The 61,546-nt window shown below is 35.7% G+C and overlaps 4 protein-coding genes across 4 annotated transcripts; all 4 read right to left on the bottom strand.

Moving 5' to 3' along the window:
• Positions 1-5,306: 5,306 nt before the first annotated feature.
• Positions 5,307-15,759, bottom strand: LOC119253128 (olfactory receptor 2H2-like; the record flags this gene model as incomplete). The annotated part of the gene is made up of 2 exons (XM_037520774.1): positions 14,841-15,759; positions 5,307-5,335 (listed from the first exon to the last, which is right to left on the bottom strand). Coding segments are annotated over exons 1-2 (948 nt in total), but the record flags the coding sequence as incomplete, so codon positions are not given.
• A 12,518-nt stretch (positions 15,760-28,277) lies between these two features.
• Positions 28,278-29,219, bottom strand: LOC119251080 (olfactory receptor 2B6-like). The gene has a single exon (XM_037518577.1). It carries the CDS (start codon positions 29,217-29,219, stop codon positions 28,278-28,280), a length of 942 nt encoding a protein of 313 aa, XP_037374474.1.
• A 637-nt stretch (positions 29,220-29,856) lies between these two features.
• On the bottom strand, positions 29,857-39,577 carry LOC119251079 (olfactory receptor 2B11-like). The gene is made up of 3 exons (XM_037518576.1): positions 38,666-39,577; positions 37,040-37,087; positions 29,857-29,874 (listed from the first exon to the last, which is right to left on the bottom strand). Exons 1-3 carry the CDS (start codon positions 39,575-39,577, stop codon positions 29,857-29,859), a joined length of 978 nt encoding a protein of 325 aa, XP_037374473.1.
• Positions 39,578-56,394: 16,817 nt separating this feature from the next.
• On the bottom strand, positions 56,395-57,339 carry LOC119251078 (olfactory receptor 2B11-like). Its single transcript, XM_037518575.1, has one exon. The coding sequence runs from the start codon at positions 57,337-57,339 to the stop codon at positions 56,395-56,397; it is 945 nt and encodes a 314-aa protein (XP_037374472.1).
• Positions 57,340-61,546: the final 4,207 nt, after the last annotated feature.

Here is a 61,546-nt window from a genome sequence, read left to right as displayed (position 1 = left end):
TAATCAATATTAACTCTAAATGTAAATGGACTAAATCTTCAATAAAAAGACACCAGAGTTGCAGCCTGGATTAAGAAACAAAACCCAACCTTTTGCTGTCTCCAGGACAACACATTTAGCTACAAAAGATAAAAATAGGCTCAAAGTCAAGGATGGAAAACAATCCTACAAGCAATGGGCCAAAAAAGAAAGCAGACAGCTATTACTTATATCAGATAAAACAGACTTCAAACTCAAAAAAATAAAAAGGAGACCCCAATGGTCACTACATTATGATTAAGGGACAATACTTCAAGAAGAAATAACACTCATTAACATATACTCACCAAACGAAGGAGCACCAAAATATATCAGACAAACTGTTGTCCTCTCTGAAACAGACATCAGAGAAACACATATGTAGTGGGAGACTTCAACACACCACTATCAACAATGGATAGATCAACAAGACAAAAAAATAAGTAAAGAAAACTAAAGCTCTAAATAAGGACCTAGAGCATTTGGCCTTAACAGACATCTATAGAACACTAAACCCAAAAAAAACGGAGGAGTACACATTTTTCTCAAGCGCACACGGATCATTCTCCAGGATCGATCACATACTGGGGCACAAGACAAACATCAACAGATACACCAGATTGAAATCATACCAACCATCTTTTCTGACCACGAAGGCATCAAACTAGAAATAAATCATAAAAAGAAGGCAAGGAACTATCCTACTCATGGAGATTAAAAGCCACATACTGGAAGACCACTGACTAACGAGGAGATCAAAGAAGAAATTAAAAAATTCTTTGAATTGAATGACAAGGAGGACACCAATATCCTAAATGTTGGGATGCAGCAAAAGCAGTAATAAGAGGAAAATATATAGCAATAGAAGCTCACATCAAAAAACAAGAAAGAATCAAAGAACAACCTAATCTCGAAGCTCAAAGATCTAGAAAAAGAACAACAAAAAAACCCCAGAACCAGTAGAAGAAAAGAAATAATAAAAACCAAAGCAGAAATAAATGAAATTGAAACTAAAAAAACAATCCAAAAGATCAATGAAACCAAGAGCTGGTTTCTTTGAAAAAATAAATAAAATAGACAAACCCCTAGCCAGGCTCACAAAGGAAAAAAAAGGGAGAAAGCACAATAACACAGAATCATAAATGAAAGAGGAGAAATCACAACGACACAGCAGAAATCAAAAGAATAATCAGTAACTACTATGAACAGTTATATGGAAACAAGTTCAACAATCTAGAGGAGATGGACAAATTCCTACAACTCTACAATCACCCAAAGCTAGATAAAGAAGAAATAGAACACCTAAACAGACCATTACAATTAGCGAAATTGAAATGGTAATCAAAAACCTCCCCAAAAACAAAAGCCAGGACCTGATGGATTTACAAATGAATTCTACCAAACATTCAGAGACGAATTAGTGCCTATCCTTCACAAACTCTTCCAAAAAATTGAGAAGGAAGGGACAATACCAAACACGTTCTATGAAGCCAATTATTACACTAATACCAAAACGAATAAGGACAACACAAAAAAGGAAAACTATAGGCCAATCTCCCTAATGAACACTGATGCAAAAATCCTCAATAAAATTTTAGCTATCAGAACCCAACAATGTATCCATAAGATAATTCACCACGACCAAGTTGGATTCATTCCAGGGGCACAAGGATGGTTTAACATCCGAAAATCAATCAACGTTATCCAACACATCAACAAAAAGAAATATAAAAACCATATGATAATATCAATAGATGCTGAGAAAGCTTTCGACAAAGTGCAACACCCATTCATGATAAAAGCCCTTGAAATTCTTGGGATACAAGGAACATACCTCAACATCATAAAGGCCATCTATGACAAGCCAACAGCCAGTATCATTCTCAATGGTGAAAAGCTGAAAGCAATTCCATTAAGATCTGGAACAAGACAAGGATGTCCACTCTCACCACTGCTTTTCAATATAATACTGGAAGTCCTAGCCAGAGCAATAAGACAAGAGAAAGACATCCAAGGAATCCAAATAGGAAAAGAAGAAGTCAAACTATCACTATTTGCAGATGATATGATAATATACATAGAGAACCCCAAAATCTCCACAGAAAACTAATTCAACTCATCAATCAATTCAGTAAAGTGGCAGGATACAAAATCAACACGCAAAAGTCAGTAGCCTTCCTATACACAACAATAAATCTGAAGAAGAAGAAATCAAAAAAAACCACCCCTTTTATTATCGAAACAAAAAAATCAAATATTTGGGAATAAATCTAACAAAAAGAGGTAAAGGACCTATACAAGAAAACTATAAAAACACTGTTAAAAGAAATAGAAGAAGGACACAAAGAAATGGAAAGACATCCCCTGCTCATGGATTGGAAGAATAAACATTATTAAAATGGCCATCCTACCAAAAGCAATATACAGATTCAATGCTATTCCAATCAAAATCTCAATGGCATTCTTCAAAGAAATAGAACAATTATTGATGAAATTCATATGGAATCACCAAAAACCCCGAATAGCCAAAGCTCTCCTGAAAAAAAAAGAAGGAAATGGAGGCATCACACTCCCAGACTTCAAACTATACTACAAAGCCATAATCATCAAAACTGCATGGTATTGGAACAAGAACAGACATACAGACCAATGGAATCGAATAGAAAATCCAGAAATAAAACCCACAGATTTATGGTCAACTAATCTTTGACAAAGGAGCAAAGACTATGCATTGGAGCAAAGAAAGTTTGTTCAATAAATGGTGCGGGGAAAACTGCAAAAGAATGAAGCTTGACCACTACCTCACACCGTACACAAAAATCAACTCAAAATGGATTAAAGAACTAGACATAAGACCTGAAACCATAAAATACATAGAAGGAAATATAGGCGAAACACTACGGGATTTGCACATCAAAGACATCTTTACAGACACATCACCCAAAGCAGTGATAGTGAAGACAAAGATAAACAGCTGGGACTACATCAAATTAAAGAGCTTCTGCACAGCAAAAGAGACAATAACAAAAACAAGAGAACCCCACCAAGGAGAACATTTTTGCACCCAACATAATGATAAAGGACTGATCACAAAAATCTGCAAAGAGCTGATGAGACTCAGCAACAACAAAGAAAATAATCCAGTCAAAAAATGGGCAGAAGAGCTAAAAAGAAACTTCTCTGAAGAGGAAATGCAAATGGCCAACAGACATATGAAAAAATGTTCAAACATCACTTGTAATCAGGGAAATGCAAATCAAAACTACCATGAGATACCATCTCACACAGTGAGAATGGCACATATTAAAAAAACTAGCAACAACAAATGTTGGCGAGGATGTGGAGAAAAAGGAACTCTTGTGCACTGTTTGGTGGGAGTGCAAAGTGGTCCAACCACTATGGAGAGCTGTGTGGAGATTTCTGGACCTACTAAACATAGAGCTTCCATATGATCCAGCAATTCCACTCCTAGGTATTTACCCAAAGGACACAGAAACATCAATTCCAAAGAGCACCTGCACTCCTATGTTTATAGCAGCACTGTTTACAATAGCTAAGCTTTGGAAACAACCCAAATGCCCAAAAATAGATGACTGGATCAAGAAGATGTGGTACATATATACCATGGAATATTACTCAGCATTCAAAAAAGATAAACACATGCAATTTGCAGCAACATGGATGGCGCTGGAAGGGATCATGCTCAGCGAAATAAGCCAAAAAGAAAAAGAAAAATACCGGATGGTCTCACTCATAGCAGGAATCTAGAAAACTTAAATAGGGACCAGGAAAATGAATATAAGAAAGTGAAAATCAAACAAAATCAACAAAAAACTATGAACCAGAGACACTTTTTGGGGGTGGGGGGCGGGAGGGAAGGATTGGGGTCAGAATGGGGCATTTGCAATTGTATGGGGGAATATAAAAATAAAATTTAATATTTAAAAAAAAAAATAAATAAAATGTTACTGAGGTTTATGTCATGTAGTGTTTCGCCTACATTTCTTCTATATATTTTATGGTTTCAGGTCTTATGTCTAGTTCTTTAATTCATTTTGAGTTGGTTTGGGGGCATGGTATGAGGTAGTAACAGCTGGGACAACATCAAATTAAATAGTTTCTATACAGTAAAAGAGATATTAACCAAAACAAAGAGACACCCTACTGATTGGGAGAAAATTTTTGCACACAGTACAACAGATAAGGGATTGATCACAGAGATCTACAAAGAACTGAGGAGACTCAACAAAAACAAAGTAAATAACCCAGTCAAAAAATGGGCAGAAGAGCTAAAAAGATACTTCTTCAAAGAGGAAATGCAAATTGCCAACAGGCATATGAAAAAATGTTCAATATCACTTGTAATCAGGGAAATGCAAATCAAAACCACAATGAGATACAATATTACACCAGTGAGAATAGCACATATTAAAAAAACTAACAACAACAATTGTTGGCAAGGATGCAGAGAAAAAGGAACACTTCTGCTTTGCTGGTGGGAATGCGAATTGGTCAGATCACTATGAAAAGCTGTGTGGAGGTTCCTCAATCTGTTAAAAATGGAGATTCCATATGATCCAGCAATTCCACTCTTAGGTATCTACTGAGAGCACACAAAAACATTAATTCAAAAGGACACCTGCATCCCTATGTTTATTGCAGCACTATTTACAATGGCCAAGCTATGGAAACATACCAAATGCCCCAAAATAGATGACTGGATCAAGAACATGTGGCATATATACACAATGGAATATTACTCAGCAATCAAAAAAGATAAATTCATACCATTCACAGCAACATGGATGGAGCTGAAAGGGATAATGCTCAGTGAAATAAGCCAGAAAGTAAAAGAAAAACATTGGATGGTTTCACTTATAGGAGGAATGTAGAGGATCCAAATAAGGTATCAGGGGAAAAAAGTGTTTATATTAAAGTAAAACTCAAAATCAACAGGCAGCTATAAAATGGAGACATTCTACAGGGTGGGGAGAAGGGAGTATGATCCAAACAGGGGTGGGAAGAGCACAAGGGACTATGGTGATGACACACTAGTGAATTGGTGGTGGGAATACCATGGGAACTATAACCAACATAAAAAAAAATGTATACATTGTACAAAAATGAAGAATGGTGTAAAAAATATGAAATAAAAAAAATTTAAAAAATAGAGAAATAGGGCCTCCCCTGGTGGCACAGTGGTTGAGCGCTGGTCTGCGAAGCTGCCTGCAGCCTCTGCAGCGCCGGTTCGATCCCCATCCAATGGGCAAGGGTCCCAGATGGCGCGACAGACCTCTCTTGCCCCTGCTGCTCCCCTCAGCAGTGTATTTCATTGTTCTGCCTGTTCTGTTCCCAGCTCTGTCTCTGGTGAATTCTCTCACCCTCCCATGCTTCTGACTGTACCAGTGCTTGTATAAATAAATAAGTAAATCTTTAAAAAATATTAGAGAAATAAAACAAAGTCAGATAAAGTAAAGCCAATAACAAACCTTGGAAATGTCACTGTACAGCTGAGACAACAAGAGGGGGAAATGGAAGGGGAGAGCAAAGTGGGGAGGGAGGACAGTGGACTTTGGTAGAGGCCCTTGGGTGTCTTGGTGGCAGGTGTGGTTTAACAGCACCTGAAGTGTTAAAATCATATACAACATTGTATATCAATGCTACTTCAATAAAAATGTCAGTTGTGTTTTCATTCGCTAATAGTGAAATAATTGAAAATAAAATTATGACAAAAGTCCCATTTGTAATAATATCAAAAACAAAATATTTTTGAATAAATTTCACCAATGTTGTGAGATCTGAACACTGGAACTGTAAGATCATAATGAAAAAAATTGAAGAAGTCTTTAATATATAGAATATTACCATGTTCTTGTACTATAAAATTTAATACTATCAAAATGTCCATATTATCCAAAGTGATTGATAGATTATTGCAATCTTTATCAAAATTCCAATGGCATTTTTCGCAAAAATAAAAGAATTCTTAATTTTCTATAAAATAAAAAAGGCTCAAATAATCAAAGGAATCTTGAGTACCAAGAACAAAATACAATTTCTGAAGAACTATAATTTCTGACTTCAATTTATATTCAAATTACATTTAAAATTACATAGTAATCAAAAAGCATGGTACTGGCACAGAAACAGATACCTAAAGTAGTGGAACAGAATGTAGAGCTCAGAATAAAACCATGCATTTATGTTCAATTAATCTTTGACAAGGGACTCACAAATACTGAATGAGAAAAGAATAGTCTCCTTAATCAATGTAATCAATGATGCTTGTAAAACTGGATGTTCCCATACAAAAGAATAAACTGGACTTCTCTTTTACAGCAATAGTAAAGATTACCTCCAAATGGATTATGGACTTAATTGCAAAACTTGAAATTGTAAAAGTTCAGGAAGAAAAAATAGGGAAAATGCTAAATAATCTCGCTATTAGTGATGATATTTTGGATATGTTAACACAGCACACAAAAGCACAAATAAACATCTGAATCTAAATTAAACTAAAAATCTTCTACTTAGCAAAGAAACTATAAACAAAATGCAAGTTGCCTATAAAATACAGAAAATATTTAAATAAGTCCCTGATAAGTGGTTAATAATTATAGCTCATTCAGTACTGCTATAGCATATTATATTTCTTCCTTTTCAATTCGTGCAGAGCCATATGACATTATCTGTTTTCCACAAAATGGTGAATGATGGCAGTTTGTATTGATAGTAATTGATAACTCATCATTTTCATTATTTGTAAATTAATAAAATAATTTTTACTGATGGGAAAATGTATATAAAGAACTTATGCTATTCCATGGGAAACATAATAATAATTTGATTAAAAACAGAAAAAATCTTGAAGAGACACTTTTCAAAGAAGATATACAAATGGCTAACAGGTACATGAGAAAGTAATCTGCATCAATAATCTTCAGAGAAATGCAAATCAAAACTACAATGAGATTCACTTCATGCTGTTAGATTGCCAATTGTCAAGAGATAAGAAATGTTGGTGAGATTATGGAGAAAGGGAATACTTATATACTCATGGTGGGAATGAAAATTGGTATAGTCTTGAATAAAACAGTATAATATGGCTGAAAAAAATGTTTAATTAGGACTACTCTGGAATCTGTCATTTCCACTACCACAGGAAAGAAAATCAGCTATCTCAAAAATACATCTTCACCCCATGTTCATAATGCATTATTCATAAAGTCAAGATATGGAAAGAACCTATAATTGTATCAATGAATACATAGATGAGAAAAATATAAATATGTATATATAATATATGCATGTACACAAATATATATGTGATGTAGTATATATGTGTTGATTTTCAATTATATATACCTGAAATATTTATAATATTATAATGCAATGTTACTTCAAAGAAAAGGGGGGAAATCTTATATACAGAAGTGTATATAAGATTTAATGCAATGTGGGCCCTCCCTGGTGGCACAAAGGGTTAAACACTGCACTATGGGGCAGTCCGCAACCTCTGAAGCATGCCTTCCATCCCCAGCAAGCCAGAGAGCATTCCACATGGCAAAGCAGACCTCTCCTAACTCGCCTGCTGCTCCCCTCAGCAGTATATTTTAGTCAGTCTGCCTGTTCTGTTCCCCACTCTGTCTCTGGTGTATCCTCTCACCATCCCCCCCAATCCCGCATCTTTGGCCTGTACTCCAGATCTTGTATGCATAAATGAGTAAATCTTTAAAAAAATATATAATGCAATGTTACTTAAGTGAAAGTGTGTGCATGTGTGTGCACAATGAAAAATTATTCAACAAAAAGAAGCATGAAAAATGTCATTTATCACAATATAGATGAATCATTAGGTGTTTATACTAAATGAAAGATGAAAGACAGAAAAAACAAATGCACAAACCTGGAATGCTATCACCTATATATGAATATTTTTAAAAAATGTTGAGCTTACACAAACAGAAAGTAGAATGATTGTTGGCCTGTGTTGGGAGCTGGTGAAATGGGTGGAAGTTGGTCAAAGGATTCACACTAAGGAATAAAGTTAATAAGTTCTATTTAATGTACAACATGGTCACTATAGTTGATATTACAGTATTATACACTTGAAATGTGTGAAGATTAGAGATCTTATGTTTTTTGTTAATGCACAAAAATTTTATGATGTGAATTGGTGGATGTGTTCACATGATTATTGTAAACAACTCATTTATGGAATCATTCTGTTGTATACTTTAAATATGTTTCTTCAATCAACCTCAATTAAGATGAAAATAACAGTAATAAATAATTTTATACAATCAAACAAGCATCATTCCTCTTTCCCAGATATATAGTAAAAAGACTCATCAAATGAAAGCAAACCATAAAAATCTGACTGTAAAACTGAGGATAGGCACAGAGAGGCCTTACATCTTCCCACAAGATCCTGCCATTACCCATACAGACCCTAACAGCTAATAACCATGCTGGGACAGGAGCATGAGTGACCACAGGCCAAAAGTAACAGGTCAAGAGTGACCTCCCACCAGAAGACACCAGCACTAGCCCAGACAGCTGGGACACCTGACCCAAGCCAGGGGAGGTGCCAGAGGAGTCCCAGGCTTTGTGACCTTATGGAGACTGCAGCACTTGCTCACCTAAAACCTAACACTGAGACCCCTGACCAGCAATGGGGAGGAGCCAGTCACAGAAGAACTCTGACCTACAGCAGCTGGGACCTAAAACAAATAATGGAGAGAAAGTAAAATAATGAGCACATCAGTGCTCAGGGAAATTCTACAACACAGAGAAAGAATGAATTTCTGGAACCCAACTTCAAAGAAATGGAAGATATACTTTTATTATCAAATGCAGAACTTAAAATTTCAGTAATATAGAAATTCAAAGAAATAGAAGAGTGCTCAGAAAACAAATGAATATCCCTAGAAATAAAATCAATGAATGGAAAATAGAAAATGAAGACTTTAATAAGGTAATAATGGAGTTTTAGAATGCAAAAAAGAAGCATCTAAAAGATAAAAAATTCGGTAGAAATTTATAGAAGTAGATCAGATGGAAGAAAGAAATAGTGTACTTGAAGATGTGAATGTACAAAGAATACGGGCAGAGAAAGAAACAGAGAAACAAATTATCCACCTTTATAAGGAAATTCAATGTAAGATTAGTGGGAATATCTGAGGGGAAGAGAGGACCAGAAAATGTATTCAAATAAATAATGGAGATAGACTTGCCAATCCTAGAGAAAGGAATAAATATTCAAATTCAGAAAGATAAAAGAACACTGACATACCTACATAAAATGAGACTTACACCAATACAGATTACCAATGGTATTTCCAAGAATTCAGGACAAAGAGCGATATTGATGTGGACAAGAGGGATGTAACAGATAACATAAAAAGTAGCCAGATCAAGTTAGCATCAGACTTCTCTGAAGAAATACTACAGCAGAGAAAGAATGAAATGATATGTTCCAAATATTTAAAGTTAAAATCTACCTGCCAAGAATACTCTATTCCACCAGGCTCCCCTTCATATACAAGGGAGAAATAAAGTTCCTTTAAGACACAGATAACCTGAAAGAGGTTGCAAACACTAGATCACCCCCCCCCCAAGAAATGTGTGAATAGTGGGAATTCCAAGAAAAGCAGGACAAATGTAATTGAAAATCATATGGAACCACAGAAGACCCTGGGTAGTCAAAGCAATCCAGACCAAAAATAGGAAGAATGGCAGCATCACACTCCCAATCTTCAAATTACACTACAAAGCTATAATAATTAAAATAGCATGGTCCTGGAACAAAAATAGGCACACAGAGCAATGGGTTAGCATTGCAAAGTCAGAAATGAACCGACCCATATGGAAAGTTAATCTATTACAAAGTAGACAAAATATACACTTGAGCAAGAAAAAATCAATAAATGGTGCTGGGAAAACTGAGCAGTCACATGTAAAAGAGTGAAACTAAACCAATATTTCACACCATACCAAAAATAAACTCAAAATGTATACTTAGCTGTAAGACCTGATTCCACAATAAATATAGAAGAAATATAGACAAAACTCTCCACAGCATGTATTTCAGATGTGTATTTTTGAATTTGTCTCCAGTACCAAGTAAAACAAAAAAAGAGTATAAACAATTGTAACTACATCAAACTGAAAATCTTCTGCACAGTAAGTGAACTTTCAATAAAACAAAAAGACACCCTGCTGAATGGGAGAAAACATTTGTAAGCCATACATCTGACAAGGAGATGATATCAAAAATATAAAATGAACTCATACAACTCAACAAAATGAAAACAAATAACCTAATCAAAAAAGGGACAGAAGAGCTAAATAGTCACAACTCCAAAGAATATATACAGATGGATAACAGACACATGATGAACTGCTTATCATCACTTATTGTCAGGAAAATGCTAGTCAAAACCACTATAAGTGACTACTCCAAATCAGTGAGAAAGGCTCTTATCAAAAAGATCAGAAAAAAGTCCTCGAAAGGATGTAGAGAAAAAAAAAAAAAAAGAGCATCTTATGTTGATGATGGAAACAGATTGCTCCAGACAGTATAAAAAACAGTATGGATGTTCTCAAGGATTTCAAAATGGACCTGCCATATGACTCAGCAATTCTATTCTTAGGCATCTACCTGAAAAACACAGCAGCACTATTTTGAAGGGAAACATGCACTCTTATGTTCTTTGTAGCACAATTTACAATGGCCAAGCTATGAAAACAACCTAAATACCCTGATACAAATGAGTGAATCAGGAAGATGTGGCATACATGCACAATGAAATACAAGTCAACTATCCAAAAAGGTATGCTATTGCCTTCTGCAGCAACATGAATGAAGCTGGAGGGTATTATTCTTGGTGAAATAAGTCAGAAGGTGCGAGACAATTACCAGATTGCATCACTTCTAAGTAGAACACAGAGAAATTAACAGATGGACAGATAAAACCAAAGCAAGAACTAACCCTAGAAAGCTGACTACATGAAAGAGGCTACCAGAGGATGCAGAAGAGGGGGAGGGCAAGAACAAAGAGGGGAGGCATTAGGAACATGGAATAACTCAGGCTCTGTTTTGCCTTCCAAAAATCCAGTAAACAACAGATGGCCAATAACTTTGAAAGTGCCTTGCACATGCAACAATATATCACCTATATGACCCTGAACACATAACAGTAAAAAGGGGGCTAAGAGGCTCAGCTGCTGCCCTGCTTGCCTGTCTCCCTGCCTACTGGTCTGCCTGTGTATCTGGTCCCCCACTTCAGCATTAAAGGTATGTCAGGTATACCTAAGGCTCTAAGATTCTTTTTCCATTTGCCCAAATCAACAGTGAACCTGCCTAATCTTGGATGGTTGCACAACAGGAAGGAACACAATGGACTGTGGTGGTCAACTACTGGTGTTTTGCTAGTGGATGTGGTATAAAAATACTTTGGGAGGGGGAGATCCTATAGTTTTAAAGCATATACAATGCTATTTATTTATTTAAATAAAATGATAAAATTAATAACATTAATTTTTTGCATAGCAAAAAATTGTCACCAAATAAAATGATACCTACTGAATTGTTCAAAATATTTGCACATCATGCAACTGACAGGAGCTGATATCCAAAATCTACAATACCTCATGCAATTTGGCAAAAGGAAAATAAATGACTCTATTAAGAAATGGGTATCAGAGTTAAAATAGGCATTTCTCCCAAGCAGACATAATAATGGGAAATAGGCATATGAATAAATGCTAATCATCACTTATTGTCAAGGAAATGCAGATCAAACAACAATGAGATACCACCTCACACCTGTCAGAATGGCCCACACAGAAAGGCCAGAAACAGCAAGTATTGGCTTGCATGTAGAGAAAGCAGAACACTTGTACACTGTTAGTAGGAATATAAACTTGCCTGGCCCCTATGCAAAAGAATATAGAGATTTCTCAAAATATGTGAAATAGGTCTAATACATGATTCAGTAATTTCACTCCTATATAGCTACTCAAATAATGCAAAAACCCTAATTTGAAGATGTAGATGCACTTTTTTAAAAAAGATTTATTTATTTATTTATACAAGCACTGGGTACAGTCAGAAATGCGGGAGGGTGAGAGAATTCACCAGAGCCAGAGCGGGGAGCGGAACAGGCAGAATGACAAAGTACACTGCTGAGGGGGGCAGGAGAGGTCTGCATGCCATGTGGGGCCCTCGCCGGCGGCCGTGGATGGAACGGGTGCTGCAGAGGCTTCGGGCAGCTTCGCAGCCCATCACTCAACCGCTGTACCACCAGGGGAGACCCAAGATGCACTTCTATGCTCATTGCAGCACTATTTCAATATTCATTGTAGCAGCAAGAAGACCACAGTGCAGAATGTCTATGATCCCATGCAGACGGGTAATGGAGAGTCCTGGAGCCCTCTGCGGCTTTTTCAGGCTTTTATTGACTTTACCAGGTACACAGTAGGCAGGGGTGCCAGGGGGCCTGGAGGCTGGGAGGCCTTCCAGCCTCTCGCAAATCTTCACTCTTTCTGGGCTCTCTGGCGTTCTCTCATAGTCTCGTTTTCTCTCTTTGTTTCCTTGCTGTTCATTCCATTGGATGGTGATTGGAGAGATCAAGGAGGATTTGAGGAAGAGGTGGCCTTTGAAGCAAGGAGAGAACGGTCCATTTCCATGCTGGCATCCTCATGATGCAGCCCTCATAAGACCAGTCCTAGCCCAGGTGTATCCCACCTACATATGCTCAGACCCTACTTCAGGTGTCTGCCATCAAGCATGCATTCAGGACTGCAGGGATCCATCATCAATCCTAATGGCGTGAAGGCAGAAAAGCCTGACAATAATTTACCCTGCATCGTGTTTTGGAAACAGATGATTGGGTTAAGCAGATGTCTTCTACATATCCAATGGAATACTAATCAGCTATAAGAAAAAATAAAATCTTGCTATTTTTGATAGTATGGATAGAAAGGAGAGGGGATAATGCTAAGCTAAATACAAATACCAGACTTTCATTTTTATCTGGAATATATAGGTATATAAAACAGAAGGTTGCATAAGGCCAAACCAATAATAAACCCTAGAAAGCCATAGAACTAAGGCTACCAGAGGGAAATTAGAAGATGGAGAACAACGTAGGGGTGAGACACAACTGACTATGGTGGAGAGCGATGGGTGCCTTGTGGTTGGTATGGTGTGGTCATACACACATGAAGCAAAGTGGAAAATATCTAAAGTTATGTTGAAACAAAGCCTCACTGTAGACTGAAAGTTCCAAAAGTAACTGATTAAGGGTCTCAAGGCCACACGCCTGACTCATCCCAGATAACAGTTTAGAAGGCTCTTGCTCCTGTGTTTCCTGCTGGCTGTTAGGACTCCTACTAAAAAAATAAATACCCTGTTGCCTAATTGCTCAGGGCTTAGATTTTGGAGAAGATCTCTTCTAAACCCACCAGCATTAATAAAGAACTTCCTTCCTCTTCTCTCAGTACTGTTTTGTTTCCTGATGGAATTTCTACTGTAACAGAAGGACATATCTTATACCTTTAAATAATACACAGTGTTGTAAACCAATAGTACGTCAATAAAAAAAGAAATAAATATTTTGTCTAATAAATAAAATAAAACCTGTAGGGAGAATTATTAAGAACTGAATTTAAAAAAATAAACTAAAAAAAATCATTTCATTACAACTGAGGTTCAAAGAAATGAAAAATAGAAGCCTATTCCTATAATTTGGGATCCAGAATATCAAAACTTAAACTAAGAAACTTAGACACAGCAGCAGTATCAGGGAACAGTGAATGTGATGTTCTGCTTGGCAAATATTTTTGTACTGGGTAATTTTAAGATCAAAGCATATAAACAATGGTCATACTGAGACAAGGAAGCAGACATACTTCAGAACCAAGACCCAACATATTGGAGTATAAAAGTATGCATTTTTGTAGAAATATCTATCTCACAACTTCTGGGTCTTGTTGAAATTAAATGAAAGTACTAGTTGAGTTTAGAGGAAAATAGAAGGTACAAAGGGGAAAAGAAAGAAGCAAAGAGACATGAAACACATTGATGGGTCTTTTTATTTTGCAAGTTTATATTTCTTTTCTTCCCCCAAATCCATTGCATTGCATATTCTTTAAGAAAGTGACTATTAAAAGGGAGGGAGGGAGGAGCACAGAGGACTGTGGTGATGGTGCATGGGTGCCTTGGAGAAGGAAATGCTATGGGGACTCAATCTGAGGGGGTGGGGGGGAAGCAAATATTGTTCAAAAATAAAAAAACATTTAAAAAGAAAGTGACTATTAAATATATTCCCTCCTATATCATATTGTGCCTAAATTAGCAGCATGAAGAAAGTAAGGGCCTAATCAATCATTTTGTGAATGGAAATGAATTTTCAGCTTGAACAAAATTCAACTTTCCTACCTTAGAGTTAGGAAGTGTATCATTAACTTTTTGTAAAGAGTTTATTTTCAGGCCTCCCCTGGTGGCTCAGTGGTTGGGCGCTGGGCTGTGAAGTTGCCTGCAGCCTCTGCAGCACCGGTTCAATCCCCGGCCACCAGCAAGGGTCCCACATGGCGCGCAGACCTCTCCTGTCCCCCGCTGCTCCTCTCAGCAGTGTATTTCGTCAGTCTGCCTGCTCTGTTCCCCTCTCTGGCTCTGGTGAATTCTCTCATCCTCCCGCACTTCTGACTGTACCCAGTGCTTGTATAAATAAATAAAATAAATCTTAAAAAAAAAGTTTATTTTACTTCTCACATTAATATCAGTCAACTTCTTTAATTATGGAAGTTCCGGGTCCTCCTCCCTAATCTTACTATTGCCCCCTTTACCTCCTTGTTTCTTAGGGTGTAGATGAGTGGATTAAGAGTTGGAGTTACAACAGTGTAGAAAAGGGTATAAAACTTGCCCCGTTCATGAGCATATTGATTCTTGGGTTGGAGATATACAGCTGTGACTGTGCCATAGAAGAGGGAGACCACAAGAAGGTGAGAAGCACAGGTGCCAAATGCTTTCTTCTGCCCTGAAGTTGTTTTTATTTTCAGCACAGCCTTAGCAATAGCGCCATAAGAGGAAAGAATAATGATCAGGGGCACCACCAGGAGAATGATACTAGCGATGGACATCTGGATTTCATTGTAGGTAGTGTCTGCACTGGAGGCCTGAATCAGGGCTGGGACTTCACACACAATATCGTCCACTTTCTGGTGAGAGCAGAAGGGTAGCTGGAGGGTAGTAGGGGACTGGATCAGAGACTGAAGCAGGCCAGTCCCCCACGCAACAATGGCCAGCTGCAGGCATAGTTTTGGGTGCATGATAGTGGTATATTGAAGTGGATGACACACTGCCACGTAACGGTCCACAGCCATGACGACAAGAAGGACGCATTCAGTGGCCCCAAGCCACAAGAAGACATAGAGTTGAATAGCACAACCAATGTAGTTGATGGTCTTCCTTGGACCCCAGAAATTAACCAACATCTGTGGAACACAGCTGCTAGTAAAACAAAGTTCCAGAAGGGAAAGATTGGAAAGAAAGAAATACATTGGGATGTGGAGTTTGGGATCCTTCCAGGAGACAAGAATTATGATCATATTTCCTGTAATAGTCAAGCCATAAAAAATCAGAATTACCCAAAACAATATCTTCTCTAAATATGGCTTGTCAGAGAAGCCCAGGAGGATGAAATCACTGTAGCTGTCATTGCAAATAGTGACCATATTTTCTGGGGCATTTGCCTCTTCTGGGAGTGGCTCAAAAGTCTGTGATGATTCCATTATGGAGACAGGAAGAATGAAAGTATGATTTATTCAGTTCCTTTCTATTCAAGGATAAGATTTTTGTCTCCTACATTTTGGAAAAAATTCAAGGCTTAGTGGTTTTTAATCTGTACTATTCATTATTCATTTTATCTTTTTTCTTTTTTCATATCATCTCCATATCTTATATCTGATTATAACTCTACATTATAAGTATTATATACAATATGTATTAGATACCTACTAAAAATGAATTTGTTAATATTATGAATTCATTCCAATTTTACTCTAAAAATTATGTGCATAGCACATTTATTGCAATGTTATATATAATGTTAATATATATAAACTATAACTGTATATACTACTATTCAAAAACTTATTGCCTCCTCTGTTCATTATAATACCTTATTTGTCTGTCTTTGTATTTCAATTTATCTCATTATCTCTATCCTGTGTTCACTCCCTCCCTTTCATCTCTCCTATCGCTGGTCTCCTTTCCTTTCTCCCTCCCTTTCTCTTCTATATTCCCTCTTTCCACTTTCAGTATTTATGAGCTTGAACTCTACTTCATCCACATTATGCTATATAACCTTATAAATTTATTTCATTTTTTTTTTTTTGCTTTTACCTTAGTTGCTAAGATTTTCTGTGGGAAAAATCTTGAAACCCACGTATGCACTTTGGAGGAATTAATTGTGAAAACACAGGAACCAAGGAGTTCCTGTCCTGTAGAAATTGTTCAATATATGTTATCTATAATTATCATGATAATGTTACTATTCAAATGATAGTTCTAGATACAAACCATCAAGATATATTGGCAAAAGTTTGCAAAAAGTATGATAATCTTTTTTTTTCCCATATCATTTAACAAATACAGACTTCAGAGTAATGTCTATAATCAACAGTTATTGGTGAATTTTATTTAGTCCTAAATGAAGCTGTGTTGAATAATGAGCAACAGCAATGTAGTTATGCTTGACTGAGTTCTTATCATGTACCTAACAATATTTTAACTAGATCAGTTTATTTAATGCTCACAGGTTTTTTTAGGAGGTATAACACACCTGAGTTAGTATCTTATTAGCAGTTATGCTATGTAAATTTCATCAATTTAAAATAATCCTAATAATGCTAAAGTATTTAGGATTTATCCTATAAATTCTAATATAGAAAACCAAATAACTGAAAATAAAGGTGAAAACACGTAAGGACATCTAAAACTATGCATTGTTTCAAATGGGTCTCTAGACTCAGAAGTCTGAGAAAATTATGACATGACTTGTTAATTACAATTTATTACATAGTCATACATTCAAGGTGAATTCTTAATCTCAGTTTAGTGCAACTGGAACAGCATAATGATGCATCATGTGATTAAAGTTTTTTCATTAATTTATGTTTTGGCTTTTACACAACTTGCTGAAGGTTATTTCCTTCATATGCTTATTCTTGTTTCCAATCTGACCACCCTACCATTCCCTGTCTATGATGAATCACATTTGACTTTATTGACACACTAGAAATAGAGTCATCTGAAGTTCTCTCAATCAGTAGTTTTCATGCTTACAGGTTATTAATCGACAGATAGCTCCCAAGCACAGGTACCTTGTAGGCCATTAAGATGCACATGATTTCTCGTACTTTTTTTCTACTTTCTCAGTTTTGCTTTATTATCCCAATCAATTTAGAAAATTCAAATATTCTCTTTGAATCTCTATTTTTTTCCTGTGTCATTTCCATTACTTTGTGTAGATTTTTTTTAAGTTAGAGTTTAAATGGAAACACTTTGGTTGTCAATATGAGTTTATATTAGGTAGAAGAATAAAGTTTAATATTTTAAAGAATTGCAGTCTTGTAGATTTCCATTTCCAAAATCAAGCTGCCTTGTATTCCATCCTGTGACTTTTATCCACTTCTTTTAACTTCTGATTTGTGTTCTATGTCTATTAGGATTGTTCCTAACTTACTTGTTTTTATACATAATATAACTATAATCTATGTATGTTAGTGCCTATATATCTAAATTATCAATATCTGTATACATATATCTATATCTTCATCCATATACCTATATTTGCATCTATTTAAGTTTTTTTTTTCTTATGATGACTCAGTGGAGGATATGTGTTTTACATCCTGTATCAACTATTCACAAAAGGTTATTGGAATGAAGGAGAGAGTCTTAGGTTAGCTGATATATACTGTGCAAAGTATAAGAATATACTTATTTCTATTTCTGTCAGAATTTTGTCTTCTTCCTGAAAATGTGAATTATTCCTATGATTTTCTTTTAGTCTACCTCTCTTACTTTTCAAAACAATATCTGGAGGGTTTTCTTGAGAGACAATGAATCCCTATTCCTCTGATTCAAATGTGCAATAAAATATTTATTTCTCACCTTCTCAAGTAGATGCCCTGATGACAATGTATCAGCTCTCCTTAGCCCACTGGATTTTAATAGAGCTGAAATGGGCAGTTACGTGTGAACTCAGATTGATCTCACACACACTGTCAGTGACCTACATCAAGCATGCTGTATATGTCTTTCTGTCTGCCCCAAGGTCTTGTCTGGCACTGTGGGATCCCACTTGGCACATAGACAAGTTACTTCCTGTAATGCAAGTGATTTAATGACCCTAGAGGAAACCTTAAACAAGGGTTGATGATAGCTAGTGAGTAAATGTTCCAGAAGCTTTTCTTTTATTTGAAAAAAAAATTCTGTATGCTTTTCAGTAGGTCCTGAGAGAACTGATCTTCCATTTTGCATAACCAGTTAATAAATCCTAATAATGACTCTTATCTGTCTCACTTTTCCTGTTCCCTCATTTATTCCTTCTGAAATAAGTTAAAAGTCAATTATTTAAACCTATTTAAAGTCTGCTTTCAGGGAGATATAAATGTTGTTGATCCAGGAAGTAGCACTGGAAAGCAGAGTCTTAGACTTGGAAGAGCATGAGGGAAATGAAATACCAGTCAGATTGCAACTAGTACTTCTTTATATATTTTAATATTACCCTCTTGTTAAATATAAGATTTTCATACATATGAAAATTGGAAGGATGCCCTTTGGTTTTGATGACAAATTTTTACAATGCAGAAGTATTTTTGTTTTATATAGTGTAATATCTTTGTGTTTGCTTATGTATCCTTTGCCATTGGAGTCAAATCTGCCATTAGAGACTGGCATACATTAAGGAACATATCACCTATGTAATCTTCTATGTATTTTATGGATTCATATCTTATATAGCCATATCCATTTTTATCCCATTTTAATTGATGTATATAAATTATGAATTAATATATATGAAGAGAGGGCTACTTTCATTTTGTAGCATGTAGTGGCCTAGTTTTGTCAACACCAACTGTTGAAGGGACATCCCTTGCTCCATTGTCTGCTCACAGCTCCTTTGGCATATTTTAATAGTCTATATGTGTGCATATGTATTTTTGGGTTCTCAATTAAGTTCCATTATCTGTGCGTGTATTTTTATTCCAGTACTATGCTGTTTTGATTTCTATAGTATAGTTTAAGTACAGGGAACATGATATTTTCTTTTTTCTCAAGAATTATTTTTGCTACCTGGGATCTTTATAATATTTTGATTTTTTTAATTTATACTGATGAAGTATCAATGGGATGTTGATACATAATACATTTAATCTATATAGAACTTTAAGTAATATGACCTTTTTAACAATGTTATTTCTAATCTATGAATTTGGAATATATTTCAATTATTTACATCTTTTACTTCTTTTTAATAACACTTGTAATTTTCCATATACAGGTCTTTTATTTCTTTGGTTACACTTATTGCAGTTATTATATGTACTTGCTGTGATTGTAATGTGGATAATTTTCTGATTTCCATTATTCTAGATTATTATTTGCATATAGAAAAAGAACAGATGTCTATGTATTAATTCTGTAGCCTGCCAATTCACTGTACTGGGAGTAAGGTATATGACACCTTTTCACTATACTCCAGGATTTTATATACATATTTTAAAGCCATCTACGAATAGTGATAGTTTTATTTATTTACAACTTTGGTATATCTTATATCATTTTCTTCTGTAATTGTTTTGGTTAAAATTTTCAAAATGATGTTGAATAATGGATAAGAGCTAACATCATTGTCTTGTTCTTTATCTTAGAAGAAATATATTCTCTTTTTCACAATTTAGTATGAAATTAGCTGTAGTTTTATCATACATAGCACTTGTTATGTTAAAGTATGTCGAACTCTTTTTTGAGGGTTTTTATCATGAATGAATATCAAATCTTATCAAATGCTTTTTTTTGGTATCTAGTATGATGATTATATGATTTTATCTTTTTTGTTGGTGGTGAGCAGTATCACTTTATATATTTCCATATGTTGAACCACCTTTTGCATTCTTGAAAAAAAGCTCATTAATCATAATTAATTAATTAATTAATCATAGTTCATTTAATGTTCTGTTGAATTTGGTTTGCTAGTATTTTGTTGAAAATTTTTGCTTGTATATTCTTCATAGATACTCTATAGTTTCATGTTCTTGTGATGTCTTTGTCTGGTTCTGGAGTCAGTGTAATATTTACCTTTTAAAAAGTATGTGGAGGGCGTCCCCTGGTGGCGCAGTGGTTGAGCACTGGGCTGCGAGGCTGGCCGCAGCCTTTGCAGTGCCGGTTCGTTCCCTGGCCGCCAGCGAGGGTCCCACACACACATACACACACACACACACAAAAAAAAAAAAAAAAAAAAAAGTAGTGGAAGTTTCCCCTGCTCTTCAATTTTTTGGAAGAGAAATTAAGAAATCTAGGTATTAATTCTTCTTTCAAAGTTCGGTAAAACTCATTTAAACACCAAATTGCTCTAGGACTTTTATTTTGAGGGGAGGCTTTTGATTACTATTGCAAAATCCTTGCTCATAATTAGAACATTGGATTTCTTACTTCCTGGTTGAGTCTTGGAATGTTGTATGTTTTTCTAGGAACTTTTCAAATATCCTAGATCGTCATTAGTTGCTGGACAAATTTTTCATAATACCCTATTATGATACTTTGTGTCTCTGTTGCACCTAACTTTTTGAATGCTTCTGATTTTATTTGTTTGAGTTTTTTCTATTTGTGATTCTGGCAGGGAATATATTTCCATTTCTTTTTGCTTTCTTCAGTTTCTTTCAACAATTTTTATTAGCTTTCATTGTATATGTCCTTCACCTCCTTTCTCACATTTATGCCTATGTATATTTTTTGTAATTATGAATGAGATTTTTTCTTATTTTTTTCTCCTTTACCTCATTGTTTGCCTATAAAAATGCAGATGAGTTTTGTAACTTGATTTTGCACCATACTCCTTTTATTTTTATGATTAGTTTTTTCAGTGTAGATTTTAGGGTTTTCTACATATATTATAATGCTATGTGCAAATAGTGACAGTTTTACACTTCTTACCCAATTTGGATTTCTTTTTTATCCTTCACATGTGTAATTGTTCTAGCTATGCCTAGAGCAATACTGTATTGCTATATACTATATTGTATTGTTAAATAGAGAAATACTATATTGAATAATAGTGGTGACAGTATACACCTTTGTCTTATACAAAATTTTAGAGGGGAAGCTTTCAGTTTTCACCATTGAGAATGATGTTTGCTGGTTTTGTCTTACATGGCATTTGTTTCACAAAACAGGGTATTTTCTATCTGTCCCTAATTTTGAGGGGTTTTATCATAATTGTATAATGAATCTTATCAAATGCATTCTCCATTTCTTCTGTTGTAATCTTATGCTTTATATTTTTCCTCCTGTTGATTTTGTGAATTACATTGATTTTCAGGTGTTTTCTCCATTTCTTCTCTTATCTTATACTTTATATTTTTCTTCCTGTTGATGTTGTGAATTACATTGATTAATTTACAGATTTTAAACCATCCCTATGTCCTAGAAAAAGTCCTACTGTGTCATGATGTTTGGTTCCTTCTATTGGTTTTTTTTTTTTTAAGATTTATTTATTTGTTTATTTATTTATTTATATAAGCACTGGGTACAGTCAGAAGTGTGGGAGGGTGAGAGAATTCACCAGAGCCAGAGCGGGGAACAGAACAGGCAGACTGACGAAGTATACTGCTGAGGGGAGCAGTGGGCACGGCAGGAGAGGTCTGCGCGCCATGTGGGACCCTCACCGGCAGCCGGGGATCGAACCAGCGCTGCAGAGGCTACGGGCAGCTTCACAGCCCAGTGCTCAACCACTGCGCCACCAGGGGAGGCCTAACTCTGCCCATTTTTTAACTGTATTGTATGCTTTGTTTTTCTTGAGTTATGTGAGTTCTATGTAGATCTTTGAAATCAATCCATTATCAGTTGTATGGAGTGTAAATATTTTCTCCCACTGAGTAGGGTGTTTATCTTTTCCTTCACTTTCCAGAATGAAGACTTTGAAGATGTTTCTGAGATGTATGTCATGAAATGTTTTGCCTATATTTTCTTCTATATATTTTACATAGGTTTCAGGTCTTATGTTCAAATCTTTTATCCATTTTGAGTCGATTTTTGCAGTAAGACCTTTATTTTAAAGTACAACCTTCTTTCCATGACTCTACCAATATTGCTGGTAGCTATAAAACCATCTTGTCATTATAAAGTCTGTTAGGAGACTCTTGAGAAGAACCAGTGTCAATCAATGTTGCTTCAGTGCATGCGACATTATTTATAATTTTACCTCATCTTAAAGATTTTTCTCGTATTATATGTCCCTGATACACATTGAGTTGCATGCTTATTTTATTCTTCTTATCTTGGTAGTTGATTAAAAATGTCACATGGCTGAAAGTCATTGTAATGTCTTCCTTTAAGACATGACACAAAATAGGTACAGATATTTCTTTAGCACTAGAAAAAATAGAGTGATGATTATTGTAACAAATTGTTATCATGAATTGGATCACTCAAGACAATGTCCCACTATCCCCATTTCTGGGTCACATCACATTAAATATTCATAGTTCAATTTATTTCCTGGGAATTTTGAAGTAAATATCAAGTATTTTTAGTGATCTCAAATAGCTTGCTATCATTTCACCCATTCAATTAATACTTGTTCATTTTATCTTCTTATGTCAAAAGAATCAGTGGGACTTTTTTTTTAATTATTTTTTTTAAAGATTTTTTTTTTACTACAAGAACTGTGGTACAGGCCAGATACACGGGAGGGTGAGTGGATTCACCAAAGACAGAGGGGGGGACAGAACAGGCAGACTGATGAAATACACTGCTGAGGGGAGTGGCGGGTGAGACAGGAGAGGTCTGCTTTGCCATGTGGGATTCTCGCTGGCCATTCGGGATCTAACCTGCCCTGTGGAGGCTGTGGACAGCTACACAGTGTGGCGCTCAACCACCTGCACCACCAGGGAGGGCCTCAGTGGGACTTTTTAAGCATTCAAAGAAAATTCATGGTATTTAATATTTCTTTTGAATAATATAGGACATGTAAATAGAAAAAGAGTTGAGAAGACAGTGAAACAAATATGCAATTGTCCCGGAGTAAGTTCTTTTTTCTAATAAAGTAGAAATTGGTGGATGATTTGAGCCCATGCCATACTAAAAGAGAAAAAAAGTAGCTGTTGAATAGAGATCTTTTATCTTTAAGTCAATTGGATAACACATCAACTGATCATTAACTTGACTTCCACTTATAAAAACCTTAGTCTGAGTGTTATGTTAAAAACAATGAAGAAGTGACATATTTAATCATTTTACATTTTAATATTATAAAATTATAATATTGACAACAAAATACTAACTTGGTTGTCTGTATTTCCAATATAAATCCAAGCAGAGATGACACATTATTGTTATTTAATATGACTACTAATGATTAAAGTTAATGTTATCATGAGTTACAGCTAGTTCAAATTCATTAAATAATTTTTATGCTTCAGGTATAGTCCTAAGTTCAAATGAGTCTACATTGTCTCATTTCACCTTTATAATAACTTATCACCAATACAGATATTTTGTTTTAAAACCATGCTATCAGAGGAAAATGAGGCTCAATCTCCAAGCTACTAGAATAGCAACCCCCAACTCAATAGCTAACTGGAGGGTAGAAACTAAAGCATCCCAGACTCTACCACCTGATGCTCTGAATGTGTATATGAGGCACTTGGGAAATTGGAAAGGGGCTGGTTCTTTGCCAGTTAAAACTGACTGGTTCTTTAAAATTAAACCATTGGCGCCTCAGTGGTTAAACAACTGGTGTTTGGGTGGTAAATTGCTAGCAAGGAGGGGTGTCCATAGAGAAGCCACCAGCTTGCTAAGTGTGACTTCAGCTTGGACTCTGTTTTCTGCTCATTGCATGCTATTCTGAGTAGGAGAGATGCTGGTCAATAATCTGTGGCTAAGTCACTTTGTCTCTGTCTCTTAATTCTCCCTTTCTTTACTCATTATGTAAATAAATCTTATCATTTTTGTTTCACTCTATATGTCTGCTTTTGAGTCACATCCTCCAGCTGTAAGAGTATAGTGAGAACCTATCAATTGTGTCAACTTTGGTCTCCCTAGTTTTTCCTGTTTCAACTTGGTGCCCAACATGTAGCTAGACATCAGTGGTTAGCTAGCCAAAGGACTCTTATTTATGTTGACCACCATAATCCCTGGACATGTGGAAATATTTTTCTATCCCTTATTTTTAGGAATTTGGGCTTCACTTAGTGTTATTTGTGTGCATTTTGAAACAGACATAGGTTTAATCTTTAGTTTAGGCAATTCTTCTCTGCCTTTCCATTTTTCTGTGGGTGATTTAATAAAGTCTGGTGTATGGAAGCTGATTTTACTCTTATGGGAGGTTTATGGGCATAAGCATGGGGTTCACTTTCAATCTCTGGCTTAGGACTTTTCTTCTGGGTTTCTCAGGGTCATGTGTAAGTATTTTCTAGAATTTTTGTTTTGAGATGAGATACATCTTCTGCTACAACCAAGAATATTTTTGGTGAAATTCTGGCTGACTATAAATAGTTCCATTGTCAATTGGACAATTTTTTAAATTTAATATTTATCTATAAATAAGATTTAGAAGTCAGAGTCCCATTTGATGGCACAAAGAGGAAGATAGAAGTCTGATAGCTGTAAAGGAGAATTTCAGGAAGAGGACTACTAGTAACTGGAGACTTTGAACTCAACAGAGCAGAATCCTTCGTAAGAGGCTGCCCCTTTTCCTGGGGATGCTGCAGCTACTCCAGTGATCTTTCTGCCTCCCAACAATAGAGTTGGTATGACTTCTTCTCACACCATATGTCGGAACTCAAATTTGCCATAGGAACTGCCTTGGAGTAGGACAGATTCTTCTTCACCAGTTATGGATGGGATGCCAGATACTATTGAACATAAATTCCATCCCTCCATACCAAAATAAATCTCCAAGGTTATTGATTTATTTGCTTCTATGTCTGTCTCCTGTTGACCTCCCTGGCTGATTGATATAATCCATGTTATGTATTATGAATGTCAGAGAGCAGAGAATGGCTTTAGAAAAGCCTAATTGTCATCTCCATTAAGAGGATGTAGAGTTCCCAGAACCAGAAAGGGCTATTCCAATGGTAGATCCTCACTGGGATCCCAATGAGAGAGATGGAAATATTAGAACACTGTAAGAAATGCTTATTAGCAGTATTAAGGAAAAAAATACCTAAACAAAAGAGTTTTAATAATATGTTAGAGCTTCAACCAATGGCAAATGAGGATTTGAAATTCTTAGAAGGATTATTCATACTTACAATCTTACACAGGTGAATCCATTTGCTCCAAAATATACTCAGATGATTAACATGATATTTATTGGGTAGAATACTCCACATGTAAGGAGGAAAATAATCAAATAGATGAGCTCTTCCCAATTGGTGGACACAAGCTTTAGCATTTACAATTCAAGAGAAGAGGTCTAAGCTTCTCTCATAGAGAGAAAAGACAAGACAAGGTTTAGGAGGAACAAAGAAGGGACATGGAGATGAAATAGAAGTGAAACCCTAAAGATAATCAGTGTGTGTTTTGTAAGGTAGAGGGACATTAGCAGGGCATGTGTACCAGGTTGGAAACAAGAAAGGGGAGAAGGAATGAGAAAGTGGGAAGAAATGAAAGGAAGCAGATGAAAGTAATTCAAAAGGATTGAGACAAGGGTCATAGAAGTGAATAAATACGTAGTAAAGGGAATGAAGAAGCAAATGGGGAGGAAAGAGACAAATGTTAGTCCAGGACTGGGACTAAAATGCAAAATAGGACCTCCCCGGTGGCGCAGCGGTTGAGCGCTGGGTTGTGAAGCTGCCCGCAGCCTCTTTGGCGCCGGTTCGATCCCCGGCTGCTCCTGGCCACCAGAGGAGGGTCCCACATGGCGAGCAGACCTCTCCTGCCGCCCGCTGCTCCCCTCAGCAGGGTACTTCGGTCCTTCTGCCTGCTCTGCTCCCCGCTTTGGCTCTGGTGAATTCTCTCACCCTCCCGCGCTTCTGACTGTACCCAGTGCTTGTATAAATAAATAAAAATAAATCTTTTTAAAAAATAAATAAATAAAATGCAAAATAGGGAGGCCTAGGATCTTCACTAGGTATTAAAATGTCTGTTTTGATAACACCCTTGAAACTCCTGCTAGGACTGTTTGATTGTTCGATAAATACTGAAATAGCCCATTCCTTTTTGAATTCTAAGTTAGTTCAGATCAGTGAGAAGACAGTATCATTTGCTGGGATTATAGGAAGAGCACAAAAGGAAGTTCTCCAACAACCTCTGAAAGGTTTAATTGGTAAAATAAACCTCCTACATAGCTTTCTATACATGGAAGAGTGTCAAATGTTCTTTATTGATAATGGTCTCTTAAGTAAAATTAATGCATGGATTATTTTTTTCACTACAATATCAGAGGTTACACTAAAGAAAGCCACAAAGCAGAACATGTGTTGTAATTCTGGGATAATCCACCTGAAGATAAAGTGCAGCTCCTAGAAATCTATGAAAGGACAAATGAATGGAGCTGGAAAGGTTTATCCTAAGCAAAATAAATAGAAGAAGAAAGAACTATCAGATGGTTTCACATATATAGAGAAAGGGAACAAAGGGTCAGGAAAAAGATAAAACTTGCAAGCAAACTATAGATCTGAGACATCCATCAGGGAAAGGGGCCAAAACAGGGAAAGGAGAAGGGCAAGGGACTGTAATGGGTCATGGGTGTTATGATGGTGGGAAAACTGCAGGGACTACACCTGAGGGGAGAAATCAAATACTGTCCAAATATTAACAACAATGTAAGAAAATAAATAAAAATTAAAACAAACAACTTTCATTAATAAAGATTCTGGACATAATTTGCACCCAAAATTTATATGAAAATATATTCTTATTGGGCCTCCCCCATGGCGCAGCAGGTTGAGCGCAGCACTGTGAAGCTGTCCGCAGCCTCTGCAGCATGGGTTAGATTCCCAGCCGGCCAGGGAGATACCCACATGGTGCAGCAGACCTCTCCTGTCTCGCCTGCTGCTCCCCTCAGCAGTGTCTTCGGTCTGTCTGTTCTGCTCCCCGTTCTGTCTCTGGTGAATCCTTTCACCCTCCCGCACCTCTGGCTTGTACCCCAGTTCTTGTATAAATAAATAAATATTTATATATATATATATATTCATTTTGTTTGCTGAAGTAATCAAGTTACTTTTCATTCCAGAAATGAAAGTGTTTCTCTGTCATAGTGATTATTCTCAGTATTAAAAGACTTCCATGCTGTTCTATTTATGTAAGGAAATGTTTCCAGGTACCAAGGTATTATTACTATCAATCAATGTTCTCTCCGTGATTTAGAGGATTCTTGCTTATATTCAAAAGGACCAAAAAAATCATATACATTTGATCTTTATTTTTATTCTTTTGCACTTAAGGATAGTTTATTTAATTATAGTAACAAAACACTACACAGTACTTTGTTAAAGTTTTTGATGAAGCAATAGCACATACATAAATTGAGGTGGACACATTTATGACTTCATTGTTGTTTTTTAAAATACAGCAGTTCTCACACTGAAGTTATGCAGTGTAATAAAATTGCCTACTTCCACCAGGGTTAATCTGACAGATACAAATGGAAAGTTTCTCAAGATACATTGTGATAAGAAGTTTACAAATAATGGTTGCTATGATACTCTATGATTACTTTGAGATCATGAGATTTATTATAATTTGTGTTATTACTTTTTTGTTTGCTTAACATAGTTACTATTTTTGCTATATATCAACAAGAACAGAATTAATTTTATACATTTTCATAAACAGTGTCCTTACTAGTGCATGCAGCCTGCATCATCCTTGCCTAATATCATTATAAAGAATATTGGAAATATGATATATTTTGCAATAAGAACATAAAAGATTTGGGAATATGAGACAAAATGAGATATTAGAGAAACTCCAATGTATCTACTCTAAAAGTTAAGTAATTTAATTTGATGTTTACCAACTATCTCTTAGAGGTGAAAGTGCTCCTTACCAGGTTACCTATGGAACCCTTTACATCCTTATTTCTCAGGGTGTAAATGAAAGGATTGAGTGTAGGAGTCACCACTCCATAGAAAAGAGCCATGAACTTGGGCTGGTCTCTTGTGATGGAGGAAGGTGGTTGAAGGTACATGCTAATGCCTGGACCATAAAATAACAACACTACAATCAAATGGGAGGAACATGTCCCAAATGCCTTTTTCCTCCCCTCAGAAGATTTAATTTTAAGTACTGCATGTCCAATACAAGCATAGGAAGCAAGAATTAAGCATAGTGGAACAGCCAACATAAAAATACATACCACAAAGAGAGTGAGCTCATTAACACTCTTCTCACCACAGGCGGTCTTTATCAAAAGTGGTATCTCACACAGCAAGTGATCCAACTCATTGACTCCACACAGTGGTAACTGTAATGTGACAGTGGCCTCTGAGACAGCATAGGTGATCCCACTCAGCCACACAGTGAATGCTAATAGAATACAGACTTGCCGATTCATGATGAGGGTGTAGTGCAGGGGCTTACAGATGGCCACATAGCGGTCAAAAGACATAAGAGCCAAAAGCAAACATTCTGTGCCCCCCATTGTATGGAAGAAATAAAGTTGAACTGCACACCCCAAATAGCTGATCGTCTTCGTGGAACTTCCCAGGTTAAAGAGCATCTGAGGAACAATGCTTGTGGTGTAGCACATGTCCAAAAAGGAGAGGTTAGTGAGAAAGAAATACATGGGGCTGTGCAGGTGAGGATCTAATGTGGACACCAGAATGATGGTTATATTTCCCACCATGGCCAAGGGGTATGTTATAAGAAGAATAAAGAAGAGGGGAAGTTCTAGCCAAGGACGATCCGCAAAACCTAGTAGAATAAACTCCTCAGGATGACTTTTGTTAATTAGTTCCATATTCTTCAAATTTTTCACCTGTAGTAGGGAAGGAAGAGTTATAAGAGATGACAAAACATAATTATTCATTGACCATGGCAGAGGGGGCACAGTAACTTGTGGAGAAAATAATAATGACTATCTGACAATGGACACTTGGTTTTCCTTAGAACACTACAAATTAAAGAAAGTTACTTTATTCAAGAAACCTAACTATTCTGAAACTGAATTTTATCTTCTGTATAATAAAGATGACAATAACTATCCCTGTGGTTTGTAGTGATGATTAAAGAAAAAAATGAACAAATCTGTGTTCTGAAGACAACAAAGTAATGGTTTTCAAACTGACGCGCTTGCATAAAAATCATTTGCAGAGGCTGTTAAAATTGGCTGTTAACTGTGCTTTGTCTGCTCTTATCTCTAGGCCACATAGCACCCAAGAATCACATCGTTCATTTTCAGAAACACTGTTTCAAAGCTCTAGTGAAATGTTAAGAAGAGTCAAAGTAGTAGAAGAATGAGGAGACACCTTGGAACCATAAGAACCATTAGGAGAACCCTGTCAAGACTGAACTAAATAGCTGAATAATATCATCTTTATGAGGAATGAGAAGGTAGGTTTTAAACATATCCATCTTAGTAATTTGGAAATCAGCAATTAAGCATTTTCATGTTCCTGAAGTATAAAAAGAGAGAGTTGAATGTGATCTGTTCACCCATGTTAAAGAGTTTTTTAGAGGTTATATATATATTTTTTTTTTTAAAGATTTATTTATTTATTTATACAAGCACTGGGTGCAGTCAGAAGCACAGGAGGGTGAGAGAATTCACCAGAGCCAGAGCAGGGAGTGGAACAGGCAGACTGACGAAATACACTGCTGAGGGGAGCAGCGGGCAGCAGGAGAGGTCTGCGCGTCATGTGGGACCCTCGTTCGGCGGGATCAAACCAGCGCTGCAGAGGCTGCAGGCAGCTTCACAACCCAGCGCTCAACTGCTGTGCCACTGGGGAGGCCCTAGAGGTTATATTTTTTCCTAGCATTACTAATTCATTCAAGTTTGTACTACATTCAGGGGCCTCCCTTGTGGCGCAAGGGGTTAAGCACAGCACTATGAAGCAATCTGCAGCCTCTGCAGCACAAGTCCGATCCCAGCTGGCCAGGGAGCAACCCACATGGCGAGGCAGACCTCTCCTGTCTCGCCCGCTGCTCCTCTCAGCAGTGTACTTCAGTCAGTCTGCCTGTTCTGTTTCCTAATCTGTCTCTGGTGAATCTTCTCATCCCCTGCAACTCTGGCCTGTACCCCAGCTCTTGTATGCATAAATAAATCTTAAAAAAAAAACTCAAGTCTTTAAAAAAAAATTTGTACTACATTCAAAGCGGGCATTTGATTTTTATGTTAAATTTTAATATAACCTTATTGTTATATTTTAGTAGTGTTTTAGCAACTTTCCTTTATTTAAGAAAGCATCTTATTAACTTTATTGTGTATGAATTTGGAGTTATCAGTGATGTACTTAGTTGATTTGTATAGCTACAAATACATCTTTTAACTCCAGAGAACATGTCTCAGGAAGAAAGTCAATATTCCAATTCAGGACCTAAGACAGACAAATTATTTCAGTATATGTTACATTGAAAAATATTTTAGCTAAAAGGCACATCATAATAAAAATATCAATTAGCTGAATAAAGCAATGTTTTGAGACAATTATTAGGTAATGAGATTTTTGTTTACACTTTTATTTTTTCCTTTAGTGGTGAGGCATGTTTAATAAAATCAACAAGAGGTGTCTTCAAATGGGAAGTTAAAATAATGCATCAAAGAGACAAAATTCTGAGTTATCCTGCCAGTCAATCAGCAGGATTAGAGTAACAATTACATTATTACAGTTACAAACTGTATGATTATATCCATTTCACTAAATTCTCGAAGTCATCTTGTACAATGACACATAACTACTCAGGGTTAAGATGAGAATATGTACCATTGATTACACATAATCCCTTGGTCAGAAGTATGCAATATTATGATAAAATAATAATTACTCCCACTAATCCTTAATGAAGCTTGTGCCAAATACTACAATAAGATTTTTACACCATTAAATCATTTAATACCAATCATTAATCCTATGTATGACAAAGGAAATTTTAGTGTCCATATATTCAGATATTATTAATCATGTATTTTTATTGTCTGCTAATAACTGGAGAGATTCTGCTGCTCAAAAACCAATTGATTCAATTCTTTAAATGACATAATGAGACAAGACTATAAATTCAGAGTTTCAACATTTCAAAGAAAACATTTTTATTCTAGGGTATGTGTTTCTGAGTGAGTGTATCCTCTACATCTTGACCTAAGCTCTGATTTAGGGAAAAATACTGTTTTAGATAAGGTATGAAAAAACCATGTAATGAATTAATTTGGTTGCTAAATAAATATTTCAAAAATTGGTTTCTACCCACATTATTAAATAATTGCATCATATATTCAGATATTGTTAATAATCTATTTCTATTATCTGATAATAACTGGAGAGGTTCTGCTGATCAAAAAACAATTGATTCAACTCCTTAAATGACATAGTGAGAATAAACATGTCTATTGTTTATTCATTTCTCATCTTTATACCCACCTTTTAGACTTGTCTACCATGGAGTATTCTTCAATTTTTAAACAATAACTTTAGATTCAGTCTTCTACAATTTTTTCCATAACTAGCTCTGTAAATCTAATGACAGTGTTCAGTCAAGTATGCTTTCAGCAGTCTCATTACGAATAACTATAAGAAAGTGAAAATCAAAATCAACAAAAAACTATGAACCAGAGACACTTTTAGGGGGGTGGGGGCGGGAGGGGAGGGATTGGGGTCAGAATGGGGGGGCTGCAATTGTATGGGGAATACAACAATATGTATTATTTTTCCTAGCAAGAGTACTTTGGTTTGTGGATGGTGAAGACAGCAGAGTCTCTTTTTACCCCATATAGTTCCCTGAAGTTACCAAAATAGATATCAGTGTCATTTACTTTTGAAATATGATTAAGATTTATAATCCTATTCTAGATCTTTAATAATTTCCATGTCATTCTTATATCTCATTATTTTGACTCTTTTCTTACATAAAATTTGGATTTTCTACTTCCAGTTTTTTTTTTATCACAATGTCTATCTATTCCTAAATCTATTTAATTGTGAATATTTAGTCATTTTCAAAAAGTGCCAGAAAGTATTTCTTTTGACTCATCCTTTGTAGCTTCACTCACATGTAAATTCTACTGGAATTTATTTATATTAGAGAAGAAAAAAGATTTTTTATTATCACACCAAAACTCTGAATATATAAAACATTTAAATGGATCAGTTTGTCAGATTTTCATCATATATTTTAATATTTCCCATGATTATATGAAGACTTCCTACTTTAGGTATTTAACATCTGTCAGATATAGTATGTGTTCAAATTTAAATACTTTAATATTGGAAGATTTTTGGTGCTTTCATGATGGGCATGGAGTGATAACATGCATTTGCAGAGGTATGAATATACAGTGTTATATACTGACACATGTACAGTGTTACAAAGTCATGTTATCTCAATAAACATAAATAAAGTGAGTAAAAATATAATAAATGGTAAATAGAGAGAATAACTACATAGAGAAAAACTTAAATGCTTTATCTAACTCCCAAAATTAAATGTTTTCAAAATATAGAAAAGGCTATCAGAGGGATTATAGTCTAAATAAGGGGGGGTGAGAATTGTATGGGGACTATAACCAAGATGAAAATGCATACATTGTTTAAAAATGAAAGATGATGTAAAAATATATAAAATAAAAAAATTTAAAAAAGAAATGAAATGTTATATATATTACATTCTCTGATGTGCACACATTCCAACCTTTCCTAAAAATGAATGGCCTATAAGATACATGTCTTACCTTATTTTGATAACTTTCATTCAGTAAAAAGAAATTTTGATGTAATACAAGAATTGTCCAAATTTTCAGAAAATGTAGAATCTGTAGTACACAGCTGTGAATTTAAGAAATGCCTTAAAAAATAATGTCTCTCTTTGATACCAAGGTGGCAAAGAGAAAAAAAGCATGGGTTAAGAAGATGATAGTAAATAATATCAAGACTGTGTCAATGCACTAGTTATTTTATATCCTGAGACTCTTGGGCATTGTTTTCAAACACATCATTTATGCTTTTCCCAGATGAGTTAGCTGAGTTCTCTGTGGAAGTACTTCTTAAGTACAATTAGTTACCCGCTATTTGAGGTTGGTGGCAAGTCTTTTCTGTTATTAGATTTGTTGTAATATAAACTATTTGATTTCTCAATGCACTGGACACTATTTTAAATAAGGTAAAATTGGAGCAAGGCTAATTTGAATGAACACTTCCAGAAAATTTTAATGTGAGTTCCTTGAATATCATATATCCCTAAATTGTAGAATATCTCATACAAGAATTATCTATAACCCTTACATAAAAGGACCACAAAAGTAAGTTAGGAAGAGAGAGAAAAAAAAAAAAGAAAAAACAATAAGCCATCTATCCAATGAGATGGGATATAGTAACATTGAAAATGAAATGTTCAAAGTAGTCAACAAATTCTGAGTAAAAGTCTGAATAAGAGTTTATCTGTTTCGGGCCTCCCCTGGTGGCACAGCAGTTGAGCGCTGGGCTGCGAAGCTGCCCACAACCTCTGCAGCGCTGGTTCATTCCCCATTCGCCAGCGAGGGTCCCACATGGCGTGACAGACCTCTCCTGCCTCGCCCGCTGCTCCCCTCAGCAGTGTATTACGTCAGTCTTCCTGTTCTGTTCCCCGCTCTGGCTCTAGTGAATTCTCTCACCCTCCCGTGCTTCTGACTGTACCCAGTTCTTGTATAAATAAATAAATAAATCCTTTTTAAAAAGTTTATCTGTCTCTCTAACACACACACACACACACACACACACACACACACACTCCACACGGTATTATTTACCTGCATATAATAAACAAGTTTAAAAATTCACATATAATTCACTAGCAAGTAATTTTGCAAAACAAATTCAAATGTACCAAACAGCAGGTAAAAATTAAGAGGTTGCCATGGCAGCTTCCTCCCATGGTCCATAATCCCTCTTCTTCCCTAAAGGTATCAAGTATCATATAGGTATGTATCATTTCATATTAACATGCAATGGATATTTTTCAAACTCCTCTACCACAGGTCCACTATTTTTCTCCAAAATATGTGTATCTCCTGTGTTCTTCCTCAAAAGGCTGATTCAAGATAATTCATTGATTTGTAGCTTCTGGTAGTGTTCTGTCAAATGTAGTTACCAGTTGAAAATTAGATAATAAGAAAACAAGTTTGGTGTATTTTTTCATTATTATATCCTTTGTTGAGGCACATAAAGTTGCCTGTATTGCTCAATCAAAGGTTACAGCTACTGGGCATGGCTCTGTACAAACTCTCTCTCTTATTTCTAGTACAACTTGTCCCTGTGCTACTTCAGGACTTGAGTTTATCACGGGCTCCCCATTTTTTGCTAGATACCAAGTAGTGAATATACAATTCACCTATATCAATCCCCTATTGGTGTTCCTAAATACTAACCACACCTTTGTAAATCCTTTGTTTGTTAAACTTTCCTCATTTTCCTAGTTGGAGTATGCTGTATGTTTTCTACTGGGGCCATAGATGGTGTATCATCCATTTACAAATTAACTTAAACTAATTGTGAAAATATAATGGCTTTTTAGTGCTAAAAAATAAGAAAATTATCTTGTAAATATTCTATCATTTGACTTTTACACATGAATTTTCATGGAAGATAAATTGACACATCAATTATGGAAGTTTTCTTTTTTAACACCTTTATTTGATCCACTTTTGCATCATTCCATGTTTTAGTATGTTGTGTTTCTAGTCTCTTTTCTTCTGAAATTACTTAATAATTCCCTTATGATTTTGCCTGAATTACTCATTACTTAGGGGTACATTGTTAATTCCACATGTGTGTTTCAGAATATTTTAGTTATTGATTTATAATTTATTTCCACTGCAGTCAGAGGGTATAATTTATTATTTCAATCAGGTTGAATTGGTTGTGTCTTGTTTGATGACTAATTTATGATCTATCCTGTAAAATGGTCCATGTGGACAAAGAAATATGTGTATTTTGCTGCTCCCGGGTGGAGTGTTCAATGGATGTCTGTTATGTATAGTTTATTTATAATATTGTTTAGATCTTCTATTTGTTAGCTTGCCTAGTTAGTATGGCCATTATAGAAAGTAGAGTATTGGAGTCCAAGTATTATTATTAACACTATACATTTCTCAAAAATTCTGTGGTTTGTACTTCATGTTTTCGGCAATCTGTTGCTAGAGGGGTACACTTTTATACCTATTAAATCTTCTTGATGAATTGACTAATTTTATCATTATGAAGTGTCCTTTGTTTATGGTAATTCTCACTCTCATGTTTATATTTCGTGATATCAGCATAGTCACTAGTGCTCTCACAGCGTATAGTTGAAGCATTTTTTTTTTGTTATGTCCTCTTCTTTTGTAAATTAAAGAATGACTTACTTCACAGTTTAGGATTACAGAAATGAAAACAGTATAAACTTCCTGTATATTCCTTTTCCCTCTATATAGTTTCTCCCAATAGCTTGTGGTATGTATTGTTATAATTTGTTAATTGATTTTAATTATTGAATGCTGTTTTCAGCTACTTTAAAGTTTGTATTAGAATTAACTCTTTGTGTTTTACAAATGTTATTTTACAAGTGTTTAAAGACTTATATCTCCATTACAGTGTTTTGCAGAATAATTTCACTATAACAAAAATCCTTAATGCTCCACTCTTTTTTCTCCTTTTAAGCCCTGACAGCCATTATTTTACAATCTCCATAGTCCTGCCTTTTGCAGAAATTCTAATGGATGGAATCATATCTAAGATCTTTTATATTGGCTTCTTTCTATTAGTAATATGTACTTAAGTTTCTTCAGTATCTACTTGGCTTAATGGTTCATTTTTTTCTTTATCCAGATAATATTTCACAATTCTCCACATAGAGTACTATTCAGGAAAATATTACAGGTGCTTTGGTGATGGTTGTAATGTGGTAACATATGTGTGAAGATGTGTGAACATGTACATCAGAGTCATACAATGTTGTGAATCAGCATTGCCGCAATACAAATAACACAATGAAAAAAAATAATTAATTTAGTTAAAAATTTGTCAGTTTTTTGCATGCCTATATAACTTTGGGGTGACATTTTCACCTCTTCATATATACTCATAATTCACTCTCCGTCTAGCAAAACTCCCATGCCAATGCCCTATTTCCTCCTTCCCCATTCCCCCCCTCTCCTCACTGTCCTCTTCGGTAACTTGTAAGTTTTTCAACAAGTCTAAGATTTGTTCTGCTATATTACACCAGCATTTTTTTTGTTATTTATAACTCAAATATGTGAATCCATTTGATATCTGTTTTTCTGAATTATTTCACTTAGCATAACTACCTCAATATCCATTCACTTTGTACAAAATGGAACTATTTCAATTTTTTTAAATAGTCAAGTTGTATTCCATTGAGAATGTATTCCACAATTTATTTATCCAGTCAATGGACACCAAAGTTGGCTTCATGATTTGGCAATCGTGGACATCACTGCTATGAAAATAGAAGTATATAAACCATTTTGTAGTAGTGTTTTCATGTTCTTTGGGTAAATATCTCACAGAGGTGTTGTGGGATCATATGGGACTTCCATTTTTATTTTCTTAAGAAATTTCCATTCCAGTTTCCGCAGAGACAGCCCCAACTTACATTAACACCAACAATGAATGAGTTTTCCATTTTCCACATTCTTGCCACCTTTTTGTTTTCATTCTTTTTGATATGGGCCATTCCCACAGGAGTGAGGGGTTTTCTCACTATGGATTTGATTTGAATTTACCTTATGAAAGTGATGCTGAACATCTGTCATGAGCCTGTAGCCCATCTGAATGCCTTCTTATGTCTTCATTATATTATTTTATTGTTGCTATTTTTCTTTGAGTTTACACTGATTTACAACAATGTATAAGATTAGGGGAATAAGTTCATACCTCCTCAGATGTATTTCACTACATCACATCCAACACCAAAGGACCCATAGTCCTTTGTCATAGCTCCTTGGGACCCCTGCCTCCTTTGTTCTAATCTCCTAAGCCCCTCCCCTTTAATAGCATCAATACTATAACAGTTTTGTGTTTAGTTTTAGAGTTTCTTTGTTTTGTTTCTCTATATTCCATATGCTAGTGAAATCATCTGGTGTTTGGCTTTCTCATTCTGACTCATTTCATTTAGCATAACACAGTTCAGTTCCACCTATGTCATTGCAAATGATGAGTGTATCTTTTTTCATTGATGCGTAATATTCCATTATTTATGTATACTACATAATCCATTATGGCTATTTCTCAAAATATTAAACATAAACCAAATGATCTAACAATTCCAATCCTAAGTATCCTAACCAAATAATTAAAAAGAAAACACTAATTTGAGGGAATTTGCACACTGCTATGATTAGAGCAGCATTTACATAAGCCAAGGTATAGAAACAAAGCAAGCGTTCAATGATATATGAGTGGATTAGAAAAATATGAGATTTTTTTCCTTCTGAAGCTGAATTTTATTTATTTATTTTTTACATCATTGTTCATTTTTAAACAATATTTGCTTACTCCCACCCTCAGGTGTGGTTCCCATAGAATTTCCTTCACCAATGCACCCATGCACCATCACCTCAGTCCCCTGAGCTACTTCCTCCCTCCCTCTGATTCCACTCCCTCCTCCCCTGCAAGATGTCTCTGGTTTATAATTGTCTGTTTTTATTGTTGTGGTTTGTATTGTTATTACACTGTATTGTTTTTACACTGATATATTATTTGGCTCCTCTATATTCCTCCTATAGTGAAATAAATAAATAAATAAATAAATAAATAAATAAATAATAAAAATGATGAGATTTTTCTAAGAGTGGGTCAATCTGGCAAAGACTAATGAAAAGTTTCTCAAGTTACATTGTGATAGGAAGTTCACAAATAATGGTTGCTATGATACTCTGTGATTACTTTGAGATCATGAGATTTATTATAATTTGTATTATTACTTTTTTGTTTGCTTAACACAGTTACTATTTTGGTATATATCAACAAGAATAGAATTGTTTTTATACATTCTCATAAACAGTGTCCTTACTAGTGCATGCAGCCTGCATCATCCTTGCCTAACATCATTATAAAGAATATTGGAAATATAATATATTTTGCAATAAGAACATAAAACTTTTGGGAAAATATGAGACAAAATGAGATATTAGAGAAGCTCCTATATACCTACTCTGAAAGTTAAGTAATTTAATTTGATGTTTACCAACTATCTCTTGGAGGAGAAAGTGCTCCTCACCAGGTTGCCTATGGAGCCCTTTACATCCTTATTTCTCAGGGTGTAAATGAAAGGATTGAGTGTAGGAGTCACCACTCCATAGAAAAGAGCCATGAACTTGGGCTGGTCTCTTGTGATGGAGGAGGGTGGTTGAAGGTACATGCTAATGGCTGGACCATAAAATAATAACACTACAATCAGATGGGAGGAACATGTCCCAAATGCCTTTTTCCTCCCCTCAGAAGATTTAATTTTAAATACTGCATGTCCAATACAAGCATAGGAAGCAAGAATTAAGCATAGTGGAACAGCCAACATAAAGATACATACCACAGAGAGTGTGAGCTCATTAGCACTCTTCTCACCACAGGCAGTCTTTATCAAAACTGGAATCTCACACAGCAAGTGATCCAAGTCATTGACTCCACACAGTGGTAACTGTAATGTGACAGTGGCCTCTGAGACAGCATAGGTGATCCCACTCAGCCACACAGTGAATGCTAATAGAATACAGACTTGCCGATTCATGATGAGGGTGTAGTGCAGGGGCTTACAGATGGCCACATAGCGGTCAAAAGACATAAGAGCCAAAAGCAAACATTCTGTGCCCCCCATTGTATGGAAGAAATAAAGTTGAACTGCACACCCCAAATAGCTGATCGTCTTCGTGGAACTTCCCAGGTTAAAGAGCATCTGAGGAACAATGCTTGTGGTGTAGCACATGTCCAAAAAGGAGAGGTTAGTGAGGAAGAAGTACATGGGGCTGTGCAGGTGAGGATCTAATGTGGACACCAGAATGATGGTTATATTTCCCACCATGGCCAAGGGGTATGTTATAAGAAGAATAAAGAAGAGAGGAAGTTCTAGCCAAGGACGATCCGCAAAACCTAGTAGAATAAACTCCTCAGGATGACTTTTGTTAATTAGTTCCATATTCTTCAAATTGTTTCACCTGTAGTAAAGAAGTGGCAGGAAAGAAGTTATGAGAAATGACAAAACATAATTACACATTGACCATAGCGGAGGGGGGCACAGTAACTTGTGGGGGAAAATAATAAAGAATAGCTGACTTGGTTACATAAAAATTATTTGAAGTGTCTATTAAAATGGGCTGTTTAGCTGCGATTTATCTGTTCTTATCTCCAGATCACATAGCACCCAGGAATCAGCTGTTCCATTCTTAGAAACAATGCCACAAATCTTCAGTGAAATATTAAGAATTATCAAAGTTGTCAAAAGGGAGGAAAAACTTGGAATTGTAAGAACCATTAAGATAATCCTGTCAAGATCCAAATAAGTTGCTGAATAATATCATCTTTATGAGAAGAAGGTAAGTTTTAAACAAATCCATCTTTGTAATTTGGAAATTAATCACTCTCATATTCCTGAAATATAAACAAAGAGAGTTGAGTTGTGGCATGTTCACCATGGTGAAAGGTTTTTTAGGGAGCATATTTTTTCTTGCATAATTACTTCATTCAAATTTGCATTGCATTCAAACTGGTCATGGAATGAATTCATTTGATTGTTAAATAAATATTCTAAAATGTGTTATCTACCCATGTTATTAAATAATTGCACCATAAACGTAACTATTGTTTATTCATTTGACATTCTTATACTCATGTTTTAGAGTTGTTGTAGGGTAAATGATAGTCAGGCTTTTCGCCTCCCGCCATTAGGATTGATAATGGATTCCTGTGGTCCTGAATGCATGCCTGATGGCGAGCACCTGGATTTTGTTATATTGTTATATTCAGTTGTATTATTTACTCTTGTGGGCCATGGCTCCGGTATTTATATTTGCAAAAGGAAACTTGTAGGAGATAGAGAGCCCAATAAATGCCTGAAAAAGCCACTGAGGGCTCCAGGACTCTCCTTTACATGTCTGCTCAGATCACAGAGAACCAACCTCTGTGCCTTACTGGCACTAAGTTGTCTACCATGAACTATTCTTCAATTTTACAACAATAATTTTATATTTGATACTGTTTTCTTTTCCATAATTAGTTCTACATAAATAATGACAGTGTTTAGTTAAGTAGGCTTTCAGCAGTCTCATTAAATTTGTATTATTTTTCTTCTAGCAAGAGTGCTTTGGTTTGTGAATGGTGAATGTAGAGGCAGGGTGGCACAGGACAGGTTTTCTATGATTCAAGCAGATGGGTAAAGAAGTCCTGGAGCCCTTGGTGGCTTTTGGAGACTTTTATTGAATTTACCAGGTACACGGCAGAAAGGGGTGCCGGAGGGCCAGGAGGCTGGCAGGCCTTCCAGACCCCAGCGAATCTTCACTCTTTCTGGGCTCTCTGGCATTCTCTCATTGCCTCTGCTTGTTCTCCTCTCTTTTTTGCTCTGCTTTTCCACTGGCATCCCTATGATGCCGCCCTTATAAGCTCAGTCTCTCAGCCCAGGTGTACCCACCTACATATGCCCACACCCCACTCCAGGTGCCCGCCATCAGGCATACATTCAGGACCGCAGTGATCCATCATCAATCCTAATGTCAGGAGGTCAGAAAAGCCTGACATTTTCCTTACCCTACAGTGAATAATGCAATAATCTCCTTTCCCCACATATATGTACCTGGAAGATACCACAACAGATGTCTTAATCAAGGTAATTTACTTTTGAAATACAGTTAAGCTTTATAATTCTATCTTAGATTTTTTTAATAATTTCCATGTCATTTTTATATTTCTTCACTTTTGACTCTTTGATTACATAACATTTAGATTTTCTACTTCCAGTGATTTTTTATCACAATTTCTATCTATTCCTAAATCTACTTAATTGTGAACATTTAGTCATTTTAAACAGTATTTCTTTTTTTTTTTTAAAGATTTATTTATTTATTTATTTATTTATTTATTTATTTATTTATTTATTTATACAAGAGCTGGGGTAAGGCCAGATTCGTGGGAGGGTGAAGAGGATTCAACAGAGACTGAGCGGGGAACAGAACAGGTAGACTGACTAAATACACTTGTAAAGCCAGGAACTGGACATGGTGCAGGTTCTCTGATCCCATGCAGACCGGGTAAAGGAGGAGCCAGAGTCCTCAGTAGTTTTGCAGGTTTTTTATTTGGGGTTCACCAGGCATATGGCAGGCAGGGGTGCTGGCTGGGGGCCTGGGAGGCTGGCAGGCCTCCCAGGCCCCCAGCAAGTCTTCACTCTATTTGGGCTCTCTGGCGTTGGTTCTGCTGCTTCTCGGCTTTTCTTTCGGCTTCAGCTTCGGCTTCTACTGCTGCTACTGCTGCTACTGCTGCTGCTGCTGCTGCTGCTGCTGCTGCTGCTGCTGCTGCTGCTGCTGCTGCTGCTGCTGCTGCTGCTGCTGCTGCTGCTGGCGCCCCCCGTGACGCCGCCCTTAAAAGCACAGTCTTAGCTCAGCTGAATCCCATCTACCTATGCCCACACCCTATTCCAGGTGCCCACCATCAGGCATGCATTCAGGACAAGGATCCATCATCTATCCTGATGGCGGAAGGGCAGAAAAGCCTGATATTTTCTTTACCCTACAACACTGCTAAGGGGAGCAGCGGGCGTGACAGGAGAGGTCTGCTGTGCCATGTGGGGCCCTCACCGGCCAGGATCGAACCAGCACTGAAAAGGCTGCAGGCAGCTTCACAGCGCTGCGCTCAACTGCCTGCGCCACCAGGAGAGGCCCTAAACAGTATTTCTTTTGACTCATCCTTTCTATCTTCACTCACATGTAAATTCTAGTGGAACTTATTTATATTTACTCTGCTTTGTAAATTTAGAGAAGAAAAAGGTTTTTTAATCTCACACCAAAACACCTGTATAAAACATTTGAACAGATCAGTTCATCAAATTTTCTTTGTTTTTCTTTTTTTTTCAAAGATTTATTTCTTTATGCATACAAGAACTGGGGTACAGGCCAGAGGTGTAGGGTGTGAGAGGATTCACCAGAGACAGTGGGAAACAGAACAGGCAGGCTGACTGAAATACACTGCTGAGGGGAGCAGCGGGCGAGATAGGAGAGGTCTGCTGCGCCATGTGGGTTGCTCCCCGGCCAGGCATTGAACATGCTGCAGAGGCTGCGGATAGCTTCAGAGTGCTGTGCTTAACCCCTTGCGCCATCAGGGAGGCCCTCATTAAATTTTCATCATGTATTGTTAGATCAGTTCATCAAATTTTCATCATGTATTTTTAGAGTTCACATGATTAGGTGAAGACTTCATACTTTAGGTATTTAACCTCTGTCAGATATAGGATAAGTTGAAATTTAAATACTTTTAATATTGGAAGATTTTTGGTGCTTTTGTGATAGAAAAGGGGTGATAACCTACATTTGCAGAGATATGAATATATAGTGTTATATACTGACACATGTGCAGTGTTATAAAACCATGTTATCTCAATAAACATAAATGAAAGGAGTGAGTAAAAATATAAATAAATGGTAGACAGAAAAAATAATTACAGGCTTCCCGGTGGCACAAGGGATTGAGACACAGTACTCTGAAGCAATCCACAGCCACTGCAGCATGAGTTTGATCCCTAGCCTGGAGGTGACCCACATGGCACAGCAGACCTCTACTGACTCACCTGCTACTCCACTCAGCAGTGTATTCAGTACATCTGGCTGTTCTGCTCCCCACTCTGTCTCTGGTGAATCCTTTCACTCCCCGCCTCTGGTCTGTACCCCAGTTCTTGTGTGCATAAATAAATAGATCTTTAAAAAAATAATTACAAAGAAAAACTTAATTGATTTCTATAACCCCCAAACTAAATATTTCCAAAATATAGAAAAAGCTATCAGAAATGAATTACATACTCCGGTGTGCATACATTCCAACCTTTCCTAAGAATGAATGAACTTTAATATACAGGTCTTACCTTATTTTGATAATTGTCATCCAGTAAAGGAAATTTTGAAGTAATACATGAATCTTCCAAATGTTCAGGAAACAGAGAATCTGTAGTACACAACTGAGTATTTAAGAAATAGCTTCTTAAAATATGTTTCTCACTGATACAAATATACCAAAGAGAAGAAAAGCATGGGTTAAGTAGGTGATAATTAACAATATCAACAAGACTTTGTCAATGCATTAGTTATTTTATATTCCTGAGACTCTTGGGCATTGTTTTCAAACATACCACTTGAGTTTTCCCCAGATGCGTTAGATAAGAAAATTCCTTGGGACAGAGTTCTCTATGGAATTACATCCTAAGTACAATTAGTTTCCTACCAATTTGAGGCAGGTGGCAAGTCTCTTCTATTATTAGATTTGTTGCAATATAAACTGTTTTGATTTCTCAACACACTGGACATTAATTTTAAATAAAAGACAATTGGAGCAAAGCTAATTTGAATAAACATGTCTGGAAAATTTAAATGTGAGTTCCTTGAATATTTAATGAGTCCCTCATTAACTTGTAGAATAACTCATACAAGAATTATCTATAGGGCCTCCCCTGGTGGCCCAGGCAGTTGAGCACAGTGCTCTGAAGCTGTCCGCAGCCTCTGCAGCGCTGGTTCGATCTCTGCTGGCTGGCGAGGGTCTCACATGGTGCAACAGACCTCTCCTGTCACGCCCGCTACTCCCCTTAGCAGTGTATTTTGTCAATCTGCCTGTTTTGTTCCCCGCTCTGTCTCTGGTGAATCCTCTTCACCCTCCTGCGAATCTGGCCTGCACCCCAGTTCTGGTATAAATAAATAAATGAATCTTTAAAAAAAATTATCTATAACCCTTACATAAAAGGAGCACAAAAGTAAGTTGGAAAGAGGGGGAAAAAGGATAAACAATAAGCCATCTTTCCAATGAGAGAAAATCTAGTGACGTTTAAAAATAAAACATTTAAAATATTCAATAAATTCTGAATAAGAATCTCTCTGTCTCTCCCATACACACACACATAACATATTACTTATCTGCATATAAATGTTAAGTTTAAAAATTCACACAAAACTCACTAGCAAATAATTTTGCAAAATAAATTCAAATGCATCAAACAGCAGGTACAAATGAAAAGGTTGCCTTTTGTCAGCTTCCTTCCATGGTCCATAATCCCTCTTCTTCCATAAAGGTATCAAGTATCATATGGGTATGTATCATTCCATACTATACACTTGATGGATACTTTTCAAACTTTCTCCACTGCAGATCCACTATTTTCCCAAAATATATATTTATCTCCTGTGTTCTTTCTCCAATGATTCAAGAGAATTCATTGATTTTTAGCTTCTGATTATGTTCTAGTTACCAGGTGAAAATCTCTTATTCAAGAGAACAAGTTTGGGGTATTCTTTCTTTAGTTTATGCTCAGTTGGGGCACATGAAGTTGCCTTTGTTTCTCAACTAAAGGTTAAAGCTCTTGGGAGTGACTCTGGACAAACAAGTTCTCTCTGTCTTTCTTGTTTCCAGTACCACTTCTCCCTGTACTTCTTCAGGAATTGAGTTTATCACAGGCTCCCCACTTTTGCCAGATGCCATAAGTGAATATACAATTCACATATATAAAAACCTTCTGGGTGTTCCTAAATACTTCCCACACATTTGTAAATCCTTTCTTTGTTAAACTTCCCTCATTTTCCCAGTTGGAGTGTGCTGTATGTTTTCTACTGGGGAACTGGGGATATATTATCCATTTACAAACTAATTTAAACTAATTGTGAAAATATAATTGCTATTTAGAGCTCAAAAATAAGATGATTATCTTGTAAATATTCTATTATTTGACTTTTACACATGCCTTTTTCATGGGAGATAAACTGACACATCAATAATGGAAATTTTATTTTTTAGCACCTTTATTTAATCCACTTTTGCATCATTCCATAAATTTTAGTATGTTGTGTTTCTGTTTTCTTCTGAAATTACTTAATAATTTCCTTTATGATTATGTCTGACCACTTACTATTTAGGAGCGCATTGTTGAATTTCACATATATGTGTTTCAAAATATTTGTTATTTATTCCTAACTTGTTTCAGAGGGTATAATTTATGATTTCGATCAGGTTGAATTTATTGTGACTTGTTTGATGACTTAATTTATAGCCTATCCTATAAAATCGTCCATGTGGACAAACAATGGGTGGAGTGTTCTATGGATGTTTGTTATGTATAGTTTATAATGTTGTTTAGATCATCTATTTATTAGCTTTCTTAGTTGTTATGTCCATTTCAAAAAGTGGGGTATTAAGAGTGCAAGAATTATTATTGACACTATGTATTTCTCAAAAGATCTGTGGCTTTTGCTTCATATTTTTGGTGATCTGTTGCTAGGGAGCACACTTTTATAACTTTTTTAATAGTTATAAAATTGATGAATTGACTAATTTTATCACTACCAAATGTTCTTCTTTGTTTATAGTAACAATTACTCTTCATGTTTATTTTTTTTAAGATTTGTTTATTTATTTATTTATACAAGCACTGAGGGGAGCAGTGGGTGAGGCAGGAGAGGTCTGCCACACCATGTGGGACCCTTGCCGTTGGCCGGGGATCGAACCAGCACTGCAGCGGCTGCGGGCAGCTTCACAGGCCAGTGCTCAACTGCTGTGCCACCAGGGGAGGCTCTCTCATGTTTATATTTTATGATATCAGCATGGTCACTCGTGTTCTCACAGCATATAGTTGAAGCATTTTTTTTTAATTTTTTTTCTGTTATATCCTCTTCCTTTTGGAAATTAATGAACGACTGACTTCACAGAAGTTTAGGTTTACAGAAATGAAAAAACAGTGCAAATTTTCTGTATATTCCTTTTCCCTTTACACACAGTTTCTCCCAATATCTTAGAGAGTGTGGTATATGTTGTTATGATTTGTTGATTGATTTTGATTACTGAATGCTGTTATCAGCTACTTTATAGTTTGTAAAGTCTTCATACTTTGTGGATATTCATCAGTGAAATCTTTATTGAGGTAGCTTAGTGGAAAACTAATTAGCAATATTGGTGGCAGTAGTCCTTGACAGACCTCAGTGAACCCCAGGATTACATAAGAAGCAGACTCATCAAGGTATGATTCCTATAGGGCTCAGCCTCTGCCAGAGTGTGACAGAAGCAACCCCAAATATTGTAGGCCCTCTGTAATACAGAGTAAATCCTGGAGGGTCCTGCAAACAGACTTCACCACAGTAGGCCTTAAGAAACCTGGACAAGATCAGGAAGCAGCCTAACAGGGTAGGCTTCCACAGACGATATAAAGCTCTGGGGAAGTCCTGATAGCAAAACAGACACAGCAGTTCCTGGAAAGATGTATAACTGGCCCTGAAAAGAGGGCACTGCCAGTGACGGGCACTGCCAATTACAAGCACTGGCAGGGGCAATGCCAGGACTATATGAGCTACAGCTACTAAGCGTGACCCAAAGGGAAATGTTTCAGATATATAGTCTCTAAGGTACGAAAGCTTTTGATTATCCTTTGGTCAGTAGAGATTCATGCCAGACATCAACAAAGTTGATACTGAGGAAATTCATGTCACATTGAAGAGGAGGTGGGTGGAAAGAGGCACCTGTTTGTTGTGGTGTGGAGTCAATGACACTGGTGAAATGGCAGTCAGCTCAGCCAGGGGCCCTGGAGAGAGAACATGAAGGATGTGTGGAAGTGCACACCCTAAAATGGGGAAACCTTGTTGTGGACCTTGGATGTTCTACACAGGCTCACTTCCCAGGAAAGACAACAGAGGGCATGAGTGTTGATCTGCATCCCCTTTCTCATTCACTGGACTGGTACATACATAGTGAGGCAACCTGAGAGTATAGAGACTGCTGAGTCTCTCATTACAAACCCCAGAGAGGAGGAAAGTTGGGGGTGCCACAAACAAGTCAGTTCTACTCTAACTCATCCATATCAAATCTGGATCCCTTCAAAACCTTCCCCATCCTGGTATACCAGGATAAAAAAAAAAGAAAAAAACAGATCAATAAATAATACAATCAATCACTCAATATATTAAAAACAATAATAAAACTAATTTACCTCAAATATCAAAATGAGAAGATAAAAAATATAACACATGGAAATCTGATACTTCAAGAGAGCATATCTCAAGGTGAGAATAACTGCAGAATCCAAACACAAAATTCAAAGAAAAATAAGAGACCATGGAAAAGCTAATCAAAGAGATACAGTAGATTTAGAAAAACAAATTAATAAATCAAGAAATAAAATCAATGAACAGAAGGTAGCAACTGCCACTTTAAATAAGAAAAGACAGCTATCCAGGAGCTAAAGATTTCAATTAATGACATGAATATCTCTTGAGAAAACTACAAAAGTGGAATAAATCCAATGGAGGATCAAATCACTGACCTCAAAGATAGTAGTAATACACTAAGCTTCCATCTTCTTTTGGAGGCTGGGAGCAGAATGAGTTAAGCTGGCTTTTGTTCTGCCTTGTATTTCCTTCAGGGTCCCTCAAACTACAAGCATAATGGAAACATTTCCTTTGTCAGTTCATACACTTTGATTTCTTATTTTACTCATAATCTGAAAATGTCCAATATTGGTCTTTATCCTTCTTTGTAATTTTGCTACACACAATTCTCTCAAGCTTTAATTTTGCTGTTAAATTTTAACATTTTATCTTTCTGTATGGCAAATAACATTCCATTGTATGAATATATCATATATTCTTTATCACTCCTCTATTCATGGACACAGAGATTGCTTCCAAATCCTCGTTATTGTAATATACTGTGACAAACATTGTAGAACATATGCTTTTTTAATTGATGTTGAAATAACTTTGATAAATTTCTAAAGCTGGGATTGCTGGATCATATTCTATTTGTATATTTTTAGCTTCTCAAGTTTTACCAAAATGACTGCACCAACATTGTTTTTGGATCCCTCTTTCCAGTATCCTCTCCAGCAGTTATTAGAGGTCCTTTTTATATATTTATGGTAACTTTGGTTTTATTTGTTCTTCTTTTTGGTAGTTCTCTCAGATGCAAGTGTAGTTTGTTTATTGTAGGTTTTTCTTGTTTATAGATCTGGACATGTATTACTATGAACTTTCCTCTTAATACTGTTTTTGCTGCATCTCATAGGTTCTGGTAGCTTCTGTGGTTCATTTTTGTTGCTCTCCATGATTTTTTTAATTTCTCCTTTCACCCAATAGTTCTCATTCACCCAGCAGTTATTCAGAACCATGCTGCTTAGTCTTCATGTGTTGGAGAGATTTTCAGTTTTCTTTTTATGGCTGATTTTTAACTCCAACCATTGTAATTGGAACATATGCTTTGCATGATTTCAGACCTTAAATATTTAAATATTTATTGAGACTTGTTCTGTGTTCCAGGATATGATGTCTCTTTGAGAAAAATCATGTACACTCATATGTGTTAACTTCTTTTGGAGTGTAAGTTTCTGTATATGATTATTAAGTCAACCAAATTACTTCATTTAAGGTCTTTATTTCCATGTAAAGATTTTTCGGTATCATCTTTCCATTGTTGTATGTGATATTTCCTGCCATTAGGAAGTAGGTAGCTCTGTCAATAATTATTTCATATATTTAGGTGCACATGTTTGGGGTGCATATACATTAGTTAGTTATATCTTCTTAATGGATTGATTTCTTGATGCTTATGTATTGCCCATATTTTCTCTTATTACATTTTTTTGGCTGAAAGTTTATCAGAAATGATGATAGTAACCTCTGCCTTTTTCTCCATATTATTGGCTTGGACTTTACTTCAATCTTTACCTGTGGGTCTATGCTTTCTTTAGGTCTAATATGGGTATCAGAGATGATCCTGCTTTTAAATTCATTCAGTAACTCTATGTATTTTGTTTGGTGAATTCAGATCATTCACTTTTAAGGTGATTATTGATATACAGGCTTTAATAGTTGCTGCTACATCTTTTGTTTTCTGGTCATTTTCTATTCCTATTATTTCTTTTTCATGTGTTTACATTTGTCTTTTCAATTTGGATGGCATTTCCCAAGTTGGTTCTCTTGATTGCTTCATTTTTCTCCTGTTTCTGTTTCAGATTTTACTTTTGTGCTTATCATGAGGATTGTATTAAGCTTTTAAAAGTCTTTTAATGCTGATATCAAGGACAGTCCTGCCCTTTTCTTCTTTTAATGTTGTATTGTTGCCTCCTATTATTATTAATAATTTTTCTTTGTTCTTTAACTATTTTTATTCTCATAACTGTTATTACCTTGCTGAAGGGATAGTTTTCTTTTGCATTTTATTCTCTTCCAGTAATTTTTTTCTTTTTTTTTTTAATTTTATTTATACAAGAACCGGGTTACAGGCCAGATGTGCAGGAGGGTGAGAGGATTCACCAGAGATAGAGCAGGGAACAGAACAGTAGCCTGACTGAAATACACAGCTGAGGGGCGCAGCGGGCGCCACAGGAGAGGTCTGCTGCGCCATGTGGGATTCTCGCCAGTGGGCTGTGATCCAACCGGCGCTGCAGAGGCTGAGCACAGCTTCACAGCGTGGCGCTCAGCCACCTGCGAAACCAGGGAGGCCCCAGTAATTTTTTTTTTTCACTATTTCTTGTAGGCCAAATTTGATGGTCGTGACATTCATTAGGCTTTAGGGATCTGGGGAAGCCTTTATATTCCCATCATATTTCAATGGAAATTGTGGAAGGTAGAGTATTCTTGATCTTTTAAAAATATTTTTAATATTGTGAATATGTCATTCTACTCTCTCTTCGCTGCTGAAAATTCTGTATACCTACTTATTACTCAAGTAGGCTTTAATGAATTTTCTTAATCACTAAATTGCTTTATTTATAGAGGTGACATAGTTTATAACACTGTAAATGAATGAATCTTGGTGCAGATATTTTTGTACTTAGAAATTTGGGCTTTCAATATCATTCTTGGTTGTTGATAGTTTGTTCCTTAAGTTTGGGGATTTCTTAGTTATCATTTCTTTAAATAAGTTCTCTGGAAGAGAAAATAATACAAATGAATAAAATCCCTGCAGCTAGGTGATAACGGTTATGAGAACAAAAAAGATTTTCACTCTCTCTTTTTTTACTTTCTAGTTCATTGTTATCTTCTACTTTACTGATCATTTCTCCTGCAAGAGGAATTACTGAGCTTTCCATGATTGTCCTTAATTCATTCATTGTATTTCTCATTTCCAGTATGTCTGTTTGGTTCATCTTTATGGTCTCAAACTCTTTAATGAATAACTCTTTATGCTTCTGTATATATTTCCTGTGATCCTGAACTTATCTTTCTGTAGTTAATTGATTTTCTTCAATTTTGCTGAGGTTTTTCATTGTAGCTCTTCCAAATTCATTTGTTTTCAGTCCCTCCAATTTTGTTTCATTAAGTTTATACCCTGGTATAAACTTCCTCATTATCTTCCTATCTCCATTCAGTGTTCCCTGGCTTCATTTTTTGTAGTCATGTGTTTTGACTTTCTTTTTATCAGCACTATGGCCTAAGTTGGATCCCTGGCCAGGGACCTAACCCACATATTGCACAGCAGACCTCTCCTGTCCTTCCTGCTGCTCCCCTCAGCATTGTATTTCAGTAGATCTGCCTGCTCTGCTCCCCACTCTATGGGGAATCCTCTCATGCCCCCACATCTCTGGCCTACACCCGAGTTCTTCTACACAAAAATAAATAAATAAATAATCTTTAAATATAGATATATTGTATTTAAAGATATATATGTACATATATATGTGTATATATGTGAGATACACACACACACACACATATTTGTTTTGGGATTGGATTGTTTAATCTAGGTAGTGGGAGGGTGGATTGAAGTGAAGGAAGAGTCAAAACACCACAGTCACAGTCTGGAAGGGGAAAAGGACAACTCAGTTCAGAAGCTTACTTTATCACTTCTCTCTGGAGCCAGAAAAAACAAAAATCCATGCCTGGAGCCTATTTTTCAAGACTCCACCTCAGTAGCACAGGTTTTCATAGTTTGTAGCATGTTTCTCCCCAGTCTTATAAACACTCATTACCTGATGGTTGAGGGGATGGGAGTACATTGCACATGCTACCATTAAGACTCTCCATAACTATACAGCCTTGCAGTCAGTAAGTAAGTAGCACACTATTTCACACTCACAATGGAGGTCTTCTGTGCCAAATTGGGTAAAACAAAACATATGCCCTTTCCCTTCTCCAAGAATAGTTGTTACCAAGACCACAACTCCCCTCTCTTTCCCCATTCCAACACTTCAACATTGATCAATAACTCACCACAGGGAGAACAAAAGGTGTGTCAATTCAGTGAAGTAGTTGACATTCTGAAACGTGTAATTGGGTTTTACTTGAGTTCTGATTGTGTTTACTATTTTCTATTTGTCTTTGAGACAAATATTATTTATCATACTCATTTACCCCAAATTATAGTTCAGTCATGAACTGTAATTTTTCATTTCTCACTTTATAGTATATTTTAGCTTTAGAAAATATTTTCTTAGGGCCTCGCTGGTGGCACAAGGGGTTAAGACACAACCTATGAAGCTATCTGCAGCCACTGCAGCACGAGTTTGATATCCAGCCAGGGAGTTACCCACATGGCGCAGCAGACCTCTCCTGACTCACCCACTGCTCCCCTCAGCAGTGTATTTCAGTCACTCTGTCTGTTCTGTCCCCACTCTGTCTCTGGTGAATACTCTCACCCTCCACACCTCTGGCCTGTACCCCAGCTCTTGTAAGAATAAATAAATAAATCTTTAAAAAGAAAAACATCTTCTTTTAATTTTATCACACATAAAAGGGAATTTACCTACTTATTGTTTGAATAAGTATGAATCTGACTTTCACAAACATTTATATCCAAGAAAAAAATATAACTCTTCAACTTGATCTTGTTGGATTTGCCTTGACTTGCTAGTTATAATTTTTGTTTTTTCAGTTTACAGGTTTATATCTCGTTTTTTTAAGCTTGCTCCATCTAGAAATCTTCACACCCTTGGAAAGAATTATTTCCTATTCTTGGTCTGACTACACTTTTTCTCATTAGTCAGATCTTGCCTGCCTTAAGTTCCTGTTGAATATTTCAAATTATGTTCCATATGATGACCTTCACTAACTCTGGGGGCATATTAATATTAACTGTTTAAATGTTAACAGAATACTTTATGGAAATAATTCCCTAAAATTCTGTTTTGGGAGTCTGCAGTAGAATCAATTTTTTTTTTTAATTTATGTATTTATTTATACAAGGAGGGTACAGTCAGAAGCGCGGGGAGGGTGAGAGAATTCACCAGAGCCAGAGCGGGGAGCAGAACAGGCAGAAGGACCAAAATACACTGCAGAGGGGAGCAGCGGGCGGCAGGAGAGGTCTGCGTGCCATGTGGGACCCTCCTCTGGTAGCTGGGGAGCAGCCAGGGATCCAACCGGCGTTGCAGAGGCTGCAGGCAGCTTCGCAACCCAGCACTCAACCGCTGCGCCACCAGGGAGGCCCAACAGTAGAATCAATTTTGAAATTTTTTAAACTGAATAGTAACTCTGATATGTATAAAGTGTGAATATCAGTACTCTAAGAAACTGGACCAGATAACTGGAAAACTTGAGAACATCACACACACATACAGAGGGCTTTGTGACTTAGTGAAACTGGAATACCTCTTGGACATCAGGACCAGCACCAATTGCAACAGAAAAAAAAAAAAAAAAAAAACTAGGGAATTCATGTTTCATCAAACAATTGGTGGGTGGAGAGAAACACCTGGAGGTTGTGGTCTGGGGCAGTGAGGCTACTGTAAAAAATGCAGCACTGTCACTCATCTCTACCCGTAGAGATGAGAGAGATGAGGGGTGTAGAGACACAAATCCATGACTAAAGGGAAACACATCCAGAGGATCTGGGTATTCCCAACAGTTTGGGTCCCCAGTTAAAAAAAACAGGGAGAGTATAATGGCCAGTGATCCCTCTAGCTGCTTTTCCCACCCCCTGACTCAGCACCGACATTATTAGGTTTTCAAACCTATAGGTAATGCAAAATGTAAAAGAAAAGAAACCTACATTGTCATGAGCTGGAAAACTAGTGCAAATCTCTGGTAAATTATTGTGGATAATATAAAAAAATGGCAGGAACTATCGCAGCAAAATAGGAAGGAAAAATGCAACATATGGCACCTTGACACATCAAGACAATATATCATCACAAAGAGAGAGCAATTCTCCAGAATACAATCACAAAGACAGAAAATGTTGTCTTCCAGGCCTCCTTGGTGGCTCAAGGGGTTAAGTATTAGCACTATCAAGCTAGCAGCAGCCATAACAGCACAAGTTCAATCCCTGGCCAGGGACCTAACACACATGGAGCAGGAGCCCTCTCCTGTCTCTCCTGCTGTTCCCCTCAGCAGTGTATTTCAGTAGATCCGCCTGTTCTGCACCCCACTCTGTCTCTGGTGAATCCTTTCACCACCCACATCTCTGGCCTAGACTCCAGTTCTTGTATGCATAAATATATGAAAATAAATTTAAAAAAAAAGAAAGAAAATATTATCTTCCTATTAAATAGTGTTCAGAATCACCATGAAAGAAATTAAAATAAATGGAAGAAAATGAAAAAGCAAGTCAAATAGATCCGAAAAACTAATTAAAGATATATATGCGAAATAAAATTAATGGAAAGAATAGAAATTGAAGATTTAATAAGAAAATTCAGGACTTGCAAGATACAAAACTATCAGTTGATGAGATAAAAATATTCTCAAGAAAGCTATGGAAGCAGAATAGATGTGTTAAACATAGTTTACTGGTTCACTTTGGAATATCAAGCATACGTTAATTTTCTTTCCCAAACTCCAGTCATAAATGGTTATCCCCCAAATTGTTGAACATGAATTATTTATTTCTTTTAACTGCTGTTAAGATCTCCTGGAGCAGTACTAGAAGTTGGAGTAAGAAACGTTGCTTTAAAACCAGCTACTGGGCCTCCCTAGTGGTGCAGGTGTTAAAGTCTCAGTGCTATCAAGCTACAGTCAGCCTCTGAGGCATGATGATCCTCCACCAGGGAGGTGACCCACATGACCAGCAGACCTCTCCTGTCTCATTGCCTGCTCCCCTCAGCAGTGTATTTCAGTAGATCTGCCGTTCTGCTCCCTGCTCTGTCTCTGGTGAATGCTCTCACCCACCCCCACTCCCCAATCTTTGGCCTACACCCAGTTCTGTATGCATAAATAAATAAAATAAATCTTGGAAAAAAAAAACAGCTACTACTCTCATTTATTAATCTCATCATTTAGTACATGACATAATCTTGTGTGATACATATTTTTAAAATAGGTAATAGGACGGTATGCAGTATTTTTCATTCATTCATTAAAAGCATATATATTAAAATAACTTCTATAGAAATTATTAGGGTGATAATTTACTGACAAAAAAAGGACCTCATTACTTTTTGGAGTAAAAAGTGATCATTTAAAAAAATATAAACTTTCAGGTCTGAAGGAGTGATGGGGTACATAGTAAAATCAAGAGGCCTAGTTCTTGACAGAAAAATGGCCGTGCCAGGTAATCAACTTGTCTCCAATTGAATTATATTTCCTATACCTAACAAGAGTAAAATTGTCAGACAAAAGATAGTTTTGCAGTGAATAGAACATAAATGGAAGAGGAAATTAATGTATACAATTAATCAATTTATTGATTATAATGGATATATCTCTGTGTTAGAGATTCATACAATCTGAGTCAACAGATTTTATCCTTGCAATGTGGTAGTAAATAGTGAAATTACACTATGATATTAGGGATGGGCAGATATATAAAGATATTTACATTAATATATTTATTTGATAGAAAAATAATTAAATATTTAACTTAAACACAAGTTAAATGATGAGATTTTTATAAGCATGAGGAATAGAAAATTATGAGAAAATGTAATGTTGATGAGGTGATACTATGAATAAAATCAATACCTTATCACATTCCACATCAACATTGAATTTTCTGCTTCATCACCTGTGTCTCAAAATTGATTATGTGAGAGTAATTTTCTTTATATTTCTTCCATCTGATCTTCCAATTTCTCCCTCTAATTTTTCTGCTTATCATCTAATACTCTGATTTTGAGGTGATTGAACTATTTTATCCTTAACTACTTACCCATAACACCTAATTTTCTCATGCTATGTAAACCATTTTCCCAATGAATGCTAAGTGAATTGTATTAGGAGGCTTCATAGACGTTTCTCAGAATTTGAATCATCAGCTTTTCCTAGACAGAAATAATTTCTTCAGTCAAATATCTCATAATGTAGAAATCCATTGAGACATATATGAAAGTCAGATATAATTTTTAAATTACCTTATTTATAAAGAATCACACAGTGAATTTATACAATGTTTATAGAACATATTAGCCAGTATGGACCTTGTAGTAATTCATTAAAATAATTATGAAAGATTAACCTTTAAATTCTATGCATATAAGCAAGAAGATAAATTGAGGTCTATATTACATAAATATATTTTTCAAAATATGGTTTAACTTATTTTGTTCAAAGATTAATGAATCAGTCAATAACTATGTCTTTACTGACCACCTTCTAGACTCCTACAGTAGAAACTGTGGATAGCTACAGAGGAATTTAATAACATGATCTTCACTCTCATGCAAGTTGCAGACAAATTGACAATTAGGATTCACACTTTGAAGTGATATGTGAACATACAACAGCATTGTGGTAAATAAACATATATGCATATAAGTAAGTATGCTAACAATTTTGGAGAACACTAAATCAAGCACTGATTTTAGAGAAGGGGCTCTTCTGAGTCACATATGGAGAGTGGGGAACATAAAAATAGCTATGTTTATTCTCGTCCATGACGGTACAGTGAAATGAGAAGTCTTTTCATTGCCCCTTTCATGTCCTTATTCCTCAAAGTATATATAAAAGGATTAAGCATAGGAGTCACCAAACTGTAAAACAGGGACATTAGTTTGTTTTTGTCTTGGGAATTAGCTGCAGAAGGTTGCACATACATAATAATCACTGGCCCATAGAAGAGAGATACAACAATAACATGAGAACCACATGTGTTAAAGGCCTTCTTCTTTCCCTCTGAGGACTTAATCTTGAGCACGGTAGCTACAATGAACCCATAGGAGACAAGGATAAATGACAAGGGCACCAGGGAATAGAACGCCCCCACAATGGAGAGCATAGCTACATTGAATGTGGTATCGACACATGACATCTTGATCATCACGGGAACCTCACATAGGAAATCATCTACCTTGTTATTACCACAAAGTGGCAGCTGGACTGTGAGAGATGACTGGAGCAAGGAGTTAATCAAACCACTTAGCCATGCCAAGGCCACTAGGAGCAAACAGAGTCGCTGATGCATGATGGCTGAGTACCTCAAGGGCTTGCAGATGGCCATGTAACGATCCAAGGACATCACAGCTAAGAGGATGCATTCAGTGGCCCCCAGGAAGTGAAACATGTAAAACTGGGTCACACAACCTCCATAGCTGATAGACTTATCTGGGCCCCATAGGTTCAACAGCAGTTGAGGGATGGTAGTTGCTGTAAAGCACAGGTCCAGAAAAGAGAGGTTGGAAAGGAAGAAGTACATAGGGCTGTCAAGCTGAGGATCTATCCTGGATACCACAATAATTAAAATGTTCCCCACAAGAGTGCAAATGTAAAAAATCAGCACCATTATGAAGAGTGGCATTTCTAGCCAGGGATGGTCAGAGAAACCCAAAAGAATGAAAATCTTTGGGATACTTGCGTTGCTTGGGTTCATGACTGTTGCTGCTTTTGTTGGTGAATTCAAGTCAACGTGAAGACATATTTCCATATTGTCTTTTCTTGTGGTCAATTAATTCTTTTATATAAAGAGTATTATGAAGGTTTTTTCTCTGCGATGTAACTCCAGGAAAGTGATTTGATACATGAAAAATAAAACAGTGAGTCCAAATGCAAAATTATTATTTGCTGTGCATCTAAAAGAAAGACTAGCAAATATGTCTATTTTTATCCAAGAAATGTAATACAGTATTTTTATAGGAAATTATTAGGAAAAGGGAAATCTAAAATTCCTCTTAATGTTAGAAAAATAACGAAATGAAAGACTATATCTGAAGGACCACATGTACTGACTTACCTTATGTGTACAATTCTTTATCTATAGTCTGTTCACCTTGGCCATGCTCTGGATGAACATGAGTTGACTTAAGTAAGTTCAGAAATCATTGTGCTCCAGTGAGATTGGTCTGATGGGAAAGGAAACAAGACATATTCCTATTTGTAAGTCTAAGCTTCAAATCCTAAAATGATTTTTGCCAAAACAAAACATTTGTCAAAAAGGAAACATGCACCCAAAAGGAAATATTCCTTAAACATGATCAATATTTGAAAAACAAGACAATAATTGGTTGTACAACCAGTTGATACAGATCATTTAAGACACCAGTGCTTAAAAAGTACAGTATGATGTATGTTAGTGTTTATCACGCTTGGATTTGTACTCATTTGACAATTATATTCTATTTTGTTGATTTATTATATTTGTTTCCATTACAAGGATGAGTATATGTGTATATGTGTGACCTGAGTTATGATGTAATATGCATATCTCAATATAGATAATGGTAAAAAATTTGAAAAATATTGGTCTAGTGGGAAAAAAAAAAAAGAAAACAATAATCCTGGGTAAATTCTATTGTCAAAATTAACACATATACCCTTTATGTGTTGCTTAAAGATTTGGAACCTCCCTCATTTACCTAGTTATGCTGAGGATAGACTAACTCAATATGTGTGATTACACTTTATTAAGTGTTATGCTTAATGTTGGCCTAGTGATTTTCATTGAGTAGATTGCCCAGTTTGACTATGTTTATACCTGATAATTAGTCTTCTTTAGGTTGTGTCCAAATATTGAAAGTGTTCATATCCCCCCCAATGTCTTATAAAGAATTGCACTTCTATCTTGTAATTTCCCCAAATTACTCACATCACTTGACTTTATTCTGATGTTAATAATATTAACATTTTTATGTTAATTCACATATATTTTAGTTAATGGAAATGCCCACAAATGCATATCTTATTTCTATATTATGTTTCCAAAAGAAGCATGCTTCAATATTTTAGGTTATAATGATACTCATTGTTATCAAAAGTGTCAATTTACCCTTGCCTTTTTTGAGCATAAAGATATTTTACATCAAGGTCCCAAAATACATAATTTGTGTAAAAATATAAAGTCAATCAAGCTAAGCCATCACTTCCTCTCATATATTAATACAATACCTACCTTGAATCACTGTTGATGTTCAATAGTAGAATTTCATTTTCTTGCAAAAATATACATTAACCTTTTCTTTCCATTACAATTAAATATTAATTGGAAACAAGAACTGAAAATTACCTCTGTATCCAGTGACTTTACATTATAGCACAGGTTATCACTTTGCTTATTTGATTTGAAGTATCCCCAATGTTTGAAGGTGTAAACCTATTTTATGCTAAAATAATTGTTAAGGAAGGGTTCTCACAAAGTTGTGAAACATTTTCTTCATATAGATAATGAATCCCAATGGATATTTCTTAGCAAAAAAAAAAAATGCTATAGAAATTCCCCAGTGTATATATACTAACTAGCTTCTAACTTTCTACCAGCCTCTATAAAATGAAATAAATATTTAGAATTTTATTTTTGTATAAAATGGACTCAAGACTAAAAAACTATTAGAAAATCCAGTCTATTTCAATAATTTCATAGAAAATTTCTTTGATTAACAAAAAATTAAGACCTCAAGTTAGATTTTGATGTCAAGATAGAATTTTCTTATATTGATATTTTTCTCAGAATTTTATATTTTGAGATTTCTTCTATAAAAATGCAGGCCAGTTTTTCATGTATACAGAGAAAGAGAGATAGTGACCTTCCAACAGAATTCTAAGGAAACAAAAAGTTATTGTCTTCAAATCTTTCTCCCACAATAGCCTAGCACAGTGTGAACATTTTACCTGATCTAATATTAAATTCTATATTAAAATTCCTCATATTCTTGAAATAATAAAAGTATTATTATGTTAATTCTTGAAATAATAAAAGTATTATTTCAAGAATTAACATAAGCAGTTTCAGTCAATCTGTAAATATTTGTTCAATGTCCACTGTGTGACTTTTCTGTATACTTCAAATATGACAGTGAACAATGACAAACTAAAATTTGGTGTGATGAATCAGAAAAATAGTATGCTTTTTCTTTTTCTCAATAGCAGTTAACTTGGCTCTAGAATGACTGAAATAGTAGTGAAGTACTTCACAAGGTACAAACTAACACCTGGTAGAAAATACATATTGGGTTCATTAGATTTAATGTGGAGCCTATAAGTTTGAAAATATGGATCCTGAAACTTTCAACCTTCACCATTTTCACTGTTCTGCTTTACTGGGGTGTAACTGACAAATAGCATTGTGTAAGCTTAATGTGTACAATGTGATGATTTGATATACATACATATTGTGAAATGATTACCACACTAATTACAGTTAACACATCCATTGCTTCACATAGTTACTTTCTTTTTGTTTTAAGAACACTTAAGATCTACTCTTTCAGCAAATTTCAAGTCTATAATACAGTATTGTTAATTATAGTCACCAGGATGTATATTAGATTATTAGAATTTATTCACCTTATAACTGAAAAAAATTGTAACTTTTGACAAATATCACCTCATTTACCCCCACACCCAAGAACCTGGTAACCATCAATACTCTCTGTTTCTATACGCTCTATGTTTTAGAAAAGGAAGCTTATGCAGTACTTGTCTTTCTCTGTTTGACATTTCTATACCATAATATCCTTATGGTTCATCTTCATTGTTGTAAGTGGTAGTGTATGTCCTTCTTTTGTATGACTGAATAATATTTCACTGTGCATATATACCACATTTTGTTTATCCTTTTAACCATTGTTGGGCACTTAGGTTGCTTTTAGATTTTGGTCATTATGAATCATGCAATGAGCATTGGGTACAGATATCTCTTTGACATAATGGTACTTTCTATTATTTCTTATATTTTAATTGATTTTTTAATTGATGTAACATTGGCTTACTTTATTGTTGTTGGTATTTTGAAAATATAGGATCCTCCCACCTCAGTATCACCACTGCAGTTCATTTCATCCATATACATATGTAGAAGAGTGATTACTGGATTATATGGTATTTATATGTTTGGAGGAAGCTTCATACTTTTTTCTATATATGGTTTTGATTTGCATTTACCACATAATTAGTAATACTGAGTACCTTCTCACTACCTGTTGGCCATTTATATGTTGCCTTTGGAAAAGTGTCTATTCACATCCTTTGCCCACTTTTACATCAAATTATTTCTTTTTTGCTATGATTTATGTAAATTTTTATGTAATTTTTATATTAACTATGTCAGATGTATGGTTAATGAGTACTTCCTCTCAATCCATAGATTTTTTTTTCATTTTTGTTTAAAGTTTATTTTGTTGTGCAGAACATTTTTTAGTTTGATGTCCTTCTATTTGTTTACTGTGATTTTGCTGCTGGTGTTGTCAACATCATATTAAAAGAAATCTTGCCAAAGCAAACATTAAGGACTTTCCTCCTTTTTTCTATTTTTAGCAAAGAAAAAAAAACAAACAAACAACTTTTCAGCTTTGGTTAGTACACATAGTTTCTTGATTCATTTCAAGTTATTTTTGTGAATATTGTTATATAAGGGCTCTCTTTAATTCATATGCATGTGGTTATTCAGTTTTCTCAGTACCAGTTATTGAAGTCTACCCTTTGATCTCTGTGTTTCTATTTTCATACTAGTACAATGCTGCTTTGACTACTATAACTTAATATTACAATTTAAAATCAGGAAGTGTGATGCTGACTCTGTTATTCTTTCCAGGATTTGGTTGCTTTTAAAGTATTTTGTGATCAAATACAAATATGAGGACAGATTT

This window comes from Talpa occidentalis, unplaced genomic scaffold (genome assembly GCF_014898055.3).
Source record: "Talpa occidentalis isolate TD23 unplaced genomic scaffold, MPIMG_talOcc4v2.1 talOcc4.2, whole genome shotgun sequence".
Lineage (NCBI taxonomy): Eukaryota > Metazoa > Chordata > Mammalia > Eulipotyphla > Talpidae > Talpa > Talpa occidentalis.
The sequence above is the reverse complement of the archived record's forward strand: the minus strand, read 5'-3'. Positions and strand labels throughout refer to the sequence as shown.

Bases quoted from the DNA above. Each gene is read 5' to 3' on its own strand.
- LOC119251080 (XM_037518577.1), bottom strand. From the start codon at position 29,219: ATGGAACTAATTAACAAAAGTCATCCTGAGGAGTTTATTCTACTAGGT.
- LOC119251079 (XM_037518576.1), bottom strand. From the start codon at position 39,577: ATGGAACTAATTAACAAAAGTCATCCTGAGGAGTTTATTCTACTAGGT. The intron at 37,088-38,665 runs GTGAGGAGCACT...GAAAACAAAAAG, and splicing joins AGGGCTCCATAGGCAACCTG to GTGGCAAGAATGTGGAAAAT.
- LOC119251078 (XM_037518575.1), bottom strand. From the start codon at position 57,339: ATGAACCCAAGCAACGCAAGTATCCCAAAGATTTTCATTCTTTTGGGT.